The 72,089-nt window shown below is 37.6% G+C and overlaps 1 long non-coding RNA gene and 1 pseudogene across 1 annotated transcript; one reads left to right on the forward strand and one right to left on the reverse strand.

Moving 5' to 3' along the window:
• Window positions 1–1,158: 1,158 nt before the first annotated feature.
• LOC104099942 (calcium-dependent protein kinase 20-like) lies at window positions 1,159–20,520 on the forward strand (annotated as a pseudogene).
• Window positions 20,521–27,431: 6,911 nt separating this feature from the next.
• LOC117277667 (uncharacterized) lies at window positions 27,432–30,213 on the reverse strand. Its single transcript, XR_004507980.2, has 3 exons — window positions 29,784–30,213; window positions 28,674–28,888; window positions 27,432–28,068 (listed from the first exon to the last, which is right to left on the reverse strand). It is a non-coding gene; the product is annotated as an uncharacterized lncRNA (long non-coding RNA).
• Between the last annotated feature and the right edge of the window lie 41,876 nt (window positions 30,214–72,089).

Consider the following 72,089-nt stretch of genomic DNA (forward strand, 5'->3'; position numbering starts at 1 on the left):
AATAGACTATTAGTGCTCCATGCGGAAGAATATGTATGACTTTGAGTCTAAAACCAAAGATAATGTATATTTTTGGGCTTTTTCTCAGTGTTATGACTAAAAGTGCACCACTTTGTTAAAGTAAATGGACTATTAGTGCTCCATGTGAAAGAATATGTATGACTTTGAGTCTAAAGCCAAAGATAATGTATTGTTTTGGGATTTTCCTCCCTAATGAGCATACTCCAACTTGGCTCCTCGTTTTAAAAGGAAAAATGACACTGTATAGCCGCTGTAAAAATAATAGCTGAATAAAAATATAAAATTAGTATATTTTTTGTATATATATACATTCTGTATGTTATATACAAAAATTATACAAATTTTATATAATTTTTCGGCTATCAGATGTAAGTAGTTTCTGGCGCGGGCTAAAAGTGATAATACCCCATATTAAAAGCTAAATAAATGTGTGCATACATCTCTTTCTCTCAATATTTTTACTTTCATTCTCATAATTATGTCTTTACTAATAAAATATTTTAGTTATTTAAAAAATAAATAGTTGTTAATTGTATTTAAATCTTTTTCAAATTTTATAAAACAAAAAATAATTCTTATTTGAGTTATAGAGAAATTGCCAAACTAATAAAATCATTTTGACTTGGAGATATAAATTTGAGCTACTTGTTAAATCTGGCGATTAATGATAGTTCAAGCCCAACGATTGGATCACAAAATTTTGTGTACCATTTAAAAAAAAAATAATTGTACGTAATTGTTGAGTTTTTTAAATTGAAGAATTTTTAAATTAAAAAAGGGGCGCTGGGCAAACACAGAAAAGCAATACGTCCACTACTATGACATCATCAGCATCAGCTGTACAATTTTTCAAAAGAGCAGAGGTGGCATGTAAAAAACTCAATGGGCCCTCAAATAAAAGCGGCAATTCCTTTTCGGCTATTGATAATGTTCAAATATTAAGGCAGTGAGAACAGTTCTCTTAAGCACGCTAAACCTATGAAATGTCGGAAGTACCCTTATATGCCGGGCAGACATGTCGTCCAGGTGGTGCCTGCTAACTCCCCTTATTCGATACTCCTATAACGTTTACAGAAGAAAACTTAAATATTTTCCAATTAAAATTTTATGCTACTCCAAAATTTTCCTGCGGGGGGAGATTGTGTATCTGTAAGCCCCTACAGCGAACACATGCATGCATACATGAAAGAATACTTTACAACTCATCAATTAATGAACCAATCAGAATCCGAATCAATCAAACTATCCATTCACCTTCCTTACCTCTACATTTCCTGACCTTCTTCCCCCAAAATGTTTCCTTAATATTTTCCCCAATTCTTTAAATCCCTGATATTTTCCTTTGCTTTCGAGTTTTGGAGCTGATTTCAAGATTAAGTCATACTCTGTTTGTTTTTTTCTACAAAATTAACCCAATATTTTCCTGAATTTTTGAATTTCAAGGGATTATTCAAGATTCTAGGAATCTGGAATCTAGGGTTCTTTGTGCTGCAGACCTGCAGTTGAGTAGTTAAACTCTGGGTTGTATTAACTATTTGGGGAAAAAGACTGTAGGTTCTTGAAGTGTTGTTTTAAATGTGAAGGACAAAGATTGTGTCCTTTGGAAAGTAATGGCATGTTTGGATGGTTTTGGAATTAAGAAATGGAAGGGATATATTGATTGAGGAGAAATTTGTTTGAATGGGGAATACATGTGTGGGACCCAATTTGGGTAACAATGGCTTCTTACAATCAGTCACAGCAGCTGTATGGGAAACAAGGCAGCCAGAACATTTACCTCTCCCAAATAAAGGGGACTCAAGTTCCCACAAGAACCAAGACAATTCAGTTGGTTCAGATGCTAAGGGCTGTGACTCTAATAAATCTGCCACTCAGAGTACCCCACCTCCACACCTTAAGATTACTGGGGAGGCTGAGTATGCTGGTAAAACAGTTGATGCCCCCAAAATGGAGGGCAATAATGACAAGAATGCACATGTTAATGATACTAATAAGCCGGTGGAGGCAGTGAAACAGAACAAGCCTAGTCATGTTAAGCGAATATCGAGTTTAGGTCTTAAAATTGAATCCGTTTTGGGAAGAAAAACTGGAAATTTGAAGGACATTTATAGTTTAGGGAGGAAGCTAAAACAAGGGTAATTCGGAATGACATTTCTATGTGTGGACAAGGTACACGGAAAGGAATTCGCGTGTAAATCCATTGCTAAAAGGAAGTTGACAAGTGAGGAGGATGTAAGAAGGGAGATTCAGATAATGCACCACTTGGCAGGGAACCCTAGTGTGGTACAAATAATGGGAGCTTATGAGGATGCCGTTGCAGTACATGTTGTAATGGAGCTTTGTGGAGGTGGGGAGCTTTTCGACAGGATTATAAAGAGAGGACATTACAGTGAGAAGAAAGCAGCTGAACTTGCTAGGGTAATTGTAGGTGTTGTGGAAGGGCCATTCCATGGGTGTCATGCATAGGGACCTCAAACCTGAGAACTTCCTTTTTATTAATCAGGATGAGGATTCACCCCTCAAGACAATTGACTCTGGGTTATCAATGTTCTTCAAGCCAGGTATTCCAGTTGCAAAACATTTTCTTTAATAATGATGTTGATCTAGCTTATTTGTTTTGTCATATACTCGGAGCTTCCTCGAAATTTTATGATCTCTTTTATGTCAAGGAGTCATCTTTATAGATTGATGACAAAATACATAAACGGCCCCTTTAAATTATCCTCAACGACTAGGTAGACACCTCAACTCACCCCATTTCCAGTTAGACACTTCAAGCTTTTAATAAAGTAGGTCAACTAAACACCCGAGACCAACAAACCTCATGCGTTAGTTACAATTTGCGGATGACGTATCAAACAGACAAATCATTAAATGACACGTGTATTTTGTTTTAAAAAGTTATTGTAACTTCCCTACCCCAAGACCATCGTCCCCACCGCCGCCCGCTACCTTATCATCGCCGCCTGCCAAACCTCCTCCACTCAATTTAACTAGGTTAGAAATGAAGTTGCACCATTTAACCACACTTTCTCTATTTGGAGCTAATACGAAGAAAGTTGTGTTTAAGTTCTTGCAATTTCGTAAGTAGAAGTTAACCCAGTCAAATTGAGGTCCTTAATAGAGGTACTGTAGCCTGAGTGAGAGTTGAGGTCGCTGGAAAAAATGGTGGCGCCGACGGTGATAATGGAATTTGAACCACAATTGATGAGATACTTTTCAGAAGGTGTAATTAGATGACAAGGACATGGAATAAAAAGATAAGCAAGAAGGAAAAGACGGGAAAAAGATAAATGGGAGAAGATTTTCCATGGAAAAAATAGTGGAGAAGAGTGCCGGAAGAGAAAGAATTAGGTGGGGTCCACATTGAGTTTCGGAAGACAAAAAAGGATAAACCTAATTATAAAGAGTTTCACGCGCTCCAATATGAGTGTAACACACATTTTGTCATGTCAGCGCAAGGGGTTTACGAGACACACTTCTTCCCAAGCAGAAGTGTTTATTTGGTTATAGGCTGAGTTGAGGTGTCTGCATGGTCGTTGAGGACAACTTAATGGGGTTCTTTATGTATTTCACCTAGATTAATCAATTGCTAATAATACTTTATTTGAGTTGGAACATCATGAGAACTTTGCAATGCTTTATGAGGTAGTTCATTGTTAAACGCTTGGCTCGGATGAACTCTGTTCCAGTATGTGTTGCTTTTTTATCTGATGGATGAACTATAGACATGCCTATAAAGGATAAAGTTTTTAGCTGTTTTAAGAGTCATGGTTATGTTTTAGGCGTAAGGCTCCTTATTGTCAAACTCAAAAGCATACCTAGAAGGTGCTTTGCCATTTTTATTAGCTGAGGAGGTTGTTTCTAAGAAAAAAAAACATCAGTCCTTAATTCATGAGTGGTTTTCTATGTGAAAGGAGGAGCCCTTTGGCTGTGGGTCTGTTATATTTTCATAGAGCATAATGTAATATTATTTTTGAAAATGTTTCTTGCAGTTAATGTATGAAACAGAGTTCCTCATCATTTACATGGCTAACTCTAGGTCTCTTTCATTATAGCCCCTTCAGATCTTTGGCAAAATTGGATACTTTGATAATTTGATGCATCTCACAGACCATTAATTATCTGGGGCTAATGTTATCAGTACATGTTATTGCAGTACCATCATTTTATTATTAATCATCGCCTATTTAGCGCATATTAATATCATGGATTGCTAGATTTGGTCAAGCTGACAGTAAACTTGTCTATGCCATCAATCTAGTGAAACTGGCAGCTTATATGTTCTCCAGTTCAGACATGTCCACTGATTCGCTGTAGCTCCATACCAAGTCAGTATCTCACGACTGGTCGACAGCACCAAGTCAAATTTGTCTCATGCTCACGCTAAGTCTGTCTTGTCTAATGACAACATCAAGTTAATTTATTTCTAATGATACCTCCCAGTTTTGATTTGAGAACTCAAGTTGTTTCTCCACTTTGAGTTTGAGGATGGATGTTATAAGTTGAGAAAATCAATAAGAGCATACTGCAGAATATTCTTTATTATTTTGTCATGGGTGAAAGTCAAGAGAATAATTATGACTATTGTGTGAAATATTCTTATTGATTATGCCAAGATAGTTAGAAATCCAAAGAATTAGGTAACTATCCTTATTACGTGAAACCCAAAACTCATATATAAGAAGTGCTCTTGTATGTTCTTCTTAACAATACAGTTAAAGGTTCTCTCTCCTTTTCTGTTTCACATCCAACATTTAGGTTCTCTGAATTTATGACTATTAATTAATAGGTGTAGCTAATGTACTTTGGATGATGCTAAAACTTCGTATTTCTTGAGAATTCTTCTGTGTTGAATAGAGTAACCTCTCATATAAAAGCTTAAAGTTTTAGAGAGGGACACTCTAATCTCCCTGATTATGCCACAGATCTACTCAGGAGCAAATCTGGGTCTTTTTTTTTTCCTTTCGGGGCCAAGCGCATGAAATACTTTTTGATAATGGGTAGTGGAAACTTGAAACCTAGGACCTCTGGCTGCTCTTATACTATGTTGATTTATCTAAACGTCTCCCGTACAAACTTAAACTTTTAGACAGGGGACATTCTAGTTTGTTAAATCATGTCTTCACATATGTACTCATCAAACCCAACATTCAATCTTTTGCAGCATAATTATGATTTGTGTGAGCTGTTGATGAAGCGTAGTCAGTTGGTTGAAGAATTTACAATCTGCACCTTCTACTTTAATAAACAAGGCCACTCCAGTTCAAACTAGTAAAACCTCTAAATAGGCTATAAATCAACTCTAGAGATATCTACGTTTCACCCCCTGTGATGGAAAGCAATTTTACCATGCATCTAATCCTAACATTGTATCTGATTCTGACATAGTAAACAGTGAGGGCATCTATGGTTTTCTTGCCTTTTCTGTTATCCCTGTTCTTATAACGCAATTCATGTGGCTATTCAATTTGTGTCTTGAGGACTTGACCTTGGCAGTTCGGTATATACAACCGTTGCTTTCATTTGAGAGGAATTTCGTGTAATAATAAGAAGCAAGCCATTCTTTTCTTATTTATTCACATTAAGCTTATTTTCTTATGGATGTAGGGTGTGTTTAGTATGAAGTTCCAATTTTCCCATGTTTGGTTTGCTTAAATATTTTGGAAAATGTTTTCCTCATGAACTCATTTTCCTTCAATTGGAGGAAAATGATTTCCCTACCAAAAGGAGGGAAAATATTTTTCAAAACTCTTTCTCAACCTTCTCCGCCCCCACCCTCACTCCCACCCTCAACCCAACCCCAACCCCATCCACCCCCTACCTCGCCCCCTCCCCCCTGCACGCGTGCCCCGTCCCACCCTCCCCCTAACATCGCCACCGCTACTCTGGCCCCTAGACCCTGACCTATCACCCTCCTCCGTCCTTTACCCATTTCGTCAAATATAGTGTTTGCCTAAATCATATATTTTCCAAAAATATTTTCTGCTACCTAACCAAACACCGGAATATGGGTGAGAATATCACTTATTTCCTTCATACCAAACACACCTGTAGAGTCTCAAGGATATGGTTCAATGCATGTTGTAGGCTGTAGTTGTTCTTCTTTAAAAATAATTTGCTGTTGCTGCCTACTATTTCTTCTAGCTGTTTTGTTGGCTGACTTTCTGACACCTGATATCAAGAAGAAATATTCTGTGCCCCTAGGTGAAATCTTCACTGATGTTGCCGGGAGCCCTTATTATGTTGCTCCAGAAGTCTTGCACAAGAATTATTGTCCAGAATGTGATTATATGGAGTGCTGGAGTAATCATTTATATTTTACTATGTGGAGTACCCCGCTTCTGGGATGGTCAGATCTTGTGAATCTCTTCCTTATTAATTTGGCTGTATAATTCTTGAAGCTAACATGATTAGGTCCATCTTGCATTTATTGTGTTGTTCTGAATCAGAGACGGAGCAAGGAATATTTGAACAGGTTCTAAGAGGGGGGGAACTTGACTTTGTATCAGAACCTTGGCCAAATATATCAGAAAGTGCAAAAGATCTTGTCAGAAGGATGCTTGTGAGAGATCCAAAAAAGCGGCTGACAGCCCATGAAGTACTTTGTAAGATGCAATATTCACTAATTTGATTCTTTATGCTCATAGCATCATCGTGTTTCCTTAATGTTTGATTATGATACTTCTCATCCTTTCTTCTTTATATTATATGATCATAGAGTCTGCAAACTTTTTTCCCAGTCCACCACTCCATTCAGTGTCATTCTTAGATAGAAAGACGGTAAAACTAATTCTTGATGTGCCAAATATTTGCTTTTCATTTATAGCGGAAGTCTTGCTTTAATGTATGCTGATGGGATTTGAAGCAAGGGGACACATGTCTCAATTAATGCAATAACTGTTATGTGAAACATATGGAATGCTTGTGAATTAATATTTCTCAGCTTATAGTAGAAAAAAAAAAACAGAGTATACATTAAAAGTAGAATTATATGGATGTCTACTGAATTTTGTTTTTTGGTGTAAAATGCAAAATGTATATGGTTTTATATGCCCTAATAGCCCTCATATACTCCTTTACATAGGTAAAAAGAGAGTTGGTTAATAAAATTTGTATATATTTCAGCATTTTCAGCTCACTCTCACTGCTGTTTTTGTGAATAAATGTTACACTACTTATAAAATGGCTGTAAGAAGGAATATGAATATGAAGAGAAGCAATATCATATTTCAACCTCAATTGTTTTGTAACTAGATGTTTAGTGCTGGAGTTTGGCATATTGTTGGTAAGATGAGACATATATGACAAAAGTGCCGACATTTATGAGCAATGTAGCTCCTTGCTGATTCCATGTTTTCTTTCCTAACCTTATCTTGTTCAGAATTTTTAAAATAAGCAAAAGATCTTGACCTTCTACATGAGCTCTTTTATGTGAGAGACTCGCAAAGGTGATAAGATAGGGGAGAAATAACGTAAAACTTAGTTCTAGACTAAGCTGCTCAGACTGTTCACTTTGACCCGTGTTGACACGAGGTGGGTGTGGGACCCGTACCGGATTTGGTCGACCGATTTTGGGTACTTTGACCAAAGTCAACGAAGAAATTCGGGATAGATACAATGATTTCTGAAATCAAAACAAAAGTTAGGGTAAAATTGAAGAAAATGGATCTTGTATATAGAAATTTCTATGTCGGTCATTTTCCTATTATCTCCTTCTCAGGTTCTCCTCTTGATCATTATTTTCTCCTTCTCGGAATACCTTGTAAGTTTTCCACATAACGTCTCATAATTTAGACATATTTTTATAACTCTAAATTTTAGATATTTGAATTATTTTTACCGAATCCCCGCACCCGTATCCGTACTTGGATCCTCACCCCCGAATCTTAAAATTTGTATCATGAAGGATCCGACTTCTAGATCCCCGCACCCGAGTCCGAGCAACTTAGGTTCTAGACTCATAGATTCTAACACTTTCCAATTTAGGTTACCTTGTCTATCCATGTACTTTCTTATGAAATTTTAATCTAAATAATGGGTGTTCTTATTATCCATATATCTCAGGTCACCCATGGGTCCGTGTTAACGGGGTTGCTCCAGATAAGCCTCTTGATTCTGCTGTTCTGAGTCATCTGAATCAATTTTCTGCAATGAACAAATTAAAAAAGATAGCTGTTAGAGTAAGTTATTCTAATCCCTAGGACCTTTGAGCAGTGAGAACCCCTAACAAATGGTATCCATCATGTTTTGGGAAAGTACATTTATAGAAATAATTGTTAGAAGTCATACCATGTACCATGAAATTTTTGGTATATATTTCTTATTAAATCATAAAATAAGGAATAGCAAAAGGATATTCTTCATAAAACTGTTATCAACTAATACTAGTTTTTTCAATTATTTTTGTTGCTGACCAATCCCTCTGTTATTTAGGTTATTGCTGAAAGTCTGTCCGCAGGGGAAATTGCAGGACTCAAGGAATTGTTCAAAATGATAGACACCGATAACAGTGGACATATTACACTGTGGAGGAACTGAAGAAGGGTTTGGAGAGAGTAGGTGCCAATCTGAAGGATTCAGAAATAACTAGTTTAATGCAAGCGGTAAGTAAATAATTTTGCTGTTTTGTCTATGAGCTATATTCTTTCCTGAATAGATCATGTTTACATAATCATAGAAGCCTTGAAATATTCTCTTTCTTATCGGAGACAGATATTAGACTATTCAGTATTTCATTTGAAAGTAGAATTTACCTATGTTACTCGGACTCTTCAAAAATGTTGTTGGGTGCGTGTCGGATCCTCCAAATTTAGTGCATTTTTTGAGGATCCGACACGGGTGCGGCAGCACTTTTGGAGAGTCCGAGCAACATAGGAATTTACTCCAGGAATTAAGGTGGAGCTGAATTCGTTTATAATTGACTAATATTTTTGGCAAAAGAAATTATCAATAACAAAGTCTTATGTATCAGAACATTAAAACCATTTTTTGCGCCTTATGATAAAGATGTCTATCGAAACAGCAATTTCTGTCCTTTTTCATCTTCACAAAGAATATTTAAACTAACAGCAATATAAAGAACTTTTGAATGATCCTATGAACAAGATACATCTAAATCATCTAAGTAATTTTGTTAATATTATGGATATAATTTACGATCGAAATTATAATTTTCTTTGATATCTAATACTTCATAGGGTTTCCTTTCAGAATTACATAATTATTACATCTTGAAAACATTAATTTTGGTGATTGGACAAAGCTGGTTAAATGAATTTTGTTAAGTTTGAATTTTTTTGAGATGGTAACTGTCACGACCCCAATTTCCCACCTTAGGATGTCGTGATGGTACCTAGTCTGTAAGACTAGGTAAGCCTAACACATGCTGATTTAATAACAGAATTGAACTATTTAATCATTTATCATAAACCATTAAATGACATACATAGCCGCAAGCGGCCAATAGTTATACATTTCCCAAAACCGGTAGTACGGAGTCATAAGCACTACTAAAACACACTAGAATTTCTAAACGTAATACTGTTTTGAATTACAATTTAACAATAGTATGATGAAGTAAGATGGTGATTTCGAGACCTGCGAACGTCAAGCAGGTATACCTTGAAGTCTCCCGCCGCACAGACGCAAATCTTAACAACACAATCAGAATACCTGGATCTGCACAAAAATGTGCAGAAGCATAGCATGAGTACAACACAGCGGTACCCAGTAAGTATCAAGCCTAACCTCGGTAGCGTAGTGACGAGGCCAGGTCAAGACACCTACTAGACATAGAAACCTGTTCAAGATATACATAAACTAACAATGGAAAGAACATCAATGTAAGACCCACGACGGAAAAATTATTGATTTATGACCAACAATGAAGTAATAGAAGCATAAATGGCAACAAGTAGTAAACGAGTAATAAAGAAACAACATAATCATAACACCGATGAGATGTAAATGAACTCAAATAAGAAAAAAATGGATGACAACTCAAAAAATCAAATTGCTCCCAACGCATGGACTTACAACAAGAATTATCCCGAGGCACCACACCTCATAAACCACAAGTCATGGACCACAATTTCCAAATCTTACACATGGTACCTCGTGCCCACAATAACAATCACCTTCGCACGGCAAAGCTCACGTGCTACCATGTACTTTGCAACCGTGATAAATATTAATTTAGATGAACGAAAGATATATTTAAACACCTTAAAACATAATAACAATCTTGAATAAAGTAAGGTGTCAAATGAAATAATGAGTTTAGTTTAGAAATCAAGTAAAGTAAAATAATATACAATTTGTATGAAACAGAGTATAAGATGGGTTTAGTTTAGAAATCAATAAAATTGAGTAAAAGTATCATTTTTAAACAAAACAAAACATAAGTTAAATTAACGAATTAAATATAAAATTTGTTAAGGAAAAACATGATAACAATTTTAAGTAAGGTAAACATCTAACAGGGTGATGAGTATAATTTGAGAACCCAATTATAGTGAAAGTGCGATAACCATTTAGAATAATAAGGCACCGAGTGAGATAACGAGTTCTATCTTAAGAGGCACATAGAATAAATAATGTTAATAATTCTTTTATTTAAACCATTATGTTACCAAAAACTCAACAGAATATGATATAGTGACTCCACACAATTAAATATTAATAACAGGGAAAGAAAACAGGAAATGAAAGTAAAGCAGTTAGTTTATGAAAATGAATTCAAACCTCACTATCAGAAAGCCCAGAATAACAAACTTCGTAATCTCATATAAAAATGTTGAAACTAACACAACAACAACAACCGGTACAACACACACAATCCGTTGTGGCGCGCAACCCGATCCCACCATAACATCCTTTATCAATATCAAGTGTAACGTAAATAATCCGTTACGGCGCGCAACCCGATCCCACCATATCGTCATTAATCAACATCATAATCCTCCCTTATTCCACCATATTATCATTTATCAATATTAGTTATTACGTACACAAACCGTTGCGACGCGCAACCCGATCCCACCATATCATTATTTATCAATATCATAATCCTCCCTTATTCCACCATTTTAATTCATTATCCTTCAATTCCCGTTGCGGCGTGCAACCCGATCCACAAACAATTTCAATAAACATAAACAATCCAATAACTCAATTTACAAGAATTTCTACAATCCAAGGGTATAAGTGCAAGGCAATAAAGGAACTACGTAATAATCAAAGGAATGCAACAAATCTTACAAAAACAACAGGACAAGTAAAGCACGTGACAATTAAGGTGTGCAAGTAAAACAGTTAAGGCAAGTAGCAAATAAGCATGGAGTCATGGAAGGGACGAACAATTCAATATTTCCACAACAAATAGTCCATGGCTCAACCACAATGTGTACAAGAATTTCAACAATAACAAAATGAATGGGAATGCTCAACAAGGAAAGGTATCTCAACAATTAACAACTCCATCTCAATGTGATAACGGGTATTACAACTTCAACACCAATAACTAAACAAGACGATATTCCACGAAATAACAATTTCAATTAAAAGTGATTCAATAATTAAGAGGTAACGAGACAATAAGGAATGCAATAACTTCAACTAAAGCATATAAGAGCAAAATAACAAGAGGTAGAACAAGTGCTAACAATGTCAAATAGAGCATGTAAGAGTAGATTAACAATGAGAGATATAACATGTTATGACAATTCAATTAAAGGCATGGAAAGAGTCTAGATAATCTAAACCGGTCAAATACCACATATAGCGAGCGTACCCACTCGTCACCTTGCGTACACGGCTTTTACATAACGCAAATAGCACAATCAATCCAAATCCTAAGGCGTAGTTTCTCCCCCACAAAGTTATGCAAGATATTTACCTCAACTAGGCCAACTCAACCCTTCGAAGTAGCTTTTCCCCTAAAATTCGCCTCCACACTGCTCAAATCTAACCAAAAATGACTTAATAACATCAAACAATGAGAAACCAACAACAACAACAACCACCACCCAGTATAATCCCACTAGTGGGGTCTGGGGAGGGTAGTGTGTACGCAGACCTTACCCCTACCCTGGGGTAGAGAGGCTGTTTCCAATAGACCCTCGGCATCCTTCCCTCCAAGAACTCCCCACCTTGCTCTTGGGGTGACTCGAACTCACAACCTTTTGGTTGGAAGTGGAGGGTGCTTACCATCAGAGCAACCCCAACAATGAGAAACCAATTACAATAAATAAAGCTATGATCTTTACATTTTCCCCAAAAAGTCAACAAAAGTCAACGCCGGGCCCGCCTTGGATTCCGAATCCAAGCTTATCCGAGCGAAGCCCGAACCAATACAAGCTCACACGAACGAAAACCGACTCAATCGGAGTCCGACAGCTCAACCAATTTGCCAAAACATCGCTCTTGCGTGTTGATAACCCAAGAGTCCAACCTACACTAGTTGGGTCCCATATCTCCCGAAATACTCTTCCAAAACTCGCCAAATTCGAGTATGTTGTTCTTCTAATATAGGAGAACAAGACTCCAAAAGGAATCGGAAAATAAACGCCTCTAACTCATTTTCAATTTTTTATAATTTAGGACATAACCCTAGGTCTTGATTCAAAGAATTAAATGGGTTTTCAATTAAAATCATGGATTAAAGCTTAAACCAAGGGAATGAATCAAAGGGAAATACTTAGGTTATGGTTTAGACCTTACCCTATGGAAGAAACTTGAAGAACATCCTTGAATTCTCCCAATCCCAAACTTTCAAGATAAGAAAAACTACAACAACATTAATAGCCAAAAACGCTCAGTTGTTCTGCCTCGTTTCTTGTGCCAAACGATCCCGAAACTCGCTTTTGATGCCTCCAATGGATTCCTCGTGAAATTCCAGTCAAGTTAGGCTTTTGAATCACTCTATTTGACCTTATAATGAAGGAGATGTGTTGGTTTCAATATTTGAAAATAGTGCAGATTTTTAAATACGAATTCAGTGGCAATTTCGCAATTAATCTGAAAAATCTGGCAACCCAATTCTTAGTAAAATGACCATAAATTCCTCATACGATGTCGAAACATGATGATTTCAGTTGCTATGGTTCCAAAATTACAATACGGATATAATGGTTTAGTCGAAACACGAATCAAAGGCTGTTTGCTTAATATGGTAACTTTTATGCTCAAATCGACGTCGGAACCAAAAACAATCACCATACAACCCAAACTTATCCAAAACTCATCGGAATTTAACCAAACTTTGTGGACATGTCCAAAATCATCATACAAACTTATTGGAATAATTAAAACTCATTTCCGAGTCCGTTTACCCAAAAGTCAAACTTTGGTTAACTCCCCCAACTTAAAGCCTCTAAAACGAGAATCATTCTTCCAAATCAATCCTGGACCGCTCGAAAACCGAAACCAACCATACACGCAAGTCATAATACATAATATGAAGCTACTCAAAGTCTCAAACCACCGAATGGAACGCTAAAGCTCAGAACGACCGGTCGGGTCGTTACAGTAACATATTTTTTTTTATATAAATGAAATTAGTACATAGGTTGTACTCAAACCATATTTATAAGTGGACAAAAGAAGAAAAAGTTCTGCTCTTTAGTCCTAGCAATATTCTAAAATATCTAGGATTGACATAGTATCCTCTGTCTAAATCTGTTTACACCAAAAACAAAATAGCAAAACACATTTTAGTTTGATCTTCTGCACTGAGTTGCTACTCTCAAAACATTTGGAATTCCTTTCTTTCCAGATTGTCCACCAAATACAAGCTGGGACAGTCCTCCATCTATCTCTATCTCTTGCTTCATCTCCAGTTTCATCCCAGCTAAAAAAACACTTACGTAATCTTACTAGGCATTGTCCAGGCTATGCCTCTGAGATTAATAAAGATCTTCCATAGATGGCCTGTTATCATGTAGTGAACAAATAGATGGCTAACTGTTTCAGCTTTTTCCCCACAAAGAAAGCACCTTGAACAGAGTGGAATCCCTCTCTTTATGAGATTGTCTTGGGTCAAGACAACCTCCTTTGCTAGTAGCCAAGTAAGACAAGCTATCTTATATGGGACTTTGACTTTCCAAATATGCTTCCATGGCTAATTAGTTATTTGCTGATTAGAATGGTTTAAAAACTTGTATGCTGAATTCACCTTATACATGCCTTTGTTGTATCCCTACCACCATTATGTATCCACCCCACTCTGTAACCTTTTAAAATCTTCCATCTGTTTGTAGAACTCAGTCAATCTAGCCATGTCCCAGTCATTCAACATCCTCCTAAATATAAGATCCCAATCTTTGGAAGTCCATACTTCAGCTACTGTTTTTTGCTGATGTTGAACTAAACCGTATATATCAGGGAAAATTTCCTTTAAACAATCAGCTCCCAACCAGTTATCCTTCCAAAAGAAAGTTTTGTTGCCATTATTTACTTTGATGGTAGAATGACTCTTCTTCACAAGCCAAAGTAACCTAATGGACCTCCATAGACTAACTCCATATGCTGTGTTAACTACCTTTGACACCCACTTGCCTTCCTCTCCATATTTAGCTTTGATTTCACTATCCCATAAGGTTTCAATTTCCTGAGAGTATCTCCATAGCCATTTCATCTTTAGGGCCTTGTTTTGGTTCTTCAGGTTCCTAATGCCTAAATCACCATGAATAGCTTCCGTAGTCGAATGTCCCGGCATGAATCCGAATTGGTTCTCAGAAATAGACACATTCCTCCTAACCCTGGCTTCCACCACATCTCCCAAACCTTCATAGTGTGGCTTAACAGCTTTATACCCCTATAGTTGTTGCAACTTTGGATATCACCCTTGTTCTTGTACAACGGAACCATTGTACTCCACCTCCATTCCTCTGGCATCTTCTTCGTCTTAAAAACAACATTAAACAACCCAGTAAGCCACTCCAAGTATTCTTGGCCTGCGTTCTTCCAAAATTCCATCAGGATTTCGTCTGACCCCGTCGCTCTGCCCCTGCTCATCTTACGCAACGCCCCTTCCACCTCCTTGACCTTAACTCGCCTACAATACCTAAAATCACCCAACACAATGGTTCTGTCCCCCTCCTCGTTCAACAGTTTATGGAAGTATGTCTGTCATCTTCGTTAATATGCGCCTCGTCCATCAATACTATGCCGTCCTCGTCTTTGATGCACTTGACTTGGTCCAAATCACGGGCCTTTCTCTCCCTCACCTTGGTCCATATTTATGCAAGTATTAAAAATTCTTGCATTGCTAATACCATAGTTTGCTATGTATTAGTTATACATAGGATAATACCAAATAGAATGTATAACTAATAACTAATACTAGTTATACACGGGTTGAAAAAATGTACCAAACAAGGGATTAGTAATGCACAAAGCTAATGCTTGCATTATTTTTTCTAATACCTCCTACCAAACAACCCCTAAAGGTGTAAGAAACAAGTGAAAGTTTCAAGAACTAGAATCCCATGAAGGGAGCACTACTATGAAAGAAGATGTAAGCACTGATAGGCTATCAAATAAAACTTCTGTTAATTTTTCACTTCAAAGGACGGACATGGGAAATATGCTTGGTGATAATATTATCCCTGATCTTGTATGGCAGCCATTTAGTTAAAATGCTCTATTTGATTTTAATTCATAGTATAGGGAATGCAGAACCACAACCATGTCCCTTCCAAAAGAAACATTTTCACAAGCAAAATACAATTAGTAAACGGTCTTCTCAAACAAGGTCAACTCTTCCTGAAAAAATATTAATTTGTCAACCTTCCAATCTGTTGATTGACCCCTTAAATGTGATAGAGAAAGCAAACTGATAAGGCATACTACAGGGAAGAATAATTATGAATTATGTGAATGCCTAGAGAGGAAAATAACCTAAAGAACTATGTGAATGCCAAGACAGCATAACCCTCAGAAGTCACCTACTAAACATGTTAACAACAGTAGCGAACAATGATCATAGTGAGAAACAAGATAACCTGGGAAAAACGACTGGAAGTGCATAAAGATAACTGTCTAACAACTAAATTCTTTTATAGAATCACTTTATAATGTGCTATATTTATCCGATGTAGACACGACTAGATACAATGTTACAAATATACACATTTAAGTAAGTCTAGATTAGCTATTTGACACTTTTATTGTGGGTGATAAGTGTCGTGTGTACCCGAAGCTTCATGTATATATATGAGTTGTGGACCGGTGATGCACTTGGTGAGTATATCTGCAAACTGATCGTTCAATTTTGGAAGCTGGTATGTCCCACATTGGTTGGGAAATGGGTTGTGGTCTTCTTATATGGTTTTGGGTAATCTCCCCCCTCATTAGCTAGCGTTTGGGATTGAGTTAGGCTCAAGGTGTAATTCTTTACATGATATCAGAGCCAAATCCATTCCAATTCTTGATTTACTCAATGACGGACCCCCATATTATGTTGTCCATGCTCCAATTGTTAAGCCTGGATATGTGAGGGTGTACTATTGTGGGATGTGAGATTGGTCTCGTTATATTGTCTTGAGCAATCCTTACCTTATGAGCTGATTTTGGATTGAGTTAAGCTCAATGTCCATTTATCCACATGGTATCAGAGTCAAACCCATTGATTCTGTTATTCTATTTCTCAATGTTGGGCCTCCTTGTAATGTTATTCATACTCTAGTTTTCCATTCTTGGACTTGTGGGGAAGTATAAGGTCTCACATTGATTGAAGGAATGTGATGTGGTCTCTTATATGGTCTTGGACAATTCTCCCCTTATGAGCTTGCTTTTGGGGTCGAACTAGGATCCTGGTCTATTTCCTTACAAAAGCTTATTTACTACGTATCCTGAGAGAATTTCTCTGACAAAGTGACAGTTGGTCTATATATGTTCCTCTTATGAAACATTAGATTTTATGAAATTCGAAGTACAACTTGATTATCATGCAAGTTCCATATGTCTGGTCTGTTAACTTCAATACTTGAAAGAATTGTTTGATCCATCCAAGTTCAATCTTAGTCATGCAAGAGAAAGTATCACCATTATAGAGTCCAAATACCTGAGTACAATTTTGATAACTCGAGAGGCCTTAAACCAATCAATTTTACCTTCAAAGCAAACTTGATCATGCAAACTCAACAACCAATAGATTATTTATTTGGAGGTAGAGCTATGAATAAGCTTCCAAATCCCACTATATTGTAGAGGAAACATCTCAGTCATAGCTTGTCGCCATCCCGCAGAAGAGAGGGCTAGAAAAGTGGGCTTCACCTGTTAACTTGGAACAGAAACTGTGGTCAAGGATGATAGAAGTATAACCCGGGAAAGGTTGAGTTTAAAAGAATGTCATTGGCTCATACAGGAAAGGTTGAGGTCAGATGAATGGCAACAATATCCATTATGAACCCTAGAAAAACCAAGAAACACACACTTAATAGCAGATGTACTCCCGAGACAGGAAGATAAAGAGAACATAAATGCTGCATGGGAATAAATAGAGCATAGTACCCAATTAGGAATAGCAGAGGAAGGATTAAGACTAATCAAACAACAGGATATGAGGACTACATCTCTCCAAAAGTGCAACGAATCATTGATTGTATGAGAACGGTTCGAACAGTCTTAATAAGATGCCTATTGGAGGGATAGGATATTCTTCTGCATATGACTTCAGTCATAATTTCATAAATACTACTAACAGTACAGGCTAATACCTATTGAATGAGACTTCTTAGGAACTAACGTAATGATTAAAAAAGAGTCAATACTTCTTGACTCTATCACTTGTATAATAGTCATCAAAAACTCTTAAAAATTTGATCTAGACTAGCTATTCTCTGGACTAATGTTGCTAATAAATAAGTAGATGGCTTCAGCTTGTGATTGGGTATGAGTTCACCATTGGTCATATCATACTTCGGTATACTTTAACGAATTTAATTTATTTTTAAAGGCTTAAATTAATAAAATATCTAAAAAATTATTGGAATCAAAATATTCTTAAACTGAGTTGGACTTTAAAGGCAAATGTTGCTACTAAACTGTAAAAAATGGATAATATGTTAAATTTACTAATACATTCTGCGAAATGCAATCTGTTATTTACTGGGGGATTGTCTAATCATGTAATTCTGATTCAGAACAGGGCTAAAAGGACACCACAGTGAACTCATCAGGTTTAGGTGTCATATCTCCAATCATAACAGCAGGTCTAACTACCTCTGATCCAAAGATAATTTAAACATGTATTGTTGTTCTGTGAAAAGTGATGCTAGTCAAGGACATAATCATGTGTCTATCTTCTTCGCACTACTTTTGGAGGATTTGACATGCACCTGGCGACATTTTGGGAGAGTCCGAGCAACATAGCTTATAACTCTTTCCATGATTTTAAACTCTTTTAGTGTGCCTCAATATCTTCAGCAAAACGGTACCTTCCCACCTTGTGCGAGTTGATCTAGCTACATATTTCAGTATACTAAAGGAGGCAGACCCCACTGGACGAGATGAACTGAAGAACACATTGTATAGGAAAAAATCAAGATTGAAGACTTCTTCCCACGGACCTACGCTAACTAATTCACTCCAAGCTCGATTGCAGCTTGATCGCTCAAAAGGATCTTGGAAAATATTCTTCCTATCTAGTGAGAATAAAAATGATAAAATGAGTGAAGAAACAACCAAGATTTGACCTAGAGTGGTTTAAGTGAGCAGAAAAAAGGGGATATCACTAAGTTGCATTTCCTAGTTACATTCTCAAAAGCATGCCTTTTACCATTGAGTCTAGAGCGCCCAACTGTTCACCTGATGTCCTTTTAAAGGCTCGAGAGCAAAATGCTCTTTGCTGAAACACGTCCCATTAGGATCATGCGCATTAATAAAAAGTCTTGAACAAAAAAGTCATTGTGCCAGAAATGATCCTAGTTTCCCTCTCAAAGGAAAAGAAAAAGGAAATTCTTTACTTTGTTAAATCCTTGTAAAGTATTTTGAAATTCTTGAGTCAGTTCTGCTGTACATTTCAACTTCTCTGTTTCTCTTGTTTTCTGGTTCTACGTGTGACACATTTAAGATTTCGTTTTAGCACTGGGTAAATTTTCCGCAGAGGAGGCAATAATGAGGAGTATCTAATGAAAGTATTAGTTAGTAATCTTGTAATTATTGAACTAACAGCAAGATTTGGCTTTTTGATAAGAAAGTTACACTAGGGGTGATATCTGGTGCTAAATTCCTTCAGCAAGTGAAGAGGCTCTTCACCCATCCAATCTAATGCCAACCTTTACTGTCTTCAACCAAAATAACAACTAAATTAAGAATATAAGTCCTGGAGAACTTACAAGTTATTCAAGCAAATAATCAATGATGTCTTTGAAGTTTGAAGTGACAAACAGCATATGAGAGCTCAACCTTTTTTGGAATATGAATTTAACTTTCTATCAGTAAAATTATTAGTGAAGTGTTGAATACTTTTTCTTCTAGTTGCTTCTTCAGACATTCAGATATTCCTAATCATATATTGTCAAACTTGATCCATTCTCAAACAAGCTTCTTTGCGCAATTGCAGGCAGACATTGATAATAGTGGTACCATTGACTATGGCGAGTTTATCGCTGCTATGCTCCATCTAAATAAATTCAAAAGGAGGATCACATGTATGCGGCTTTTTCTTATTTTGATCAAGATGGTAGTGGGTATATCACAAAGGATGAGCTGCAACAGGCTTGTGAGAAGTTTGGAATGAGCAATATCCCCATCGAAGAACTTATGCGTGAAGTTGATCAAGATAATGTACATCCCTCTGTCCTCTTAAATTTCTTGTGATATCTTTGGAGAACCATGCAGGGTTAAATCTAGTAGAATTTCTTCTAATCTCTTTGCTCAAACTCAATGTTTTCTACCCATATTAATATTTCAAGATGGGTGAATCGATTACAATGAATTTGTAGCAATGATGCAAGAGACTGGTATTGGCGAGAAGGGAAGCAGAAGAATGTAAGCATTGGCATTTCAGAGGCGTTAAAGCCCGGTAAAGCTTGATAAAATCATACTACATCGGCCACTTGCATTTATCATCCCGATAAATACGTGACAAAAGAAACTTTTACTAAGATTAGTCAGGCATTGGAGAGGGAATGCTAGTTTTCTTCCTTAATAGCATTCCCATTTTGTATCTTTGATTTGTATATTTATTTATTCACTTCTATGTAGGAACACTTAGGAAATTGGTGTTCATAGCTCCACTTGTTTTAGATTTTAGCTTGTCTGTCCATTTGATCAATATGGTAATCTGAGATTACATTTGAATAGTGGTTTACTGGCTGTTCTGTTTGTAGATTTTTTGTGGAGTAGGTTCTCAAGTTGGATATGTCTAAGCTGTTAGAAACGGCACACACTTTGAAACTGCAGTATTTTGTTATTTTGATACCTTGAAGATGGTGGATACTCGTTTTTATTGGTTATGATGATTTAATGACTAAAGAATGCATTCATTAATTTCTGTACCTCATTTGGCAAGGGTTTATTCAGTCCTGCCAAAACTAGTTTTACTTAACTAATAACATCCTTTTGCTTTCCTCCCTTTTCCTTGTACGACCTCCCCAAAAATGGACAAAAGAAGTGGGTTAAGAATTGTTAAATGCCCAATTTGTGCAACTTAGACTAGAAATTCATACTTAAGAGGTAAGTATTTTAAGAAACGTTAATAATCAGCTTAGGAGTAGTAGTTATCATCTTTAAATTTCCTTTACATGAAAGTGTCACGACACAATTTCCACCAAGTCGTGATGACACCTAACCTAACCCGATAGGCGAACAAACCCACGCTAATATAACTCGAGCAGAAAACCGCCATATAAATAATGAGGTTAAAATGCGAAATTCAATAAAAGCTACTCCAAGAACTAGTGTCACTAGTCATGAGCTACTAAGAATAAAAATACAATGCTGATATAAAAAAAATACAATATTTGTTTGAAATATATAAAGCAGAGATATAAGGTCCTTTTCTACCATGAACAAAATGACAAATAGCAACTGGACGCTAATGTATCTTCAATGTTCGCTAACGAGCGCAAAACACAACATAAAATTATTGCTCGCAAATCAAATATAGTATAGTATAATATCGTATCCATAGGGATTGGATTTAAACAATATTCTCGTAGTTTCTAGCTTGGTTGCTATCCAAGATGATCAACAGTTGAGATTTATAAGATGTCTAACTAAAATTAACTAAGAATCTAAAGTTATTGATTAATGACAGTCGAAATAAGGAGTAAGCAATGAAGGTTATCAATGGGAGAAGATAGGGTTTTGATAGGATATGTGCAAGATAATTGTTCGGGATCTAACTCTAGCTAATTCACTTCTATTATTCAAGCGAGTCTCTTGAGTTCACTCAATTATTAGTTCAAACGTTCAGCAAAAACTCCTCTCTCAATTAAGTTTTAACCTCACAAGATGAACCAATGTAAGCACGTGAAGATATGCAAGAATTCGTAGTGGATTGGTCTTTAGAAAAACGTCTTTCGATTATTCTCCTAACTAGATTTAATTAATGATTCAACTAGCCTCTTTCGATTACTAAGAAGAATTAATGAACTCAACTAACAGTATAATGCAAAGATATCACAAGTTATGCCTCTCTCGATTACATGAACTAGTGAATATAGATGCAACGATTAAATCATTCAAAAATGCTTCAATACATAAAACTAGAGTTATAATCCACAAACAATCATCAATACACCAAATCTATCTAACCCTAAAGATAACTACTCCATAGATATAGAAAAGTTCATCACAAATATAATTAGAGTATAGGAAAACATAAATTCAATCCAAACTCGGGTCTTGAGTGAGGAAGGAATGATGAAATCCTTGTGCTTGTGTTCTTCCAACTCCTCCTTAGCCTCCTTAGGTCCAAAGTATGTCAAAAGTCCAGAAAATAACGTTTTTCCATGTATTTATACCAAGTAGGGCCGGGCCCAGACGAAACCACCTTCTCCTAGCCGAAATAGGACATTGGCTCTGTAAAAATTACACAGGCGCGCCGCATGGGGCGACGCGCCATTTGGGGAATTAGTGGGGAAACCCAGAGAGTCAAAATATGTCAGGCAGCAGGAAATAAGCAGCCGCGGCGCCCCACGCGTCGCGACAGTGGGGTTTTCTCAGAGTACGAATCAAACTTCGATTTTTGACGTCCAAACTTGGTCCTCGACCCCCGAACACGATCCCGACTTAATCCCTTAGGCTTTTACTCAGACTTCAATGCTCCAAATCGCTCGAATTCATTCCATAACATCTACATAGCTCGGAATCACTCCTACAAAGCATGAAGCACACAATAAGTGCAAAACACTACCAATTAAAGCTCAAACACAAATAAAGTGCAGCGAATTAGAGTGCAATAAGTGATTAAAACACGTAATTATAGCCTACCATCAACATCCCGTACTTAAACCATTGCTCATTTTCGAGCAATCAAACTACACTTCATATCGACATGACCTTTTTCAACAACTCTCATAACTCATCACACCAAGAATATTTAAAACAGATTAAACACAATACTGTAACATCCTTGCCTCAAGATTTGACTCAAAAGCGCCATGCATTTTTTCACAACCCGCTCACTTACTCTAACATAGAGGTCAACGACATTACCTTTCCTTCATGAATCAAGTGCCCTCACACAATAATAGAGAGTAGTCCCACACACAATAAAATTTAAGAACAATCAGGAACTCAAGATAGAAAGAATTCACTCACTCTCTGAACTAACATTCATATGCCACTCAAGACGTACCATAGGCTTACCCGTAGTATACTACTTTACTAATTGAGCTCATTCAATCAAGGATCAAGTAGGACTTTAATTGGTTGTAAGTAGTCTACGGGATGAGTAAGATACATTTGGATATAAGAGTGACTATACCTCTTTAAGCACTTTAATACATACAATTAACCATTCAAAATCCCACACTTATGTCAAACCATAACTCCACCTTCACATCAATATACATTAACTCCCTACTTCTTTAAGCATAATTACATCAAGTTGCCACTATCAAGGAATATTTTTTCACAATCATACACTTCTTTTTTCTTTCTTTCAATTCAAGTGACTCTTACTTTTTCAAAACATTGCACCTTTCTCCTTATTTTAATAGTTTCACTCAAAAGCCAAACTAACCACCCCACACTTCAACTTTTACAAAGTTCATAACAATTTCAAGTGCTCATGAGAGGTATAAGGTTCAACTAGATGGTCAATTCAAACAAATGGGTAAAGCTTGAAATCTGGTTGCCAAAGAAATAGGATTACAGGCTCAACGCGGTTAATTAAGATACATAACAATTAGGTGGGTAAAAGCATATAACTGGCTCAACAAAGAAATGCCTATATCACTTCCAAGACCGGATAAAACTACTATTTCGCTTTGCAAACACACAAGGCATGTTCTAGACATCAAATGCAATGCACAGAACAACACAAAACCTCACACGCACATGACATATAACTCACTCAGGATTGGACTATCAAGACACTCTAGTAAAAGCAATTAAGCAAAGTTAAGATCATACACTTTAAGGTACTTATACTCTCAAAAACTGAGCCTAAGTGTCACAACTAAAGCACTCACTATTCTCAAGGTATAATAAAGTTAAGAGATATTGCCTTCATTTAAAATCACAGCACAAGGTTTCCTACTCCTAACAAAAAAAATATAAAAACTAACTACATCCGGTTCAAACAAAACTATTGAAAAAGAACCGCCGCACAAAGAAAAACCAAGGGGGAATTATTACACTACCTACAAACGAAAATCTTTTTTGTCTTTTTTCCTTTCGACTTTCATCCCTCAAGAAACCTGTCGATGATATCCATCGTCGGGAAAAATCAAAAATTATAAATTTTTTATGATTTTGTTTTCTCTAGCTACTAAAACTAACAAAACAAAAAAACTAATATACATACATACAACATATCCCCCACCCCCACACTTTAAGTTGTGTCATGTCCCCATGACACACAATTAAAAAGTATAAGGTAGAGGAAACATCCCTGAACGTCTAGTCGGGGTCTGAGTCGAAGTCGGGCTCCATTCCTCGTGCCCTAACTAATACACATATCCATGCCGACAACTTCTTCTCAGCCTTCTTGGGGTACACCCCACACTTCTCTTTCTAGCTCACTATAGCCTTCTCTTTCGGGCCCTTCACTTTTCACTCAACACTAGCAGCTGGTTTGTCCTTTTGTGCCCCCTTTGCTACAATCATCTCAAAAGACACAGTCTCCTCACCCACTCTAAGCATGAGTTTTCTATCGTGTATGTCTAATATAGCTCTACCCGTCGCTAAGAATGGTCTTCCTAGGATGGGGGGACCTTCTTGTTTTCCTCCATATTCACCACTATAAAATCCATAGGAAATACGAACTTATCCACCCGAACTAACACATATTCCACTATCTCCTCGGGTATTATAGTCGTTTGGTCTGCTAGCTGCAAAGATATGGGTGCAGACCTTATCTCTCCAATCTTCTTCTCCAGTTTCCTGTAAATAGATAGAGGCATTAAATTAATTGAGGTACCGGAATCACATAAAGATTTATCAAAATTAATAGTTCCTAAAGAGCAAGGTATAGTAAAACTCCATGGATCTTTACACTTTTGTGGGAGTTTGTTTTGAAATATCGTGCTGCAATGCTCTGTGAGCTTGACCACTGAGGTATCTTCTATCTTCCTCTTATTTGTAAGGATCTCCTTTAAGAATTTAGCATAAGAAGGCATTTGTGAGAGCACTTCTGTGAATGGTAAGTTTACATGAACCTGTTTCAGCATATCCAGAAATCTCTCAAACTGCTTGTCCAGATTTTCTCTATATAGCTTTTGGGGGAAAGGTAAAACAGGCATATGCTCGCTCTCATCATGTTCCTCCCTTCTCGAAGTTTCTCCCTTCTTCTTTTTCTCAGCTTTCATCTGGCCCTTCTTCTTTTTATCAATATCATTCTTCAGCTGCTCCCCACTTTCTTTTTCAAGTTTCACATCATTTTGGATCGGGGTGGGATCTTTCAACACTTGCCCACTTCTCAAGGTTACATCATTCACTGTTTCTTTGGGATTTCTTTCAGTATCACCAGGGAGAGTGCCCGAAACCCTCTCAGATAATATTGTTGCAATCTGTCCCACTTGCTTCTCTAAATTTCGAATTGCTGCCCTTTGTACTTCAAATCTTTCATCAAATTTTACAATGAAGGCCTTCATGAGATCTTCTAGACCAGGATGATTGGGCTGTTGAGGCTGAAACTACTGCCTTGGCTGATTCATAAAACCAAGAGTTCCTTGTCCCTTAAATCTAGAGTTGTTTTGTTGCCATGCATTTGCGGTACCCCCAGGTGAACTCCATGAAAAACCGGGGTGCTTCTGATCCATTGCATTAAAGTTGTAAATTCCCATAACATTTACTTCCTCAATTGAGGCTTGACAGTCATGAGTAGGATGTCCTCTTCTACATATATCACAAGCTACATGAGGCTCATTTTGTATCGAGGCTAAGGCCAGCTTTCTTATTTCTTTAGCCATAACATCAAGTTGTACCTGCACAGATGTGTTAGCATCAACTTGGTGAATACCAGTTGATATTTTTATTTCAGTACTCTCAGAGGGCCACTGATTAGCATCTTCAGACAACTCATTAAGAATTGTAACTATCTCCTTTGGAGTCTTCTTCATCAACGGGCCTCCAGCTGCATTGCTCAATGTTCTACGTGAGGCCGATGTCAATCCATCCCAAAAGTCCTAGAGTTGCATCTAGAGTTCAATTCCACTATGTTGATACTTTCTAACTATCTCCTTAAACCTCTCCCATGCTTCAAAAATAGTTTTGGTCTCTTTCTGGCAGAAGTTGTGGATTTCTTGTCTAAACTTGCCCGTTTTAGCTGAGGAGAAATATTTATCAAGGAATTTTTTGGTCATCTCCTCCCATGTTCTAATCGATCCTGTGGGTAAGCTTTGAAGCCACTGCTTTGCGTCATCTTTGAGTGTGAAGGGGAACTTTCTTAAGTACACATCATCTTGTGACATACCATTGTATTGAAAGGTGTTCATAATCTCCTCGAAGTCCATGAGATGTGTGTTTGGATCTTCGTTCATCTTGCCTCTGAAGACACATCAATTCTGAAGGATTTGAAGCAACCCTTGCTTCAACTCGAAATTGTTAGCTGCAATTGGAGGTGGTCTAACACTTGATAAGCCTTGATTGTATACCAGTCTAGCATAATCACCCAGTGGTCTCCCAGGCATGAGAGCTATATTTCCGAACTGGTCTGCAAGCAAGGGTTAATTTTGAGCAATTCTCCGACCCCTCTCTTCTTCATAGATAACATGTGCATCTCTAATAGCTGCTTCCTCAGCATCCCGTGCAGCTTTTTCTCGTTGTTGGGCTGCCTTTCTTATAGCCAAATCTACATTATCATCATCGTTCCCAGCCATAGTTCCTTTGTTTAAGGATTGTCCAACCTTTTCTAACATCTCGGTGAGATTTCTTTCCTTCCTAAGCTGTCGCAGTTGTTTTTCTATCTCGGGCTCATATGGTAGTACTTCTTTCGCAGAGGCTCGAGTCATGCACCAATCTAATTCTGTAACCTGCGCACAGTCAACAAACACCAACCGTAAAAAAGGAAAAATAAAATAAAATAAAAATAAAATTTTTTGAATTAGCACTACAAATTATTTCAAACACTATTGATTGCCAATCCCCGGCAACGACGCCAAAATTTGACGAGCGCAAAATGCAACACAAAATTATTGCTCGCTAATCAAATATAGTATAGTATAATATCGTATCCACAAGGATTGGATTTAAACAATATTCTCGTAGTTTCTAGCTTGGTTGCAATCCAAAATGATCAACAGTTGAGATTTATAAGATGTCTAACTAAAATTAACTAAGAATATAAAGCTATTGACTAATGACAGTCGAAACAAGGAATAAGCAAGGAAGGTTATCAATGAGAGAAGATAGAGTTTTGATATGATATGTGCAAGATAATTGTTCGGTATCTAACTCTAGCTAATTCACTTCTATTGTTTAAGTGAGTCTCTTGAATTCACTCAATTATTAGTTCAAACATTCAGCAAAAACTCCTCTCTCGATTAAGTTTTAACCTTACAAGATGAACCAATGTAAGCATGTGAAGATATGCAAGAATTCGTAGTGGATTGGTATTTAGGAAAACCTCTTTCGATTATTCTTCTAACTAGGTTTAATCAATGATTCAACTAGCCTCTTTCGATTACTAAGAAGAATTAATGAACTCAACCAACAATATAATGCAAAGATATCACAAGTTATGCCTCTCTCGATTACATGAACTAGTGAATATAGATGCAACAACTAAATCATCCAAAAATGCTTTAATACATAAAACTACAGTTATAACCCACAAACAATTATCAATACACCAAATCCATCAAACCCTAAAGAGAACTACTCCATAGATATGGAGAAGTTTATCACAAATATAATTAGAGTATAGGAAAACATAAATTCAATCCAAACTCGGTTCTTGAGTGAGGAAGGAATGATGAAATCTTTGTTCTTATGTTCTTCCAACTCCTCCTTAGCCTCCTTAGGTCCAAAGTATGTCAAAAGTCCAAAGAATAACGTTTTTTCATGTATTTATACCAAGTAGGATCATACCAAGACGAAACCACATTCTCCTAGATGAAATAGGACATTGTCTCTATAAAAATTATACAGGCGCACCGCATGGGGCGATGCGCCATACAGGGCATTAATGGAGAAATTCAGAGAGTCAAATCTATCAGGCAGTAGGAAATAGGCAGTCGCGATGCCCTACGCGTCGCGACAGTGGGGATTTCTCATAGTACGGATCAAATTTTAATTTTTGACGTCCAGACTTGGTCCTCGACCCCCAAACACGATCCCGATTTAATCCCTTGGGCTTTTACTCATACTTTAAAGCTCCAGATCGCTCAATTCATTCCATAACATCTACATAGCTTGGAATCACTCCTACAAGGCATAAAATACACAATAAGTGCAAAACACAACCAATTAAAACTCAAACACAAATAAAGTGCAGTGAATTAGAGTGCAATAAGCGACTAAAACACGTAATTATAACCTGCCATCACTCGCTTAAAAACTCTATAACTGCTCAACTCCAATATTTGCACACATATGTAAAAGTATAATATACTCACATAGGCACAGTACTTAGTAAGTATCACTAATTATTTTTCCAATAAAGTAGTGGTGAGAATTTAGTCAAAATACTCTCTTATTTACCTGTGCAATTCATATATATAAAAACAATCGAGAAAGTGCATAGAAGCAGCATAATAAGCTAATCACAATCAAACCATATAATAATATCAGAATAGAGCATATAAAGCGATACACCATATCTCGCTAGCAAGTCCAATGCATGTATTAGTGCATAAAAATAATGTATATCTATTGATATACACAACTAAGCGCTTATATAAATGCCCATTAACAAGTTCTATGCATGTGTGTAATGCGTCAAAATAGCATATATAATGACATGCACAATTATTGTGTGTAAGAATGCATGAGTAGAATAAAGCATCACTTAAACCAAATAAAGTTTCCACCTTTATGCTCAAATCAATCAGTATCACAAATCAACCAAAGCTTATCAGTTTCTCACAAACCCGCGTGTATGCCATCAAGAGTGAAACATCTGAGGACGATTCATGTGGATCTAAATATGACATAAACGGTATTTGAAATCCTTTACGCCTTACAGGAACATGATGTAATATGCCATAACTGATATCTCAACAGGAATGTGAATCCACATGCCTAACTGCATGGAAAAAGCAACATGTTCAACATGACTCGCATGCACAACTCAACGTGCCAAAATCACATCTATGTTTGAACCTCATATGCAAATAAAGATACATATGTTCAGTGCATGACTATCAAGAGAGTATCTGACATACATATAACCTATCATGTTAAACTAGCATGTGAAGAGATGCCTATAACATGATACCAGCATACAAAGATGCACAAATAGTCATGACTGAAAGATTAAAAATAATTAGTGTATGACTAACAAGTAACTCATGTAATCCAATATACATAACACTATCATATTAAACTAGCATGTAAAAAAAATACCTTTAACATAATACTAGCACGAATAAGATGCTCAAGTAGTCATACAACAATTAAATCAAGTAAAGTAAAGCATATGAAGCTTATCCTTCTACCCGAATATAGAATCACATGACATTCGCGTATACGCTCGTCACCTCGCATATACATTACCGACAACATATAGCACATAGCAAGCAAGACGATTTGAGAAAAATTCTCTCTAAGGTCAAGTCTTAATTTAACTTGGGCCAAGCATACGCTACTCCTGAAGAACACCCTTGTCTCGGTCCAAATCCGCAGGGTGTCAAATAAAGCTATTGGACTCACTAGATCAATCAAAATCTAAAGTTAGATCAAAAAGTTAACTCAAAGTCAAACTCGATCTCACATGTTCAAACTCAAAAACCAAAGTCAAATCCTGTTAACCCATAACCTCACGAGTTCAAATCTATGCTTATATTACATCATTTAGGAATTCAAATTATCATTTAGATGATTCTACGTTTTCTCCAAAATTTCGCCTTCAATTCATATTTATAACATAAAATTGATAATAGATTCATGATGTATTTACAGATTCGAGTTAGATCACTTACCACAACGTTGTAGATGATAAATCCTTGAAGAATTGCTTCAATCCAAGTTTTCTAGCTTTAAAAATGATGAAATAAATGAAGGCTATTTAAACAAAAGGGTCAAATCTCTAGAAAATTACCCTATCACACCACGCCTTACAACGTGCAGGTCTGTTCCGATGGAGCTTGCTGGGGTTTCATACAAATCTCCCCCAAACACGCCAAAAACTCACCAGGACCCCTCCAAATTATCCCGACATATCCATATATGAACTCTTCCAAAGGCTCGAAATATGAAACGAAGTGCCACAAACCAAAACGAAGACTCAAGTCAATTTAAAGAATCTTTATAGTTCTAACTCTTATATAATAGCACCAAAATGCTCTAGAGCACCTTGGGTCTTATTTCGAATATATATACAAGTTCAAATAAAATATATAAATTTATTGGAAGCTTTATAACATAAACTAAAGTGAATTACAAGAGTCGGAGGGTAAGGTGCTACTTAAGCTCTTTAAGCATCATAATAGCATGATAAGGTTATAAATCATTTCCTAGCCCATTCAAGGTTTAAATCACCCATAATCGCAAGTCACAAAATATCATTCAAACCTACTCAAAGTCTCAAACTAGAGAATGAGATGCTCGAAATCAAAACGACTGATTGAATCATTACTAAAAGTCTTCAAATAGTAACTAATCTTTTTATACATTAGATTGTAGCTGAGCTATAAACAAATAAATTAGAAAATAGGTTGCTCCTACGAATATACAAAAGTTCATCATGGCAAAACATTAATGTTCCACCCTTATTTGTGAGACATCTTGTTGAGATTTTGTGCATTGAGTACTATGGTACATTTGTCTTAGTTCTAGGGAGATTTAGATGCTCCTTTTGGAGATATCTTTTGATAATAGATTAGCATTGCTATATGCGAGTCAAAGTTGGTATTCACAGATTTCCCTTTTACCAAAATAATTTTCAATAATGGACAAGACACTATTAACGATTTTTCAAAATGATAGTTATACTAGAGTGCTTTTTACATCAATATACTATGCGCATTGACTTGCAAACATAATTTTGCTCTGTTAGTATATACTCGAATGTCTATTTAGCAGATAGTTGTCTATATCAGAAAAACGACTTCATATGTGCTTTGAATCTCATTCTTTTTCTATCTTTTTCATGTGAAGGGTGGGAAACACCACGATAAATTGGTTCACTATAATTACTTGTACCTTCAATGATATCATTCAGAAACTGCCTTTCAAGGTGCTTCCGAGGACCCACTTCTAAATCTGTACAATAGTTTAAATCTGCATGTACTAGATATTTATATTTTCTTTGGGTAAATACTAGGGAAAATACATATTTTTCTCACTACAGTTATTCCGAGAAGTCATTTACTCACCTAATTTTGCTGCTGACCCGTTGTCCCCTCCACTATTCTTGTTCTGAGTGGAATCGTGAAGCAAATAGCCACTTAAATTTCTAGAATAATCAAGAGAAATTGGCCCACAACCAAAAGAAAAGGAATAAAATAATAAAATAGAAAGAAAATTGGGAGAAAATATGAATATGCCTTTTCGCTCAACATATTGTTACATTGTAAATGTTGGATATTTAAATATAAATACCTTAAGATTGCTATTGGTATCATTTCCTAACAAACTTTCTAAAAGGCTGGCATATTCTTAGCTTCTAGAACAAGGAAAAAGACAATAACTGTGACAACCCAGTACGTTGTTTTGAATTTTAACATCATACCCCTTGATTTGAGACTTCTCTTAGGTTTATATGATTTTTGAGACTTACTTTTAAGAATAATTTGGACCCCATGGGCTCGGGGCATCTCGGCACTATTGCATGCAAATAGAAGCTTTTTAGGAAATTAATTTCAGTAGTTGTACTTGTTTTATGTTTTGAGACCTTGAATATGTAAATAATAATTTTTGGACTTGTTGGGGGTGTAATGATTCGACCGGTCATTTTGAGTTTTAGCATTATGTTCGGTGGTTTGAGACCTTGAGTAGCTTCACATTATGCATTATGATTCGCGTATAAGGTTGGTTTCGATTTTCGAGAGGTTCAGAGTTGATTTGGGAGAGTAATTCTCAATTCGAAAGCTTTAACTTGAAAGAGTTGACCAATGTTTGACTTTTGAGTAACCGATCTCGGATTCAGATTTTGAATATTTCAATAGGTTCGTATGGTGATTTTGGACTTTGGTGTATGTTCGAATTTGGATTTGAAGGTTTCTAGGTTGATTTAGCTCTAATTGTCAAAAGTTGGAAATTTGAAGAATTTAAGAGTTCCCAAGTTTGACCGGGAGTTGACTTTGAGGCTATCAGGGTCGGATTGCTGTTCCGGAAATTGGAATAGATCCATTTTATCATTTGGGACTTGTGTGCAAAGTTTGGGTTCATTCCGGATTGGTAAGGCTCGACTCGGACACTTGGTTTGAAGTTAGAAGTTTATGAATTTTAGAGGTTGATCTTGATCGACAATTCTTGGTTTTGATGTTAATTACGATGTTTGGATCCTTTAGATAGATTTGTGTCACGCCCCAAACCTAGGGGGCATGGCTGGCACCCGGTGCCTCACTGGCACGGGCAAACCACTCTATAACTCATGATCGTTCGACCAAAACTAGAATATGCATAATTCGAGTTGGCTATAACCCATTCTTTCTGTATCCATCATGGTCCAACATGGCCACAACTCGTAATATATAACTATAAGTGGGAAACGTTGTATCAATGAACCATTGTTCTTAAAACATGAATACATATAGGTCGTCAAGGTCTCTAACATACTGTACGTGATGAACATGTATCTACAAAGTCTCTAAGAGTATTTGACATCAAAACATGGTTGGGACACAGACTCGGCCTACCCCTAAGTCTGTAGCAAAACTCTGACACGAAGACATACATACTCGGCCGTACTCCAAATGAAGTGGAGTCTTACCGATCCTTCGTTGAATGCTAACCTCGTCTACTATGAGGGCTCGTCAAACTGATTATCTATACCTGCAGGCATGAATGCAGCGTCCATAAGAAAATGACGTCAGTACGAATAATGTACCGAGTATGTAGGGCATGTAAATCAGTATATAAAGGACATGAAAGAAACATAGAATAAAGAACTCAACCTGTAAGTCTATATAGCTCTGTAAATTATGAAATATTTATAATGTCTTGCATATGTGTATAAATGTCATATCATGCATATGTATATGCGTACATAATATCATCAAACCTCTGAGGGCATCCCATCATATCATCTCGGTCTCTATGGGCGAAATCATTAACATATACCAACTGATCAGGTGGTGCTGCGTATATAACGCCGTAACCTTTCCCCATAGCCCATATACATATAATATACGCGTATATAACGCCATCTAGTCTTGGGTATTGTACATGTATAAATGAATGCAATGCATAATGAAATAAGTTAATAAGATCTCTCGGAATGTTATAAGATCAATATGCCTTCGGATAAACTTTATTAACTTATGTATTTTCTAAGACCCATGAATAGACGATATAATAATAGGACACATGGGGAATCAAGAACATAGGCACCCCTAGTACTTTTATGAATAGAATCATTTATGAAAGTTGCACATTTGCTCGTTTTGTTTGTATCACATGATCATGCCAAAATAAAAGAAGAGATAAACTTAACATACCTGGTCTTAACCCACTGGCTCAAGAGTTCAACTCGTATCCACTTCACGATCTATGCAATAACAAGAATAATACTATTGTCAACCATACGAACAATTATCTTAATCGCATAACGGAAGATAACCTATCCTACAATGAAATGGACATGATTTCCCCTGTTCTTATCATTCCCTAAAGCCTACCATAGGCAAGGTAATACAAAAATACAACTAGCAACTCCCACAACAAGTTTTACAACCCAAACTATGATACAACGAGCGACAAGCTCGGCTACGATTATCAAACATACTTCTCCAATATTTCTTTCCTTCAAAACACATATCAATGACAACTACAACTATATATCCAAGTTACTTCAATAATTTCCAGCCAAAACACAACTCCGAACATTATCGAAAAGCCGACACAATAATAACAACGTCAAAATGCGATTTTCCGCTATTAATTCTATAATTCTCATTCCACAATTTAGCCATGACCTAGACGAATTTAAATATACCAAGGAGAAGAAAATTCTTACCTTATTTGCCAAGAAATACTCTTATTTCACCTTACTTCACATCAAAGAAAGCCCGGATTAACCAACGCGCCAAAACGGTACAACGAGATCGAGGCAGTGCACAAAACCCGTATATTGTCTTTGAGAAAGATTATACTTTTCTTTCATGAAATTTTGAGCTCATGTTGCTGAAAATCATCTCAAATTAACGTTCTTTGCTGCTACACTATGTTGAACCTATCTATTCTTCAATTTCATTCTCAAATTAAGTGAAACAAGAAACATAATTGTAACCTTTTTTCATTTACACATGTCCTTAGCTTCTCTCTTGAGACATTGAGTTTAATAGTGACACCACCACTTATGGGTGTAGATCAGTCACTAATGTTGCTGCCACCATGTGACATGTGGAATGTTATCTACTACACCAACTATATACTCAATAATTCAATTAAATTAGTCTTCCACTATAATTTCTCAGTTAACTAATTACACACATAATTAATTTCTAAATCTCATTTCACTTAAATATTAATTATTTTTAACATACTTTATATGCCTTACTATCATGGTCACATGATATATTGTATTGCACTAGTCCATAAATACGCGGTATTATAGCTTGGACCGTTTTTTATCCCAAAATGACAAACTTCGACGAAACTCATTTTATTTGATTCATTTACCCTTTGACTTTCACGACTTTACTAAGGTATATAAAGTACCACATGACCATGATAGTAAGGTATATAAAGTGTGTTAAAAGTGATTAGTACTTTAAGTAATTTGAGATAATTCTTAATTATGTGGATAATTAGTTAATTATTAATTTTTTTAGTGGAAGATTAGCATGTAATTAGAAATTGGTGGATAAGTTTGGTGGGAACATTACCCCAACGTGGCAGCAAGGGGTTTAAATTGCTAAGACTAAACAATGACTCTTGGCTTGAGTGGCTAGGTGGCACATTTAGTGGAAATTGGAAAAGGTATCTTTATCAAGTGGGACCCACAACCACAATGATAAAAGGCCTCTCTAATTCACTAAAGAGAGATGCTTATACTACAAAGTTACGGATGTAGCTTCAAAAGTTCTTATGAACCCACTATTATAAGAGATTTCCCCTACATCATTAAGTGTGATGTTATGGTTGCTAGGTGACGGATGAATTATCAAAAATGAATTCATATGAAACTTCATAATACGATAGCAACGTGAGATTTGTGATTCTAAGGGAGTACGGTGCAATCTTTCTCAAGAATATCATACAAATTTTCCTTATTTTGATCTTGCCGTTACATATTTCGTCGCGATTGACGTGTGTTAGAGGGATTGTCAAGAGAATCGGCTCAGGTATGTTCAGGCTATCCCTTCTTTCCTTTTGGCATGATCCATATGATACAACAAAATGAGCAAATACACAACTTTCACAAATGACTCTATTCTTAGAAGTACTAGTGATGCCTATGTTCTTGATTTTCCATGTGTCTTATTATATCTTCTGTTCATGGGTCTTAGAAAAATACGTAGTTAATAAAGTTTATCCGAAAGACATATTGATCTTATGACATTCCGAGAAATCTTATTAACTTACTTCTTATGCATTTCATTCATTTATATATGTATATTGACCCATGACCAGATGGCGTTATATACATGTATATTATATATATGTATATATATATATATATGGGATATGAGAAAAGGTTACGACATTATATACGCACCACCACTTGATCAATTGGTATATGTTGATGATTTCGCCCACAAAGGCCGAGATGATATGACGGGATGCCCTCAGAGTCTTGATGATGTAATGTACACATATACCTATGCATGATACGGTATTTATATGCACATGCATGACTTTATAAATATTTCAGGATTCACAAAGTTATTTAGACTTACAGGCGGATTCCTTTACTCCATGTTTCTTCTATGTCTTTTATGTACTGATTTTCATGCCATACATACTCATACATTATTTGTACTAACGCCCCTATTTCCTGGGGCCTGCGTTTCATGCCCGCAGGTGCAGGTAGACAGGCTGACGGTCCCCCTTTTTAGGATCCTTGATCAGCGAGAGTTGGTGTACTCCACTTGATCCGGAGCTGTTACTAGTTTTGGCACGCTGTGTTTGGTATGTAGATATGGGTACGACAGGGCCCAGTCCCATCCTTTATACAGTTGTACACTCTATTAGAGGTCTGTAGACAGTCATGTATAGTTGGATAGTATGTGGCCTTGCTGGCTTCCAGTTTTGGATATATAGTTGTCTATAGCAGCGTTGTCGGCTCGCCCTACCGTTTTCCGCATGTATATGTATATATGTCTTTTGGACATGTTTTCCTCACGTATGTTATTCACGTAATTCAGTAGTTTAATGACATATGTTATTTATGACCCTTAATTCATGTTTATATCTTAGACGCATGCTTAGGGGTGTTCGACAGGTAGGACTCGGGCACTCATCATGGCCCATCGGTTTGGGTCGTGACAAAAGTGGTATCAGAGCAGTTCTGTCCCAGGGTTGTCTATAGACCGTGTCTAGTAGAGTCTTGTTTATGAGTATGTTGTGCACCACATTGATAAACAGGAGGCTATATGACATATAGGATATTATCCTCCTTTCTTATCTTATATCGTGCGATATAAGGATTCATTTCCCTAATGATATATTATGTTTTTACCGATGCCTAAGAAGGCTACATCCGCCCAAAAGGGCAAGTCCGTGGCTGGTGAGACTACTAGTCGAGTGCCATGAGTTACCAAGGCTTGGGGAGAGTCGCATAGTGAAATTCCATCTCAGACTTCACATACCCTGCCCTCTCCATAGGAGCTCCGAGGGGCACCAGCTTCAACACCTGCCCCTGTACATCCAGCTCCTCAGCCAGATGCACCAGATTAGTAGATGAGAGATACTATTCAGCTCTTAACTCGATTAGTTGCCGCACAAGCTCGACGTTAAGAGGTAGGTATTGGTCATGCAGATAGGTCCATCAGTGCGAGGGTTCATGATTTCATTAATTTGGACCCTCCGGTATTCACTGGAGAAGATCCAAACGAAGATCCTCAGGTATTTATCGATAGGATGCAGAGGACTTTGAGGGTAATGAAGGCCACTGCGACTCAGTCAGTTGAGCTAGCTTCCTATAGACTTCAAGATGTTGCAGTTAATTGGTACGAGTCTTGGGAGTTGTCCAGAGGTGAGGATGCCCCTCCGGCGGTATGACAGGAGTTTACTGTAACACCCGGAAAATTTCGAAGTACTTAAGTGTAAAGCAAGGTAAAATATGCAAAGAAAATAATATTTCATGGTACCGGACTAGGCTTACGTGTTTAAGGATTGTAGAAATTCTTCGTCTCAGACTTTTTGGGTTGAACAATGCACCGGAAAGTAAAAGAAATTTTTTGGCGGAAAAGTGCATTTCTGCGGTCCATTATGCGACCGCAGAATCACTCTGCGGACCGCATAATGGCCGCAGAGTGAGGCAGTTAATTGGGTCAGTTGGAAGCAATTATGCAGTCGAGTATGCGACCGCATAGTGACCGCATACGCATACAATTTTTTTTTTATCATTTTGTCAGCAATTATGTGACCGATATGCGGTCCGCATAACCACTATGCGGGACCGCATATGCGACCGCATAACCGTTCTGGAGCTCCATTTTTGGGTTTTTAAAATCCGACCCTATTTCGTTAAATACACTCTTTGGTCCATTTTTGAGACATAATCTGATATTTTAGAGTGAGAGAGAGTGCCCTAGAGTGAGAAGGTGTTCTTCAATAATTTTTTTTCTTTAATTCTTGCTAAAGTTTTTGAAGATTAAGAAGGGAAGCTCACTAGGTCTTCATCCTAGAGGTAAGATTCTACACCCTAAACCCTAATCTCGAAATCATCTGAAAATGGGTAACTAGCAAGATAATTTTTGGGCATGAGAGTTGTTTATTTTACATGCATGTATTATCAAAGGGTGTAAGAAGATTGTTGAGCTAAAAATGGTAAAGATTGGGTTGTGGGATGATGGAATCCTTCATAAAAAGGACATTGAAACCTTATGCACACCTAGTGTTTGATAAAATGCTCAAGTGAGCTAAAACCATGATCATCTTCCTAATTTTGGTGCAATTTGTTATATTTCTAAAATAGATTGAGGTTGCTAAAAAATCCGGAACATTTAGAGTGTAAGGAAGCTCAAGTGAGGTATGTTGGCTAAACTTTTCTCTTAGAATTGAATCCCAAGATATTCATGTAAATTATGTAAGTCCCGAGTGATTCATTATGAAACTGGCTATTCCGAGTAAGATTGGGTTGAAAGATATATGTTCAACAAGCATCCCAAATGCTTTATTCACGTTATGTTACCAATTGAGGATGTGTTAAAATATGGGCTGTGTATTAATAATGTTTCGACTTTAAGTCAAGTTCAAACGAAGGCTATTATACCAAATTTTGTGAAATATCTCTATGTGCCATAGACTCTAAATTGCTCACATATGTATTACACACCATGATTTGAATTGTATTTATTGTTGATGATGATCATGATATTTGAAATTGATAAGGTGAGCATGAAACACTGAATATGGCCAACGTGCCAAGAATGATCTTATAATTATGGCCATTAGGGCCAATGAAAAGAAAAGATATGAAAGTAATATGAAATGTGATGATTGATGTAAAAAGGTTGATGTCTCAACTAAGACGGCCTAGCCGATCGGATCGTGATCGGACACCATGCCGCACACATGGTGGTGATTGTGCTGGAAATTGTAATTGAAATTGTGATTGTGGTCGATGTCCCTAATGGATAGCCTAGCCGATCGGGTCGTGATCGGACTCCATGTTAAAGATGGTGGTATTGATATTGAGTGAAATTGTAGTTGATGTCTCTAATGATATGGCCAAGCCGATCGGGTCATGATCGGACTCCGTGCTAAGAGTACGGTGGTACTGGTTTTGTGAATAATGGTATTGTGGACAATGGTGTATCGATACTAGAAATCTCTCAATGTGAGATATGGAAATTAATTTGAACACTATCTTGATCCTAAATTGAGGTTTGATGCTGATTAATGCTTTCATTGATATTATGATAATCTTGTTTGTATTATTTGTCATTCTATTGAGAGGGTGTTTAGTTACACATACTAGTGCTAGAAGCTCATGATTTGTAGTACCAGTCCTTGAGAATTCTTTGTATAAAAGTTCAGTTATATTATTATTATTTCTCTTAGTAAATCTCATTTGAAAATTAGATTATTGTTAAATTGTCTTACCTTGTGGGTTGGGTTAGGTGCCATCATTACTAGTTGGATTTTGGGTCATGATAAGTTGGTATCAGAGCTCTAAACTTTCTATCTTTCTTTCCTTGTTGTGCGGTATTGATTCAGTTTGAAGTGTATATCTTGAATCCCTTCCACTCACTCGTATACGTACGTGAGCGTTCGGTATCAGCTATGCATCGACGGCTTGTGGATTTTATGGATAAGATGCGAGATGTGTTGCTATGTTTTGGAGTTGGGCCCATCTGGATGACTCGAGGCTGGGTTTTGACCGCAGCTTGGGCTCAGTGGTTTTAGTTGTGTGAGTATGTGCTTTGGACTCATATGTCCGGTTGTTCCCCTAGGAACGAGATTGATGGCTTAGTGAGTGGTTGGATGGCTATATGTTAATTATGTTGTGACTATGGGATGTGTTCATATGGTTTGAATGTGACAAGAAGAGTTTGCTTGAGATATGAAAAGGACTATTGGATGCTCTATTTTGGTAGATGTGTTATACAGTCTGTAGTTATAAGGGTTTTGAGGGATTCTTTCATGTTATTTTATTTGTGGAACGAAGTAGATTCTCATGTCTTGTTGCTGAGTTGAGACTCAGGAAGATTAAGTGGTTTCGTAGTAGTTGTGGTTGTGAAAGGGTATAGAGAGATATCAGTTTGAGGCTAAGCAAGTGGGTTATCACCTGCGGGGTAATCTACGGATATGTGATCCTTATAATGTTGTGTGGAGGTTTTTGTTTTCTACCAGTGGGTTATATGTGTTGCGATTTGAGTTTGGATTGGTTGAGAAGTTGACCTGACTGTTATGAGGATGAATGAGAGCTTAACAGATAATTTGAGGTATTCTATGGTTTATGTTGCATGATCTTGTGAAGGATTTAGTTGAATCTCACTGCGGGATTATGGCAGTAACAAAGTATGGGTATTGTGAGTTATTGGATGTTTCATTCTATGTCTTTGAGTCAAGTGAGGGAGTCTTCTATCGACGATTTGATTGCATGGTTATGTGTTACATTGGTTTCAGTCTGAAGCATACTTATGGATTAGTTAGGACTTGTAGAGGTTGAGATCGAGGATGACTTGAGTAAGGGAACTTCTGGATACAGGTTATATTATACTTTATGGGTATATGGAAATCATGGAATGATTTGAGTTGTTATTCGTGACGGATGTAGTGCCCATGGAGTAGGAATTTACTCGGTTGCGTTAAGGTGGGGTTACTTCTTTGGGTGTTGTTATGATCATGAGGCACATGTCGTTCATCCCGTTTGGGGCGGTGCAATTGAGATTTGAGCAGAGTGGATGACTCTCGAGAAGGTTCTAATGGATTCAAGATTTATATATGGCAATTGAGAATTTTTTCGGATTTGTATATGGCTAAGATCTGAGATTTGCATTGGATGGTGCCGGGACTTACGGTATTTCTGTATCACTATGGATTCTACATTTCAGTATCATAGAGGTAAAAGGAACAACATTAGATTCATAGAAGGTCTCTTTAGAGTGGGTGTCTCGGTTGTGGTACTTTGCTTAAGAGGGAATACAATGGCTTATGGGCCTTAGGGCAGTGTGGTTTTATACTAGGATCTCTTGTAGTGAGCTTTGGGTAAGGATCGTGGTGTACTAGAAAGGAGAAGTGTCAACTTGAGGGTAATTCAAAAGGAACTCGGAGAAATAGGATAGCTTGGTAGTAGGTTGGATTAGCACGGTAATGGATATGATCGGTTCTTTGGGTACTTATGATGTAGTGAGTCTCTACAGGTGTTTTGTGGCAATACTCTTGGGTTTGGTGACCTGCGTGGGTTGGTTGAGTTAGAGAGATTCAGTTCTAATGACTTGGTTATGTGCAAATGGGTTTCGAAGAGTTAGATGGTTTCATAGACCATAATTTGAGGATTTGAAGGTCGAATTGAGATCGGAATTGAGTAATTTTTGTATGGTTGGACTCGTTATTGAATGGGTGTTCGGATTTTTTTTAACATTGTCAGATTCTGAGACGTGAGCCCTGGGTTACCTTTTTGGGTTGACTTTTTGACTTATTTTAAAGAACCTAGCTTTATGATATGGAATTGATTCCTATAGCTTGTGTTGATTGTATTAAGTTGTTTGTGGCTAGATTCGAGTCGTCTGAAGGCCGATTCACGAGGCAAGGGCTTGTTGGAGTGGAGATTTGCGCGGTTTGAGGTAAGTAACACTTCTAAACTTGGTTCTGAGTGTATGAATCCCAGAATTAAGTGTTATGTGGTTGGTGTTGAGGTGACGCACATGCTAGGTGATAGGCATGTGAGCGTGTACTATAGTAATTGTGACTTCCGTGAAATTGTATAGTTATCTAATGTTGTTATTATTCATATATTCTCCATTTGTTAGAGAAATTGAGTTGTGATTCATGTTAGAATCATGTTTAGGCTATATGATGGTAATGTTGGGACCCACAGAGGTTGTCTTTGTTGTTGAGTTATTTGCTTAAATTACAGTTATGTACTCAGTCGCATTCATCATTTGCATGTCATATCTCAGTCTCTATTATCATTTATTGTTACATCATGTATCATTGTTTTGGGCTGATTGGCATGAGTGTTGTGAGCCCGAGAGATTGATGACTGAGTGAGGCCGAGGGCCTGATTCTGAGTGATATTTATGGGATCGGGCTGCACGCCGCAGCAGGCCTTATTGATTCATGATGATATCGGGCTGCACACTGCAACATGCCATGCTTGGCTTATATTAGCACTTGGACAGGATCTGCCCCTCCGAAATTTGACATACCAGCAGTGAGTACAAGTACCGATGAGTGTTGAGTGCGAGTGCCGAGTGATTGAGAGTGCTGAGTGATTGAGAGTGCTGAGTAATTACGAGTGCCGAGTGATTGAGTTTGCTGAGTGAGGTTGAATACTCTGAGAGCATGAGTATATGGCTTAATCACTGTGTTGCATTACAGTTGACATGAATATTTGACATGTAGATATAGAGATGTAAAATACCTAACATTAGTCCTACTAGACATATTTTATCAATGTTGAGCTCAAAACTTTAAAAACATGAAAGTCTGTCTACATTTCTGTACTGTCTACAAACTGATTATGAGATTTTCTCTGAGTTATTACTGTCATTTTTCTGTCATATCTGCGTTATTATTATCTGGATTTGGATTGTACCTTTTTTAGCTCGTGTGGCTTTCAGTCCAAGGTTAGTCCTGTTACTTATTGAGTACATTATGTCAGTTATACTTATACTATACTCTGCACTTTGTGTGCAGATTCATGTGTATCTGGACATGGCGGTTGCTAGATTTGGAGCTTCATATGCTTGGAGACTTTTGAGGTAGCTGCTTTGGCATCCGCAAACCTCGACTCTCCTTCTTTTCAGTTTATTTAGCACTATTTTATCTTTCTAGACAGTTGTATTAGCAGTTAGACTGTGTTGACATTTTAGTGGCTCATTTACTCAGTGACACCAGGATTTTGGGGATTTTGTATTGAGTCGCGGTATTTTCTTATCGATTATTTATGAGAATTTGTCACTGTTAAACTTATTTCATCATGTTTTCAATTCAAAAAGCGTAGTTATTTGTGATTGTCAGCTTGCCTAGTTCTGTGATAGGCGCCATCACGACAGGCTGAATTTTGGGTTGTGACACCTAAAATCATGCTCGAATCTAGGTAAATCCACTTTTAGAATTCCTAGGTCACTGTACACACAATCTTGCAGCTTGCTTTAGCTGAATCAATCCTTACATATCATTTATTTGCTACATATTCTTTGTATATTTGGTATATATTTTTTGCCTGCCATTGTTATGTATTTTTTATCTGTTACATGCACATTCTATTTGTTATCCATTATTTTGTCCTCTTTGTCTGACTAAACTTTGGTTGACTTGTGTTGAACCTTGACCTTTCAAATACACATGTCCATTCAAGTTTTCATCACCATCCATCATAATCATACCATCATTTGGACTCCGCCTTCCTTTTCAAAATACGTCAATCTAACTTGGTATATCTTCTACGGAGTTGACGTATTCTTCACGATCATACCTCACACTTACACCGATTTCTGTTATTTGAGACAGATCCATATGCTATGCTACCATCTATCTCTTATTCAGGAGTTACCAGTCTCCACCCACCTAACAATTCTATTTAATAGTCATAATTCCTTCTCAAGGAACAACCACTCATTCATGATAACCATACAAATCTCATAGTTCTAGTAGTTTGGTCCAAACTACATTTTGATCTGATTCTTTGCTAAAAGATCGTTTACAAAAAAGAAAAATAAATTAAACATATATACATCTTTCTCTGTTTCTTCTCTAGAAGTCTCTTCGTGAGACATCAAAATCAAAATTCAAAAAATATTATCCTCCTTACTTGAGGAAATTCAAAAATCCAAAATATCCGCCCTCTATCTCTAATCTTTCCGAACTACGCTTGACCTGATTCTCATGTCAAAGAGATACGTAGGCAACCTTTGGATTCACTCACATTTTTCGAAAAAAAAAAATCAAAATCAATCAAGGACCCTGCTCAGGTTCGATCTCAGTTTTCAGAAAAAACCAAAAATACTCCCACAGTGCGGAGATTTACATTTCAGCCACTCCCATCGTGCGGATATTTTACATTTTCAGCCACTTCCATCGTGCATAGATTTTCTTTCTTTTCACTCCCATTGTGCAGAGATTTTACTTTTCTTTCTATGCTCCGATATCGTATCGGAACAATACTAAAGCCCGTCAAATACTCCCATCGCATGATGATTCAAATTTTCATTCCTGTCAATGCTCCGATATCCCTTTGGAACATTAACAAAGTCCGTCTAACATTCAATGCTCCGATATCGCTTCGTAACGGTAACAAACCCCATCTAATGAATGCTCTGCTATCGCTTCGAAATGGTAACAAAGCCTATCTAACATTCAATACTCCGATATCGCTTCGGAACGGTATCAAAGCCCGTCTTTTATTCAATGCTCTGATATCGCTTCAGAACGGTAACTACAAAGCCCATTTTACATTCAATTCTCTTTATCAAAAATTACAAGAAAAAAAAATTTGATTAATTCAAAAATTCAAAAAATCAATGAAATGAAAATGTAAAAAATAATTTCTTTCTAATCTTCATGAACTACGCTTGACCTGATTTTCTTTCGGGTTCGGTCTCATTTTTCAAAAACCAAAAAAAAGATGATGATTAAGTCCAAAAATTCGAAAAAAATATATTGTCAAAATTAAAAAAACAAATATAACTGATTAAGTCAAAAATTGAAAAAAATATATTTGTAAAAAAAAGAACCAAAAATTATCAAGTATTGGCTTGGTTGGTACTAGCATAGTTAGGAGTGTGCATTGGAAAGAACTAATATTTAAGTGGTATGATGGAAAGAATCAGCTTCGGGTAAACCATAGACTCTTGTAGTACCTCTCAATTATACCTTAATGACACGTAAAAAACCTCATGCTAACAATTACGGTAAGAACATAGCCGACTTTATCGTTTCATGTGCATTGTGTGGCGACCTTATCGTTTCATGTGCATTGTGAGGCGAAATCCTAAGTAGCGCTTGGTTTGGGAAAGGATCGTAGGACTTCTTTAACCCGTTTGAGCCTTTCTAACCCACCAAATGACATTAATCCCTAGCATTCCCCTTTTGATCCTTAAGCCTTTTTCTTGAACACCACATCTTAGCCTATACCTGTAAGGCCCCGTAAAGGTTTACCTAAAATCCGAGGTTTCGTGGCGCCGAGGTAGAGTAATGTGATTGAGGGTTGTAGAAATTTATGGGTTGAACTGTATTTTGGGGAGTTGAAGGAATTATTTTATAGACCGTGGCATTTCTGCGGTCCACAGATCGGCCGTGAGTGAAGCAGAACTTGAGCAAATTTTGAGAACCATTATGCGGCCCATTATGCGACTGCATAACTGTTTCGCGGGTCGTACATCCGTCGCAGAAGCCAGCATGAGAAATTTTGGAAGGAGGTTCCGCGGTCCTTTATGCGACAGTAGAATTGGTCTGCAGACCGTAGACCTGCACAAAAATTCCCAGTTCTGGAGGGCCATTATGCGGTCCAGTTTGCAGATCACATAAGTGCTATGCGGTCCTTTATGCGACCACAAATTTGCATCGGGGTTTCATATTTTCTAATTTCATAACCCTACCCTATTTCGATATATAGTCATTAGGGACCATTTGTAAAGAGAAAGTGTGATATTTCTAGAGAGAGGAAGTGCCACAGAGTGAGAGGGTAAGTTCCTAAGATTATTTTTCATCAATTCTTGCTCAAGAGTTGAAGAATTAACAAGAAAAACTCACTAGGTCTTCATCCTAGAGGTAAGATTCTACTCCCTAGCCTTCAATTTTGGGATTTAACTAAAAATAGGTAATGAGAAAAGCAATTCTTGGGTGTGGAAGTTGTTCATTATGCATGAATATACTATCAAGATTTGTGGGAATATTGTTGAGCTCAATTGGGTAGACTTTGGGTAGTGGGGTGAAGGAATCCACCATAGGAGGACCTTGAAATCATAATGTCCATCAAGTGTTTGATAAAATGCTCAAATGAGCTGGAACCATGAACTCCTTCCTAATTTGTGTTCATTTTGTTATGTTTCTAAATATATCGAAGTTGCTAAGATTTTCGAAACATTGTAGTAATTTAAGGAAGCTCAAAGTGAGGTATGTTGGCTAAACTTCTCTCTTAGAATTGAATCCCATGATGTCCTTGTATGTCCCGAGTTGTTCATTATAACTTGACTATTCCGAGAAAGCTTTATGTCAAAAGATATATGTTCAATATGTATTCCAAATGCTCTTGTCATGTTATGTTACTATTTTAGAATGTGTTCAAAGTATGTGTTGCGTATCTAAATATTATGACTTCAAGTAGTGTTTCAAACGAAAGCTATTATGCCAAATTATGTAAAAATCTCAATGTGCTTAAGTCTCTTATTTGCTCACATGTGTACTCAAAGTCTTGAATAGAAATGCTTTGTTGTTGATGATCCATGATGATGTTTGAAAGTGAAATAGGTGAGCATGAAATATGAAATACAGCCAACATGCCAAGAATGATATTACATTTGTTTGGGCCACTAGTGCCAATGAAACTGTGAAACTTGTAAAAGATGTTGAATTGAGTTGTAAATCCTTTAATAACAAAAACTTTGGGGTTATCGTTAGTCACCGAGGAAGGGTAGGTTGAAACAGCCTAACCCCGAAACTACATGTGCCGGTGTAGAAGTGAATTGTGATTATTCCTCCCATTTGAGATGAGATTGATGTGATGAGAATATTCTCCTTTATTGGGATGATATGATTGCTATAAAAGGGTGATGTAAATCCATACGGCATTGTGGTGAGATGGCCTAGCCGGTAGGGTCGTGATTGAACGCCACGCCACACACATGGTGGTGATTGTGCTTGAAATTGTGATTGAGATAATGATTAAAATTGTGAAGTGATAGTGATTGTGGTTGATGTCTCTGGGTGAGGCGGCCTAGCCAATCAGACTCCATGCTAAAATCACGGTGGTATATTGGTGCTAAGATCTCCTAACCTAAAATAATGGAAATTTACTTGAAAACTACTCTTGCTCCTAACTTGATGTTTTAGTATTGTTTGAGACTTCCATTGATTTTATGAATGTCCTTCCTTGTATTGTTACCTGTTCTAATGAGAGAATATTTAGTCATACATACTAGTACTATTTCATATGTACTAACACCCCTTTTACCGGGGGCGCTGCATCTTTAATGGATGCAGGTGGTTCCACAGTAGGCCGCATTGATCAGTGATAGGGGTACACCCTCTTCCCAGTTGACTTGGTGAGCCCCACTTCATTTCGGGGTCGTGTATCTTTTGTCCCATGTGTATTATATTTTGAGGTATAACCAGAGCCTTCTTGCCGGCACTATCATAGTACTCTTTTGTATCCATTAGAGGCTTCATAGACATAGTGTGGGTTGTATGTTGGTGCTGGGAAGGTCAAACAAGTAATGTTATATTTGTACCACTTGTTCCACTTCAAACTATGAAAGTGTATCTATTTTGAAACTTATAAACGGTGTAACTAATGATAATGAATTGGTGTTGTTCACATGATCCTCCACATTGTCTAATTAATGAAATAGATCTCCTTTTTATTCATGAGTGAGTTCGGGTAGAAGGTATTGTACAGGCTTGATCGTCCGAGTTATCTCGGTTGAGCGCCGGTAGCACTCCCCGAGGTCGGGGCAGGACAATACCCTTCTTTGTGCTTAAAAGCACTACCCTCTCTTGGCCCAACCTCTTTGCGCGCACTGAAAATGTGTAACTTTGGACAAAGACCAAAGTGAAGGCGACAAGCATAACAAGGCAAAAGACGCAAGGTCCAAGACAATCAAAGACATGAATTCAAGAAAAGAAGAAGGAAACTCCGCAAGTTCAAAAGGAGGATCCAACAAGAAGGAGAAAACTTCCGCAAATTCGAAGGAAAAGAAAAGAGAGGAGAAAACTTCACAAATTCAAAGAGGAGAAACTCCAACGAAAGAAGGGAAAACTCTTGCAAAACAAGAGAAACCTCAAAAGTAAAAGAAAGGAAAAACCTCAAAAATGAAAGAAGAACCTCTAACAAGTTCAAAAAGAAGTCAAACAAAAGAAAGGGACATCGAGCCAAACAAGATCAAGCGTCGAAGCATGATTTGAGTACCGAAGACACGGATACAGTGCAGTGCTCATGGAGGGATTATTCACACTTTATCCCAAATGCATATCCTACCCATACCCAAGACTACATTACAAGCAGATAAGCAAGCCATACATGATCCTATTCCATGTGTTCTCATATTAGTGGATACTCACACAAAAGGTCAAGCATATAGTATCTCAACTGCATGCCTGAACATCTCTGGGTGTGAGTGCACTTCTCAAAAATGTCCTAAAAAACCAAATACAAAATACTGCAAATATGTCTGAAAATTAGGACTTCCTTAATGGTGAGGGCACTTGAAGCATGAGTTAGGCAGAATTCAAAACCTTTGATTGAAGCAAGACAAACAAATCTTGTCGATACTTAGGTATACATGAGGTACCACTCGAAGCTATAGGAATTACCCGTAAGCTGATCACAGTTTGTCAGAAAGTATATGGTGAAAATTCTTATTCATAAAACTAATTGTTGGTACCAACCAAATTCAAGGCAAAAAAAATGATGATCGATCAATAAATCATAGTCTTTCTTTACTTCTCAAAATTTCAAATATACTCTAAAAAAGCTACAAAATAGCGGAAAATACAGAAAACTAAAGGAGTCAAGTTTTATTAACAGCGGAGTTAGGTTTTGTTGTAACAGAACTATGCCCGACCTGACTTCCCACGGGGGGATACGTAGGCAACCCACATAGGGTCCGGTCCCACTCTTGTAATAGAAAACAAAAAATCATTTCTATATATTCATAACTACACTGCGACTTGATTTCCTTTGGTAGGCATACATAGGCAATCCACATCAGATTTAGTCATTTTTTGCAATCGAACTACGTTTTGGCCTAATTCCATTGGGATACGTAGGCAGTCTAAGTCAGACCCGACCATATCATTTCAAATTCTATCATTTTGCATCTATTGCCTTCCTGAGTCATTATTAGCAGAACCCCTTTTATCAAATTTCTTACATAGGAAAAATAACTTCTTGTTTTTCCAGGTGCCCTCCTGAACAATGGGCATTTCATTTCAAAGCCAAAACTTTCCAGGCGCTCTCCTGAATAATGGGCATTTTATTTCAAAGCCAAAACTTTCCAGTGCCCTCCTAAATAGTGGGCATTTCATTTCAAGTTCAATTTTACAGGTGCCCACCTTTTAATACGAGTATTTTTGATTTCAAATGCTTCAATATCGCTTCGGATCGGTACACAACTCGAATTTCCTTTTTACAATCAAATGCTCCGATATCGCTTCGGACCGGTACACATGCCGAATTTCCTTTTTACATTCAAGTGCTCTGACTACTTCGGACCAGTACACAGCTTGGGTTTTTTTCAAATAAAAGTACTCCGATCATTTTGGACTGGTGTCTAGCCCGGATCTCTTTCAAATTAGAGTTCTAACCTGGGATTCTATTTCATTCAAAAAGGAAAATAAATCGCATCATTATCACATCGCATTAACAATCATCATTCAAGTCATTACAATCCATCTTTCTAAAATCAAATGAAAGCATAGTCCACACCTCGTCAACTCTACTGATCAGAGACGCGACACAATGTGGAATTATCTTCTAACAAATAAACTAGGGCAGATTTTGAGGCCGTACGTCGAGCTCCCAACAGTAATCAACGGCATGTCCCAAGTATCATTCTCACATCCAATTGACATGGGGTGTGTAGGTAATCCGAACCCTCATAGTCAGAATAACACCCAGTATCATCACACCTTGACGCTGCGGCAATTTTCAAATCAAAAATCAAAATCAAATCATCCATCGCTTCTCGAACTACAATCATCTTGATTCTCGTTACTTCTGAGATATGTAGGAAAATGCAACATAGAGCCCGAACGCATCCACATCAAAATCCACCCAATCAATAGTCATGCCCCTACCTCGGGGAGCACGACAGACGCTCAACCGAGTGAACTCGGTCAAGCAAGCATGTTAGATACTTTCTACCCAACTCACCCATGGTCAAGAGAAGACATGGTTTCATTAATTAGACAGTAGGAAGATCATATATACAATAATAAATTGTCTCATTGGTTACATTTTTTTTAAGTTTCAAGATACACATATTCATATGATTCGAGTAGAACAAGAGACCAAAACATAACATAATCTGTTTGACTTTTCTAGCACCCATGCACAACCCACATAGTGTCTAAGGAGCCTCTAAAATATACAAAGCAGTAGAGTGATAGTGCCGGCAACAAGGCCCTGACTATACCTCAAAACATGATAACAAAATGTACAAAATATACATGACCCCGGAATGAGGTGGGGCTCACCAAGTCTGCTAGGAGGAAGGTATACTGCTATCGCTGATCAACACTGCCTGCTATGAAATCACCTGCATCCATTTAAAGATACAGCGCCCCTGGCAAAAGGGACGTTAGTACTGTCGAATAGTTCTAGTATGTAAAACTAAATACCATCTCAATAGAATGAATAATAATACAAGGGGAAACAGTCACGAGTTCAATAAGAGCTTCAAACAATACTAAAACATCAAATAAGGATCACATAAGTTCTCAAGTCAATTTCCGTGTTATTAGGTTGGGTGGATGATCTTTAGAGCCAATATACCATAATTCACAATACCTCTGTATTCTTACACGGAGTCCAATCTCGACCCGATCGGCTAGGTCGTCTCATTTGAGACATCAACCATAACCATAATTTCATTATAATTTCCAGCACAGTTACCACCATGTGTGCGACATGGCATCCAATCACGACCCGATCAGCTAGGCTGTCTCACCCGAGACATTACCTTTTCAATCAATCATCTCACTTTATACTTCTTTCACATCTTTTCAATCCATTGGCCCGGGTGGCCTCAATTAGAAAGTCATTCTTGGCACTTGGCCGTATTTCATAATTTCAGTTTCCCCTTTTCATATTCAAACATCATTATCATTATCAACAACAATAAGGTTTCCCATTCAAGACATTAAATTCACATATGAGCAATTTGGGAATCTTAGGCACATAGAGGTTGTTCATGCAATTTGGCATAACAACCTTTATTCGATCTTGACATGAAGTCTTAATATTTCTAACACATATTTCACATTTTGAACACATCCTCAAATGGAAAGATGACATGATGAAGAAATTAGAATAAATATTGAACATACATCCTTCAACACAAACACATTAGGAATAGCCAGTTCAATAATGGTCAACGAGTTACACCAATTACATGAACATCGTGGGATTCGATTCTAAGAAGAAGGGGCTTTAGCCAACATACCTCAATTGAGCTTCCTTTAAACTCTAAAACGTTTGGGAATTCTTAGCAACTTCAATTTATTTTAGAAATATAACAAGTTGAACAAAAATTAAGAAGATGGTCATGATTCTAGCTCATAAGCATACTATCGAACACTAGGTATGCATCAATGTTTTAAGGCCCTTTTGTGGAAGATTCCATCTTTCCCCAACCCATTCTCTACCATTTTTAGCTCACAACCTTCCCACATACTTCAAGAATACATGCATGCAAGACAACAACCCCTACACCCAATAATTGTCTCTCTAATTATCCCATTTTTGTAAATTTTCGAAATTGAGAGCTAGGACATAGATTCTTACCTTTAGGTTGAAGACTTCTTTTGTTAATCCTCAATGATTGAGCAATAATTAAGGGATAATTGGTTAAAGGTTACTCCCCCACTCTAAGAACTCTCTCTCACTCTAAAAATATCAGAAATGTGCTCAAAATGGGCTATGGCATATGTTTTAACGAAGAAGGGTCGGGTTTAAAACCCCCAAAAATGAAGCCCCGGGATAGGATATGCTGTCGTATATGCGACCGCAGAATGGATATGCGGTCCGCATATCGGCCGTACAAATTGGGTGCCAAAACTGGAAAGAAACTGACTGGGTCTGTGGTCACTAAGCGGCCCGCAGACCTGTTCTGCGGTCACATAATGCACCGCAGAACTACCCTCCGCAAAACTCCAAGGTTGATTGTGCGACAGGAGTGCAGCCCGCGAAATGGTTATGCGGTCGCATAATGGGCCACAAAAATGATATCAAAATGACCTAGAAAAACTGTCTCACTCTGCGACCATTCTGCGGCCCGCAGAGTGATTATGTGCCCCCTCAACGACCATTATGTGACCTTCCAATGCCTATTTCTACTATTATTAACCTCTACGCCTGCCCCGGCATCACAGAACTCTGGGTTTTAGGAAAATTTTTACGGGGCCTTGCATCAATCCATCCACTATCTAACATTCACGTCCCAGTGTTACCACAGTCCGACACTGGGGCAATCTTGGAAGCAATGTCGAGATCACACAAACCTTTTCGTCCTCGAACATTTGCCTTCCACTCCATGAGGCTACGATTAATAAGTAGCGCTCAGTTGCATTTCAGAACTACACACGACCTGATTCTCGTGCAACTCGAGATATGTAGGCAACTCAAATACCATAGTTCAGTCACAGCCTTGAAAACATCCTCATTCCCACTCTGTCATATCGGGACAAAATTGAGTATGATGATGATTTCTTTTCCCTAAGACTCTTACATTGTCTCCGGTCAAAGAGGGGTAGCTATTGATACTCAATTTTGGTCTTCCGTATTTAAAAATTAACTTCTACAGGCTTCCTTGTAAAAAAATGATAAAATATAATATTTACACATTTTAAACTGTAATGAAATTTATTGATAATTATTCCTATTTTTATAAAATACATGAATTTTTATCATTTTACTACAATTGGTTAAATACTACAATTTTTGTGCATTTTTATAAATTTCAAACATTTTATTTAAAATTGTCCAGTTTTCAAACATTAGAATATTCTATCAATTTATTGTCTTATCAAAATAAAATAATAATTAATACAACACAATTGAAATAGTTATATTTTTAAATAAATACTACAATATTTTCTAATTAAATAATTATTTTTCAATTCGTAGCACAATATATTAATTATATAGAAGCCAATGAAATTAATTTTAAAATACGGATCAAGTCCGGTCAAATTCAATGTCCCATCAACATCCGATGTGACAAGACATTTTATGTGACTAGACATTGGCGCGACATGACATTGACGTGATATGACATCGATGTAAATTGACCTTCTTTCATTTTTGACCATATATTTTATTTTATATCTTACATTTTTTTTATTTCAAATCTTGGTCCCTAAGTTTCCACCCACACACCACATTTTATATGTTTACCTATAATACACTATAAAAATACACCCCATCATATTTGTTTTAACATCCTAGAAACCCTAATAATACTCCCCTCATTATTTTCCATCAGCCGCACCTCCTAGGGTTTTCTCTCGTCTCTCTCTCTCTCATGTTGAGGCTTCCATATCTCAGCCGGCGCCACCATTTTGGCGAGCTTGGCTGTCGGGCTACCTTAACTCCCCCTCATCTACTTACCCCTCACCTCGCACCTAATGCGCCGGAAATCATGGCGCTTCGCCGGAAAACTCAGGTTGACACCAGACTTTTTCTTTGTCTTCTCCTACGCATTCTCTCTTATCTTTTTCACAGGCTGATGGATCTAAATGTTGGAGAAAGTTTCGTTGTTTTCGAACTGGATTTGTGAGCTTTCCGACAACCTCTATAAACACCGACGACCCCTTTGGTTTGAACCAGATCTGACCGGATCTAGTCTTGGTCTAGTCGATCTCTGATTTTGCATCGACCTCTTGTGCTTCTCTTGTACTATTTGTTGTAACATGTTCACTGTTGGTTTTGGTCGTAAAACATTTTCTGGCGAGCTCTTGTGCATTTTTGTTTGCCTGCTGCTCTGTTGGGTCTCATCTGGTCTGGCCAGAAAGTTTGACAGTGATCTTGCTTGTGTTCTTTCCGGACGTGTTATAACCCATTGATTAATTTATGATTTTTGGGATCCTTTGCTCATTACTGTTATTAATTTTGTTACTGCTACTAATACTATTGGTTTGAGATTTTGTTTTCAAAATTTGGGTTTGTCTGGCTGCTCCGGTGACTGTTCTTTGAGGCCTCCCGTTTGTTGTGTTGCTGAAAATACTGTTGTAATTTGTAACAATGCTGCCTCATTTGGTCTGTTACCTACTGTGTTTTGACGGTTTATGTTCGAGAATTTTGTAGTGTTGTTCTTGCCTCACTATTTGTTCTCGATGATCCTTCATAGTCGACCTTGACTAATTAGAATGAGATACTACGTTTTTAAATTAGGCCGATGAGAATAAAAATTTTGAGGCCATGACGCCGCGAAGGACCCTCGGATTGGGCTCGAAATAACAAGGCTGTCATACCCCAAAACCGAGGAGTGCGATCGATACTCAACTAAGTGAACCCGACCGAGCAAGCCTGTTAGATTTTATTTTACTCAAACTCATCCATGAATAGAGATAATACATATTATTATTAATTAGACGAAAATGTGTTCATGTCTACAATACCAATTCATCTTCAATAGTTTTATCATTTTTAAAGTCTCAAATGGACAAGTAATATAACCACAACATAACATATTTTGTCTTTCCCCAGCACCAATACACAACCCACACTATGCCTACGAAGCCTCTATAGATAAAGAAGAGTGCAATGATAATACCGGTAATAAGGCCTCGGCTATACCTCAAACCGAATACACAAAGTACAAAAGATACATGACCCCAGAATAAAGTGGGGCTCACCAAGTCAGTTGAAAAAAAGGTGTACTGCTATCACTGATCAATATCTCCTGCTGTGGAATCACCTGCATCCATTTAAAGATGCAGTGCCCCCGGCAAAAGGGACAGTAGTACCGCCGAATAGCACTAATATGTATAACTAAACAGTCTCTCAATAGAATGATTAATAATATAAGCAAGATTATCATAATATCAATGAAAGCCTTAATTAACATCACACCTCAATTTAGGATCAAGACAATGTTCAAATTAATTCCCATATCTCACATTGAGAGATTTTTAATATCGATATACCATTGTCCACAATACCATTATTCACAAAACCAGTACCACCGTACTCTTAGCACGGAGTTCGATCACGACCCGATCGGCTAGGCCATCTCATTAGAGACATCAACTATAATTTCTCTCAATATCAATACCACCGTCTTTAACACGTAGTTCGATCACGACCCGATCGGCTAGGCCATCCATTAGGGACATCGACCACAATCACAATTTCAATTACAATTTCCAGCACAATCACCACCATGTGTGCGGCATGGTGTCCGATCACGATCCGATCGGCTAGGCCGTCTTAGTTGAGACATCAACCTTTTTACATCAATCATCGCATTTCATATTACTTTCATATCTTTTCATTTCATTGGCCCTAATGGCCATAATTATAAGATCATTCTTGGCACGTTGGCCATATTCAGTGTTTCATGCTCACCTTATCAATTTTAAATATCATGATCATCATCAACAACAAATACAATTCAAATTACGGTGTGTAATACACATGTGAGCAATTTAGAGTCTAAGATACATAGAGATATTTTATAAAATTTGGCATAATAGCCTTCATTTGAACTTGACTTAAAGTCGAAACATTATAAATGCACAGCCCATATTTTAACACATCCTCAATTGGTAACATAACATGAATAAAGCATTTGAGATGCTTGTTGAATATCTTTCAACTCAATCTTACTCGGAATAGCCAGTTTCATAATGAATCACTCGGGACTTACATAATTTACATGAATATCGTGGGATTCAATTCTAAGAGAAGAGTTTAGCTAACATATCTCACTTGAGCTTCCTTAAACTTTAAAACGTTCCGAAATTCTTAGCAACTTCAATCTATTATAGAAATATAATAAATTGAATCAAAATTTGGAAGATGATCATGGTTCTAGCTCACTTGAGCATTTTATCAAACACTAGGTGTGCTTAAGGTTTCAATGTCCTTTCTATGAAGGATTCCATCATCCCACAACCCAATCTTTACCATTTTTAGCTCAACAATCTTCCTACACCCTTTGATAACACATGCATGTAAAATAAATAACTCTCATGCCCAAAAATTATCTTGCTAGTTACCCATTTTCAGAAGATTTTGAAATTAGAGTTTAGGGTATAGAATCTTACCTCTAGGATGAAGACCTAGTGAGCTTCCCTTCTTAATCTTCCAAAACTTGAGCAAGAATTGAAGAACAATTAATGAAGAACACCTTCTCACTCTAGGGCACACTCTCCCACTCTAAAATATCAGATAATAGCTCAAAAATGACCCAAAGAGTGTATTTAATAAAATAGGGTCGGGTTTTAAAAACCCAAAAATGAAACTCCGGAACAGGTTCTGCGGTCGCATATGCGACCGCATAGCGGTTATGCGGATCGCATAACGGTCACATAATTGCTGACAAAATGATCAAAAAGGCTGCCTGTGTATGCGGTCACTATGCGGTCCGCATAACTGTTATGCGGTCGCATAATGCACCGCATAACAGTTATGCGGTCGCATAGTCGACCGCATAGTTGCATCCAACCGATCCAATTAACTGCCTCACTCTGCGGCCATTATGCGGTCCGCAGAGTGATTCTTCGGTCTCTTAATGGACCGCAGAAATGCACTTTTCCGCAAAAATATTTTTTTTACTTTCTGGTGCATTGATCTACATTCCTCAAACACATATACCTAGACTGGCACCATGAAATATTATTTTCTTTATAAATTTTTACTAGGCCTTACACTTAAGTACTTTGAAATTTTTCGGGGTGTTACAGAGGCGACGATGATAAACATAAAAAAATAAAAGACGAGGACACAATAAACCAATAAAACTTTTGGAGGGCGACACAGTCGGCCCCGTAGTCGCAACGAAGGCAGTTCCCATTCTCATGTCTAGACGAATATCAAAAGATACATATCTGAGCCTCCTATAATATATTTCAAATTATTTTCCAAAAACTATTTTCCAAAATAAATATTTCTAATCCATTTTCAAAAAACAATCTTCCAAAAATATTTTCAGATAATCTTTCAAAAAATAAAAATATTTTCCTATTACATTTCAAACAATTTTCAAAATAATTTTAAAAAGTACTTTTATTCTTTATATATTATAGTTATGTTATTTACTAATATTTCGTTGTTTCTTTTGCAAGGTACGCTACCCGGGAGTTTTCTTTCAAAGATGATGTTTGAAGAAAATCAAATACGAATCCCCGTCAAAGTTTCTCGCTTCGTATTTTTCGTTCCCGGATGTACTCAAAAATACAAGTATAATAAAATCGTAGACAAATATCATATCTAATTATTTATTTATGCTTGTTTGATACTTGTTTATATTCGACAACACTTTGGAGAAAATACATCTAGATACATAATAAACATTCATCATGTATGTCAAATAAATTCGTAGCTTATATCTATAATTAGATATATTTTCGTAACTTGATTAATTGACTAGGATTGATACGAACCTAATTAATTAAACTAGTTGTTCATTCCATAAGCATGACATTCTTTTTCTAATAAGATAATTTATATCCTTCTTACATGTGTGCTATTATGTTTAATTACACTTTTAGGTCAATCTATTTGTAAATTACTTTCTGTAATCATTTCACTTTAAGTAAATACATATTTGATACAAATTAATGATAATTAAACCTTTTTCTATGAGTGATATTTGATATGATTAGTTAACATATAATTGTGCAAAACTAATTATCTTCTTGTGGGATTTTCTCGAGGTCTGGAATATTCTACACATTGTACATCCATTATATTCATGTGAATACAACTATTGTGCTTGTCTATATTCCTTTACAGATTCTTTGTTAGCCATGCATTTGTTAAAAGCTTCATTTACTATTCTTTTCAAGACTATTCCAAAATAAATATTCTTTCACATATTCTATCCCAAAGTTGTTAATTTCGAGTCGACTCTTATGGGTTTATTCTTTAATTCAAACCTCCATCCAAAGTTTTTTCTTTGTCAAAACATAACCTTATACTTCATTAATGCATACTTTCTTCAAAGCTTTTCACCTCTCTCACATATTTTATCTACTTTCATGTGCATAATTAATCACATATTTTGTTTTGAGCTTTATGCCTTACTATGAATAGATGTCATTCTTTACTCATCGAATTAATTCTTTTACATCATTTGTTATACATTAAGATTATTTGATGACGATTCTTTGGAGATAACTCTTTCCATTCTTGACCAACTATTTCAGATTGAGTTTTCGTTTTAGCCTTTCATTTAAAGCAGTTAGCCTTGAACATAAATCAAATCTTATCAACTGTATTCTTTTATTACATTCATCCAGTTAATATATAAATACTTTATTTGTCGCTACATATTTTGTATATTTATTAAATCATCAAAAAATATAATTTTTCATGTACCTCATCCACATTCTCATACATATTTTATTATACCTAGATACTTATATTTTTACCATGTGACACTCATGCTTAGTCAATCGTTTTTCCCAAATCACTTTCATAATTTGGGTAAATATTAAAATAATTATTCTTTTGAACCTTCCCTCTCTTATTTGATTGAGTCCACCGGAACTACATTTTGTGGATCTTGAGGGATTTCTAACACCTTCCCCTCGATATAATTTGAACATTTACCTAGAATCTCAACGGTTTGGCAGACCATAGTTACAGTGTATATTATATAGTGTAGTATATGTATCCTAGTATACTTTAAATACTAGGCGGCGGCTCTAAATAATAATTAACCTTGTAGAATACTATAAGTTGTATATTATTTTGACTTGTGAAAAATAGGGTGCAACACCCACTGAAAGAACCCTGGGCTGAAGGAGCTCGGTAGAAACTCTGTGCTGGTAATGCACTGAATGAAGACTGAACTGGAGCACCACAAATGGGCTGATAAGTTGAAAGAACTAGCTTTCTATCTCCGAGAATGATCCCTACCTCCGGACGAGGTACAGGTGAAATTGCCAGAATATCGGGGTTTCTTGCCCCTCATCACTATGGTCTCCTAGCTCTGACTCCGTATGTTCTCAATCCTGCGCTCTATGTCCACAACCTAAAGAAATATAGTACCAATCTCCGCATCCCTACCCATAGCAATCTTGATACCAAATTTCAAACCCTCAATGAACCTCCTTACCTTCTCAACATCAGTGGGAATCCGAAACCTTCAAATTGCCAACTTTCAACAAATAGAGATAAAATATCCTTGGATCCTCCAAATCCAAATCCGAACATACGATTAAGTCCAAAATCACTATACGAACCTATTGTAATCATAAAATCATGAATCCAAGGCTTTCTATATAATAGTTAAACCTTGGTCAACTCTTACAACTAAGTGTACAAATTCACTCCAAAACTTTTGCAGAACCAAACCAACCATCCCCTCAAGTCATAATGCAACAAACAAGCATACAAGAATCATCAAATGGGGAAATATGACTCAAAATACACAAAATGACGGGCCGGGTCGTTACAGATGGCTCTTGAAATATTGATGTGCCTGTGGTACTGTGGTCATTCTTATCTCTCACGTAATATATTATGATTACTCATTCCTCTTAATCGTATTTATGTATCCCACCTTTCTTGGTTTTGATATTGTAACGACCCGGTCAGTCATTTTGAGTTTTTGAGCCTCACTCCCCTATTTTTATGCTTCCCATTTGTTTGTTTGATAATTTATAACTTACAGGGATGGTTTGTTTAGTTTTAGAATGGTTTGGAACTTTTGAAGTTAAGAAATGGATTTTTATCTTCGATTCTTGGTTTTGTTGTTATTTATGGTGTTTCAAGCCTTTGGATAAGTTCAAATTAGGTATATTGACTTGTTGGTATGGTTGGAAGAGGGAACGACGGGCTCGGGTAAGTTTCAGAGTGGTTTCGGACTATTTTGAACCGTGTTGGTGTTGCTGAAATTTTTTCTGATATCGGGTGTATCACACATGTGGAGGAAGGTGCACAAGTATGAAATCGCGCCTGCGATGGGTAGGTTCGCACCTTTGAAGATGGCCTGTCCTAGAGATTTGTCACACTTGTGATTTTTTGCGTAGGTGCAGTGGCTGTAGATGCAAAGAGTGAATGTGTGCATGCAAAGGGTTGGTGAGGCGTGGGTTCGCAGATGCAATGGAGAGGATCGCATCAGTGCATTCGCAGATGTATGTGTGATGTTGCCGATGCAAAATGGAGCCTGGGCTAAGAGATCAAAGGTGTGAGGTTGTGGATTGCAAATGCGATTGCAGTACTGGGTGGTGTTTCGAAGATGCGAATCTGGATCGTATATGTGAGTCTCGGACCTGCTGCTAAGTATGTGCAAGTTCGAGGATGCTTGACAGGATTATATTTTCAAGTTTTGCCCATTTTCTACCATTTGTTTAGTTTTGAAGCTCGGGAAGAGGAGATTTTGGAAGAGATTTTTACTACTACTTTGAGGGTAAGTAATTTCTACTTGGATTTCATTATATGTCTTGATTCCCCACGAATTTATACACTTACAACATGGAACTTTAAAGGAAAATTTGTGATTTTTGTTTACAACCTAAGAAAGTGTAATTTGAAGATTTGAGTACTTATTCAGACTCGGTATTGGAATCCAATCATATATTTGGACTTGTAGGGTTATTTGTAGTTGGGATATATCCCAAGACTCGAGTTTTGTCTATGCGAGCCTGGAGTTGACTTTTTGGTATTTGATTAAATATTGAAGCTTTATTCTTTATGGTTGATTTCTATAACATTATTTAACTTTATTGAGTAATGTTTAACTAGATTCGAGTTATGTGGAGTTGGATTTGGACGGATCGGCGGTTGTTGTTGATTGAAGATATCAAGTAGAGGTAAGTCTCTTGGCTATCCTTGTAAGACAGAATTCTTCACATAGGTGATCTATTTTCTACTTGTTGCTTGATTTATGAGCCACGTATATGCAAGGTAACAAACGTATATGCGTAGCAAGGTTATAAACATATCCGGTAGGGTTTGACTTATGATATGCCCTGTTTGGATTATGTGAAATTATTCTCCATGTTCATCGACTCTATGACTACTGTCATGACTCAATTCTCGCCATAGGCCGTGATGGCGCCCAAAGCTGCCGTTAGGCAAGCCAACACAAAATCAAAACACCGATAGAGTTCATAACACATTTTGAAACAAATAATTAAATAAATAAGCGAAATCGTTCCTTTTTCATAGAAAAATACTAACATTATCTTCAAAGTTTGAACATGATCAAAACATAAATCCAAATATCATAACAGAAATACAACCATGAACAATGGTCTAAATCCCCAAAACTGGGTGTCACAAGTGCATGAGCATCTTCTAGAATGTACAATACTACTACAACAACTGTCTAAAATAGAAAATAGATAGAGTACAATAAATGAATAGTCTAGGAACTCCTGTGTTGCGGATCGTAACACAGAAAACATCTTACCACAAAGTCTCCTTAACAGCTGCGCCTACGTGCTGGTATGACCACCAAATATACCTGCCTCAGTACCTGCACAACTAATGCAAAAGTATAGTATGAGTAGGTAAATCAAAGCGTACCCAGTAAGTATTTGGTCTATCCTCAAAGAAGTAATAGCGAGGGGTCGACATCGACACTTACTAGTGGTACAATAATCAAAGTACAATAAAAGTGGATAGGTATGAGCATAAGAAAATAAAAGCAACAAAAACAGAAATATGTGTATAGAAAGATCCTCAACAGAATATCGAATGCTACCTCGAATGGAATATATATGACCAATGTCAGGTGTAAACATCAAAAATCCGAGTCAGGATACTCATATATGCAACGAATCCCTATTGAAATATTATGCACGATTCTGCCGAGGCGAACGACCAGATTCCATAAGAGTGATTGGACAATATCCCATCATGGTCGTACGACCCGCTCCTATAATACCGCCGAGGTTGTACGGCCCGATCCATAGATGCATCTCATGACACTGCCGAGGTCGTATGACCCAATCCATAGATATATTTCATAATACTATCGAGGTCATAAGACCCGATCCATAAGAGTAGTGTTGAGGCGTTCAGCCTGATCCCATAAGAATAGTGAAACTTTTGACGGGTCATTAGCCCAACTCGTGAATATATGTGCAGGTTATGAAATCAAGAAACTTTCAGACAAATAAGTACAACGTGGGAGTAATCCATAAGAGAAAGTATAATTTTCGCGGTAAATCAGGTAGCGCGCCAAGTTTCTGGAATAGTAAAGCTCGATACTATATGCAAGTCTAGTCTCAAGCTAACACATAAATTAAAGCATTTAAACAAGTAGGGATAACTCAAGTAGTACAGTTAAAGCGTGGTGTGAGTCTATGTCTACCCAAACGTAATCAAGAATCTAGCATGCGTATGGACACTCGTCACCTCATACGTGCATAGATCCCATAACACATAGCATGTAACAGATATAACATCTATGGGGGTAAATTCCCTATTACAAGGTTAGACATGAGGCTTACCTTGCTCCAAATTCCGATAATCGGTTCCAACGCCTCTCTAACACCTCAAATCAAAGCCAACCGATCCAAAACTAGCGATGAGCGACCTTCCAACCAAGAACAGCCCCGCCAACACATCACGTCCGCGACCCTCACCATGCAAACGCTGAGCTCAACCAGACCACCAATCGCGATCATGATTCCCTTACGCGAGCACGAAGAATAATTCTTCTCCAAATCCACACAACACTCCGCGATCGTGAGACCTTCTCTGCGATCGAGATGCATACCACTGACACCAGCAACTGCAAATCAAATGGGAAATGATCCAAAACTATCCCGAAACACAGCCAAGGTCCTTGGGACCCCATCCAATCATACCAACAGGTCACCATACCTTATCCAAACTTATCCAAAGGATCAAAACGCCACGAATATCATCACAACCAAGAATCAACGATCAAATTCCTTCTTTTAACTTTCAAACCTTCTAACTTCGACGAACGCATCTGAATCACACTTAGCTATTTTGGATTACGACCAAATGTCACACAAAAGTTCCAATCAACTAAATGACTTATCTTAGGTCCCGAAACGCCACCCGGAGTCTGATAACACCAAAGTGCACTCCAAGTCAAACTTAGCTAATTCAAAAACCTTCAAAATGCAAACTTCCGATAATAAATGCCGAATCGCTCCCGGACCACCCGATACTCAACCCAAATATATGCCCAAGTAAGAAATCACCTTATGAACCTATATGAACCTTCAAATCTCGATTTCGAGACCGTTTACTTAAAAGTCAAACCTTGGCCAACTTAAAGCTTCCGAATTGAGAATTACTCTCACAAAATCAACTCTGGATATCTCAAAAACCGAAACCAACCACATGCGCGAGCCATAATACATAATGTGAAGCTACTCAAGGTCTTAAATTGCAGAACGACATGCTAAAGCTCAAAATGACCGGTCAGGTCGTTACATTCTCTCCCACTTAGACATACGTTCATCCTCGAACGTGCCAAGAATCAATCCTAAGTTACCAAAAACCACTGAATAACTCATCATACAGATATCCATGGGTGATCTCATGTCACCTCAATCCATATGATGCCATCGACACAATCCTGACTGAAACGTTTTCCTTCAACCTCAGCTTGACATCCTTAGAACCAAATTATAACTTTCGGAGCTCCCTCAACTTCCGATTCTTTTATACACACACACACACACTGTATCAATCTCAACATGCTGTATCTAATGATAATTATACACCCAAGTTGTAACCACACGATGTACTGCATAACTTATATGCCTATAGAATATCTTCCAACCACAATAGTTGCTCATTACCGAACTCGGTACCGATAATGTAATTCATGTTACGTAAATATCCTGTTCCAACCCGTGCAATAATTCGAGGATGAAATAGAAGTACAGAAACTCATAACCACCCGTCAAATCAAGAAATCATGGAGTTCTCTTGCTCGACAAGAACCATTACCAAATTCTAAGCTGATTAGCGACATTCTTCCTCCAAACATACATTATAGAAATTCGATTGCATTGATTCTATGTCAAATAACCTCATCTCACCCTGTACAGGCTGCTTAACCGACAAGCCACATCAAACACCATCAAAATATCATACGATGCAATCCATGCTCCAACAAGCCACAACTCGAATATGACCAATAAGGAAAGGAAACCCAAGTACCAGAACTATCCATCCCGCGTAATGAATAAAACAACCAAACAAATGCTATGAATCTATCTCACAGAGGAGAAGCAAAACATGCAGGATAAGTACAAGGAATCGTACCCAATATCTCACCGTTGCGGCGGGCAACCCGATCCCTATATGTTACCTTTGCAGCGTGCAACCCTATCCAAACATGATACCATTGCTGTGTGCAACCCGATCCGAACATCATACTTATGGAGGTATACTACTCGATCCACACATAATACTCTGCATGAGAATACCCATCGAGCCAAAATGCTCACATTCATTAGACACACGTACATCAACAACAAGCATGCCAAGTGCATAAACATAACCCTGGTATACGGATAGCATAATGCGCTATGAAAAATGCCAAGCACAACTAAGGTGCTATAAATAAATAAGCATCTCGAGAGCCATATTTCTCATATATCACCACAAGGCCTACACAGGACCGCCACATGCGTGTGAGTAATCAAGTCGCCTCACTACCCATATAGCATAAAATATTAACGTATGAGACAGATGATGGTATGAATAACATCCATTATACCCGATGACTCCTCCATGGACAAATGTGTCATGCTATAAAATCGAGGAACGCGACCGGTGCTCAACCGGGTGAACCCGACCGAGCAAGCCTGTGAGATTTCATTCTACCCAAACTCATCCACGAATGAAGATAATACATATTTTCATTAATTAGACAAAAACGTAATCATGTCTACAATACCAATTCATTACCAATAGTTTTCATCATTTTTAAAGTCTAAAAAATAGGACAAGTAATACAACCACAACATGACATAGTTTGTCTTCCCAGCACCAATACATAACCCACACTATGTCTATTGAGCATCTATAGATAAAGAAGAGTATAATGATAATACCGGCAACAAGGCCCCAGCTATACCTCAAACAGAATACACAAAGTACAAAAGATTCATGACCACGGGATGAAGTGGGGCTTGCCAAGTCAGCTGGGAAGAAGGTGCACTGCTATCACTGATCAATATCTCCTACTGTGGAACCACCTGCATCCATTTAAAGATGCAGCGCCCCTGACAAAAGGGACGTTAGTACTTTCGAATAGAACTAGTATGTATAACTAAACACCCTCTCAATAGAATGATAAATAATAGAAACAAGATTATCATAAATATCAATGGAAGCCTTAATCAACATCAAACCTCAATTTATGATCAAGACAGTGTTCAAATTAATTTCCATGTCTCACATTGGGAAATTTTTAGTATCGATATACCATTGTCTACAATACCATTATTCACAATATCAGTACCACCGTTGTAACACCTCGAAAAATTTTAAAGTACTTAAGTGTAAGGCTTGATAAAAATTTGTAAAGAAAATAATATTTTATGGTGCCGGACTAGGCATATGTATTTGAGGATTGTAGAAAAATGAACCGGGAAGTAAAAGAAAATATTTGGCGGAAATGTGAATTTTTGCAGTCCATTATGCGATTGCAGAATCACTCTGTGGACCGCATAATGGCCGCAGAGTGAGGCAGTAATTTGGCCGGTTGGATGAAACTATGTGGTCGACTATGCGACTGCATAACCGTTATGCGGTGCATTATACGACCACATAACAGTTACGCGGACCGCATGGTGACCGCATACACATGCAGCCTTTTGGTCATTTTGTCAGCAATTATGTGACCGGTATGCGGTCCGCAGAACCTGTTCCGGAGCTTCATTTTTTGAATTTTTAAAACCCGACCCTATTTCGTTAAATACACTCTTTGGATCATTTTTGAGCTATTATCTGATATTTTAGAGTGAGAGAGGGTGCCCTAGAGTGAGATGGTGTTATCCAATAATTGTTCTTCAATTCTTGCCCAAGTTTTGGAAGATTGAGAAGGGAAACTCACTAGGTCTTCATCCTAGAGATAAGATTCTACACCCTAAACCTCAATTTCAAATTTTGTGCAGAAATGGATAATAAGCAAGATAACTTCTGGGCAAGAGGTTTGGTTATTTTACATGCATGTGTTATCAAGGGGTGTAGAAAGATTGTTGAGCTAAAAATAGTAAAGGTTGGGTTGTGGGATGATGGAATCCTCCATAAAAGGATCTTGAAACCTTGATGCACATCTAGTGTTTGATAAAATACTCAAATGAGCTAGAACCATGATCATCTTCCTAATTGTGGTTCAATTTGTTATATTTCTAAAATAGATTGAAGTTGCTAAGAATTTCGGAACTTTTTTAAGTTTAAAGAAGCTCAATTGAGGTATGTTGGCTAAACTCTTCTTTAAGAGTTGGAATTCTCATTATCCTTGTGAGTTCCGAGATGTTGATTATAAATCGAGTATTCCGATAAGTTTTGTGATGAAGATATATGTTCAATTTGTATTTCAAATGCTCTTATCATATTGCATTATAAATTGAGGATGTGTCCCAAACTATGGATTACGTGTCAACATGATATAATTTCTAGTCGTGATTTATGTGAAAGGTATTATGCCAAGTTATGTAGAGATTGTGATTGTGATACACCTCCACCCGCATACATTGGGGTGAGGCGGCATGACCGCTTTGTGTGGGGATCATGGTATAGATATTGTGATTGTGATACACCTCCACCCGCATATATATTGGGGTGAGGCGGCATGACCGCTTTGTGTAGGGATTATGATATTGTGGGATTGCACCTCCACCCACTTACATTGGGGTTAGGCGGTACGACCACTTTGTGTATAGTTTTGGTATTGTTGTGGCACCACCACCCGCATACATTGGGGTGAGGCGGCATAGCCGCTTTGTGTAAGTTCTTAGTACTGTGGTTATATATCCACCCGCATACATTGGGTTGAGGCGGCAGGGCCGCTTGATTAGAGTTATGGTATTGTACGTACACCTCTACCTGCATACATCGGGTGAGGTGGCGGGGCCGCTTTATGTGAAGATGGTTACATAGGATCTCATCTTAAATCCTATAAATGTTGTTGATAGCTTTTAATAAGCTTGCTATGGTTGAGACAGTTATCTATATTATTCTATTGCCGCACTGGTTTATCATAATTATCTTGTGTTTCTAAATTCATAAGTTGGTGTTTAGTTTTCATACTAGTACTATTCGACAGTACTAACGTCCCTTTTGCCGAGGGTGCTACATCTATAAATGGATGCAGGTGGTTCCACAGCAGGAGACATTGATCAGCGATAGTAGTACATCTTCTTCCCAACTGACTTGGTGAGCCCCACTTCATCCCGGGGTCATGTATCTTTTGTTCTTTATGTATTATGGTTGGGGTATAGCCGGGGCCTTGTTGCCGGCATTATCATTGTACTCTTCTTTATCTATAGAGGCTCCGTAGACATAGTGTGGGTTGTGTATTGGTGCTAGGGAAAGACAAACTATGTTATGTTGTGACAGTATTACTTGTCCACTTGAAACTTTAAATAAAATGATGAAACTATTGGAGATGAATTGGTATTGTAGACTCACACATTTTCGTCTAATTAATGATAATATGTATTATCTCTATTCATGGATGAGTTTTGGTAGAATGAAATCGAACAGACTTGCTCAGTCGGGTTCACTCGGTTGAGCGCTGGTCGCGCTCCTCGATTTTGAGGCGTGACAAACTTAGTATCAAAGCCTAAGGTTTTAATGTGTCCTAGGATGTATCGGAGCCGTATCTAGTAGAGTCCTTATTATCGGTGTGTTGTCGACCACATCTATAATTAGGATGCTACATGGGCATTTAGGAATAATACCCTTCTTTCATGTTCTTGATCGTGCGTTAAAGCTGATTGTAAGATTGTTCCTCTTTTAACTCATGCGTTGCTCTAATTTTCAGTATATGGCACCTAAGAAGAAGGAAAGAACTGGCCAAAGAGCAAATGTCACCCGAGGAGTGACAGTTGACCCTATAATTGATGATGCGGGTGAGCACCCGAGGAGTGAGAATATTCCTCCAGTTACTACACTGCCTGACTCAACTACAATTGATCAGACCGCACCTGTCCCTACACCTATAGAAGGTGCAACAGTTCCTCTAACTGATATTCCAGTTCCACCACTAGCCCCAGCTTCCGATTCTGGTGTATTTGATATTGATATTAGGGGAGCCATACAAATGTTGACACAGTTAGTGGCTTCTCAGGCCCAGAGATCAAGTGTTGGGCCTACTTCTTCTAGTAATCCAGGGGAATCTGCTAGTTCCAGGGTAAACAAGTTTCTTCAGTTAGATCCTCCAGTGTTTACGGGTGCTGATCCCGAGGAGGACCCCCAGGACTTCATTAATGAGATGCATAAAACTCTCCGGGTTATGCATGCTACATAGATGGAGGGAGTAGAATTGGCCTCCTATCGCCTGAAAGGGGTGGCCTACTCTTGGTTTGAGTTGTAGGAGGAATCCCGTGAGGAGGAAAGCCCTCCGGCAAGGTAGGGTGAGTTCACAGATGCCTTTATAGATCATTTCTTGCCTGCCGAAACTAAGGCAGGTCATGCCGCTGAGTTTGAAAGCTTGAAACAGGGTAGTATGAATGAGTGGGAGTATCATATGGAGTTTGCGCGCCTGTCCAAGTATGCTATTCACATGTTGCCCAATATGGAGGCTAGAGTGCGCCGGTTTGTACAGGGCCTTAGCCCCTTGGTTATCAATGAGGCCTCTACAGCTACCTTGAATTTCGATATGAACTATGGCAAGATGGTGGCATTTTCTCAAGCCACAGAGACCCGCAAATTGAAGAATAGAATGGAGTGTCAGAGTAGCAGCAAGGCCCGGTCCGCGGGCAACTTTGGTGGTTCTTCCGGTGGTGGTGGTGGTAGGTCGGCATTTAGGGGAGCGTCATCAAGACCATCCTAATCATTCGCCCAGTCTTCGATGGGTGCACAGTCATCTGGACCCAGTCAGGGCAACATGGTTCATTGACGATATTCTTGTATATTCACAAAGTCAGGAGGACCATGCCGATCATCTCAAGGTAGTTCTGCAAACCCTGCATCAGCACCAGTTATATGCAAAGTTTTCAAAGTGTGAATTTTGGCTTGAATCAGTCATATTATTGGGTCATGTAGTTTTTAATGAGGGAATTAAGGTTGATCCTCAAAAAATTTCAGCGGTGAAGAAATGGCCGAGGCCTACAACTCCAACAGAGATTCGCAGTTTCTTAGGCTTAGCTGGTTATTACAGAAAGTTTGTGGAGAGGTTTTCTAGTCTTGCCTCTCCATTGACTAAATTGACGCAGAAGGCAATTAAGTTCCAATGGTCAGATGCTTATGAAAAGAGTTTCCAGGAATTGAAAGCAAGATTGACTACGACACCGGTGTTGACTCTACCAGAGGGTATAGATGGATTTGTGGTGTATTGTGATGCTTCAAGAATCAGGCTTGGATGTGTATTAATGTAACATGGGAAGGTAATAGCTTATACTTCTAGGCAACTAAAGAATCATGAAAAGAACTATCCAACACATGATTTAGAACTTGCGGCAGTGGTATTTGCATTGAAAATTTGGCATAATTATTTATATGGGGTCCATGTTGATTTATTCACGGACCATAAGAGCCTTCAATATATTTTCAAGTAGAAGGAATTGAATCTAAGGCAGAGAAGATGGCTTGAGTTACTCAAAGCCCGACATCGATATTCTATATCATCCGGGAAAGGCCAATGTTGTGGCAGATGCTCTTAACCGAAAATCTATGGGTAGTTTGGCTCACGCGGAGGCATATCAAAGTCCATTAGCCAAAGAAGTTCACCGATTGGCTAGTTTGGGAGTTCGTCTTGCAGACTCTAGTAAAGGAGGGGTAATTGTGCAAAATAGGGCTGAATCATCACTTGTAGTGGAAGTCAAAGAAAAGCAATACAACGATCCATTGTTGGTGCAATTGAAATAGGGGATTCATAAACATCAGACCATGGCCTTTTTTTCTTGGAATGGATAATGGTACACTAAGGTACCAAGGGCGGCTATGTGTTCCAAATATGGATGGTCTCCGTGAAAGAATTTTGACTGAAGCTCACATTACTAGGTATTCCGTGCACCCAGGTTCTAAAAAAATGTATCATGATCTTAAGAAAGTCTATTGGTGGAATGATATGAAGAGGAATGTGTCAGACTTTGTGGCAAGATGTCCGAATTTTCAGCAAGTGATGGCCGAACACCAAAGGCCCGGTGGGTTGACACAGAGTATAAAAATTCCAATGTGGAAATGGGAAATGATTAATATGGACTTTGTGGTAGGATTACCGCGCACTCCGCGCAAGTGTGACTCAATTTGGGTGATTGTGGATTGACTCACGAAGTCAGCACACTTTTTTCCGGTTAAGTCTACCGACACAGCGGAGCAGTATGCTCAGTTGTATATCAAAGAAATAGTCATGTTGCATGGCACCCCGGTTTCTATCATTTCTGATCGGGGAGCACAATTCACTGCTAAGTTTTGGAAGAAATTTCAGCAAGGTTTGGGTACTCAAGTGAATCTTAGTACAGCCTTTCACCCGCAGACTGACGGGTAGGCAGAGCGGACTATTCAGACACTTGAGGATATGTTGCGCGCTTGTGTTATAGACTTCAAAGGTAGCTGGGATGATCATTTACCACTTATAGAATTTGCATACAATAATAGCTATCATGCTAGCATTCAAATGGCACCGTTCGAGGCTTTATATGGTAGGAGATGTATATCTCCCATTGGGTGGTTCGAAATTAGGGAAGCAGAGTTGATAGGACCAGACCTCGTGCATTATGGAAAATGAAGACTGCTCAGAGTCGTCAGAAATCCTATTCGGATGTTCGTCGTAGATATTTGGAATTCAAGGAAGATGATTGGGTATTTTTGAAAGTTTCCCCCATGAAGGGTGTAATGCGATTTGGTAAGAAAGGGAAATTGAGTCCGAGGTATGTCGGACCGTACAAAATCATTCAGAGGATCGGTGAGGTAGCATACAAGCTTGAGCTACCACATGAGATGTCATTACTACACCCGGTGTTTCACGTGTCTATGTTAAAGAAAGTAGTTGGAGACCCGACAGTCATTGTTCCGGTTGAGACTATTGAGGTAAATGAAGAATTGACTTATGAAGAGATTCCAGTTTCTATTATTGATCGGCAAGTCCGAAAGTTGAGAAACAAAGAAATTGTATCCGTGAAAGTCCTATGGAGAAACCAACAGGTTGAAGAGGCTACTTGGGAGGCCGAATAAGAAATGAAGAAAAAATATCCTTATTTATTTGAATAACCATGTAATTATGAGTTGTGCCTTATGAAAATGCTAAGGGATATTCCTATGAAATATGTATGACTTCTACATTTGGTGTTAAGGATGTTCCGTTCTGGTAAAATAATTGCTTGTGAGGCCACAATTGGTGTTGTTTCGTATTATGTTATGTTGTTGGATTATGTATATGCTGTTAGGATGTGTTTCTGGGGCTCTCTGACAGGTGGATAGGCCTAATTACAAAGGAAACTCTAGCGAATTTTTTGGAAATTTTGGGAGTTAGTCAAATTTGGGGCTGCCAGAATGTTGTATGAAACAAACTGAGTTGCATAAGATGTTAATAATAGGTTTTGGACCCTCATTCGAGGACGAATGATCCTAAGCAGGGGAGAATGTAACACCCCGAAAAATTTCAAAGTACTTAAGTGTAAGGCCTGATAAAAATTTGCAAAGAAAATAATGTTTCGTGGTGCCAGACTAGGCATATGTGTTTGAGGATAGTAGAACAATGCCCCGAAAAGTAAAAGAAAATATTTGGCGGAAATGTGCATTTCTGCGGTCCATTATGCGACCGCAGAATCAATCTGTGGACCGCATAATGGCCGCAGAGTGAGGCAGTAATTTGGCCGGTTGGATGCAACTATGCAGTCGACTATGCGACCGCATAACTGTTATGCAGTGCGTTATGCGACCACATAACAGTTATGCGGACCGCATAGTGACCGCACACACAAGCAGCCTTTTGATCATTTTGTCAGTAATTATGCGACTGGTATGCGGTCCGCATAACCACTATGCGGTCGCATATGCG

This window comes from Nicotiana tomentosiformis, chromosome 1 (assembly GCF_000390325.3).
Source record: "Nicotiana tomentosiformis chromosome 1, ASM39032v3, whole genome shotgun sequence".
Lineage (NCBI taxonomy): Eukaryota > Viridiplantae > Streptophyta > Magnoliopsida > Solanales > Solanaceae > Nicotiana > Nicotiana tomentosiformis.